General features: G+C 31.1%; 6 protein-coding genes across 7 annotated transcripts in view; 1 reads left to right on the forward strand and 5 right to left on the reverse strand.

Annotated features, from left to right (window-relative positions):
- Window positions 1-2,584, reverse strand: part of LOC114166524 — a 4,249-nt gene extending 1,665 nt beyond the window's left edge. The window contains exons 1-7 of the mRNA XM_028051271.1: window positions 2,291-2,584; window positions 1,918-2,185; window positions 836-937; window positions 665-747; window positions 445-561; window positions 112-214; window positions 1-21 (exon numbers count right to left, since the gene is read on the reverse strand). The exon at window positions 1-21 is cut by the window's left edge and continues 610 nt beyond it. Coding sequence (XP_027907072.1) covers window positions 1-21; window positions 112-214; window positions 445-561; window positions 665-747; window positions 836-937; window positions 1,918-2,185; window positions 2,291-2,409 — 813 coding nt within the window. The 5' untranslated portion in view covers window positions 2,410-2,584. The remainder of the gene's footprint in view (window positions 22-111; window positions 215-444; window positions 562-664; window positions 748-835; window positions 938-1,917; window positions 2,186-2,290) is intronic.
- Window positions 2,585-18,849: 16,265 nt separating this feature from the next.
- On the forward strand, window positions 18,850-20,654 carry LOC114167297 (WRKY transcription factor 22-like). Its single transcript, XM_028052348.1, has 3 exons — window positions 18,850-19,300; window positions 19,458-19,568; window positions 19,869-20,654. Exons 1-3 carry the CDS (start codon window positions 18,909-18,911, stop codon window positions 20,317-20,319), a joined length of 954 nt encoding a protein of 317 aa, XP_027908149.1. The 5' UTR covers window positions 18,850-18,908; the 3' UTR covers window positions 20,320-20,654.
- Window positions 20,655-28,859: 8,205 nt separating this feature from the next.
- On the reverse strand, window positions 28,860-32,220 carry LOC114166439. Of its 2 annotated transcripts, XR_003599929.1 has the most exons (4): window positions 31,708-32,220; window positions 29,965-30,866; window positions 29,585-29,643; window positions 28,860-29,292 (listed from the first exon to the last, which is right to left on the reverse strand). XR_003599929.1 is itself a non-coding variant. In XM_028051174.1 (3 exons), the coding sequence occupies exons 1-2, from the start codon at window positions 32,017-32,019 to the stop codon at window positions 30,006-30,008; spliced, it is 1,173 nt and encodes a 390-aa protein (XP_027906975.1). In that variant the 5' UTR covers window positions 32,020-32,220; the 3' UTR covers window positions 28,860-29,292; window positions 29,965-30,005. The 2 variants fall into 2 exon arrangements, 1 of the variants encoding a protein (XP_027906975.1); XM_028051174.1 differs by lacking the exon at window positions 29,585-29,643.
- Window positions 32,024-43,146, reverse strand: LOC114165592. Its single transcript, XM_028050177.1, has 6 exons — window positions 42,554-43,146; window positions 35,958-37,259; window positions 34,889-35,671; window positions 32,785-33,231; window positions 32,216-32,517; window positions 32,024-32,045 (listed from the first exon to the last, which is right to left on the reverse strand). Exons 1-6 carry the CDS (start codon window positions 42,926-42,928, stop codon window positions 32,024-32,026), a joined length of 3,231 nt encoding a protein of 1,076 aa, XP_027905978.1. The 5' UTR covers window positions 42,929-43,146.
- An 867-nt stretch (window positions 43,147-44,013) lies between these two features.
- Window positions 44,014-47,202, reverse strand: LOC114165593. Its single transcript, XM_028050178.1, has 4 exons — window positions 46,982-47,202; window positions 46,123-46,842; window positions 44,141-44,941; window positions 44,014-44,034 (listed from the first exon to the last, which is right to left on the reverse strand). Exons 1-4 carry the CDS (start codon window positions 47,021-47,023, stop codon window positions 44,014-44,016), a joined length of 1,584 nt encoding a protein of 527 aa, XP_027905979.1. The 5' UTR covers window positions 47,024-47,202.
- A 102-nt stretch (window positions 47,203-47,304) lies between these two features.
- On the reverse strand, window positions 47,305-50,309 carry LOC114165594 (probable disease resistance protein At4g27220). Its single transcript, XM_028050179.1, has one exon. The coding sequence runs from the start codon at window positions 50,272-50,274 to the stop codon at window positions 47,305-47,307; it is 2,970 nt and encodes a 989-aa protein (XP_027905980.1). The 5' UTR covers window positions 50,275-50,309.
- Between the last annotated feature and the right edge of the window lie 21,780 nt (window positions 50,310-72,089).

Raw genomic sequence — 72,089 nt, forward strand, 5'->3', positions numbered from 1 at the left:
CTCCAGTTCTTGTACCCTTGCCTAAAAATGCCCAGAAAATTCCAACAGTTAATATTCATTTAAAACTTGCTACTTCTGAGATTAGCACTAACAAGCTCATCATGTGCATACCTTCAGTTTAGTGATCTTTTCTTTGGCCTTCTCAAGCTTTTTGCTATAACGAGCCTCACCTCTTCCAAGAACATTGCACTTGGCCATCAATTCTTTGTAAGTCCTGTCAGAATAGTGCAATTTCAATTTACATTCCAGGCAAAAGCATAAGAGCTTTAGTCAACCAGGCACAATTTCAAGGGCAAAACATGTATATTGTGCCTACAATACAGAGAATAGTATCTCAACCAAAAGAAGAAATATTAAATTGACGGCTTCAAATTTCAGGAAGTCCAAAACTGGGAAACTTTTACAACCTAGCTTATTCGGCAAAATAAGGTTAGGGGGATAAACCTGTTTCGCATGACCAGAGATCTTTTCAATGTATCTATAGTGTCTTTACTGTTGGCCCCATTACCGAAAGTGGCAAGCTTCAAAACCTCCTCTTCATCAAGGTCCAGATCAGACACTCTACGGTGCAGGCATAAACCAACTTAGCAAGAAGTAAAATGATAAATAAATACTGTATCATAAACAAAATATGGTTACTCAACCAAAACGAAGCTCCACTCACAATTTTAATGCTGCAAGTTCTTTAGCCAAAGCCATATTCTTTTCTTTTAATCTAAAAGACTCCAAAGTTGACTTCTCAAGTTCCTAAATCAATATAAATCTCCACAAGTTAATTCAACCTGTAAATAGATAAATTGTCACAAATAAAACAAAAAGCTACTGAGTAACTCGCCTCTGATTTCATATGAAACTGGAATTGTATGGACGCTTTTTGATTTAGTGCCTCACTCTTTAATGCTGTTTCTATCTTTGCCTGCTCCTTGCAAATACAAAGCTGAAGGAAGAAGCATAAGAAATCAATAGCTTGACAAAACTTCTTTCAAAAAATTCCAGTAAGAGTAATACATGAGAGCAAGATTAAATTCCTTTACTCTACTAAACCACTCATTCCTCTGTCAGAATGCCTATCAACAACATGAGGTTTTTTTAGTTTTTACTGCTCAAAGTAGCACGTCATATAAAATGCATGAATCTCGAGTTTCTTTCTATTTATCCGATCATCAGAAATATAAACACATGCGCGGATATTCATTGAGCTATTGTAAAACATAACTTCTACAGAGAACATTACAAAGAACAATTCATTTCAAAACAAAACCCCATTCTTCTTGTGACTTAATTTTAACCAATTAATGACTAAAAGAAACAAAAGCCAACACCCTTTCCAACCCGTAATCATCAACAACAAACCAGTCATCAATTTAGCATTCCATTAACAGTTCTAAACAACTAGTAGTGCCACCATACACACACTCAAACCAATCCCATTTACACCACAAACTAAGCTAAATACAATCAACAACAACAGCAATAAAAGCCTTATCCTATTATTATACTAAGTGATCATAGGTAAATGGATCGTAAGATATCACTGAATCCAAAGAAAGACTAAAATCTTGAGAATATTATCCAAGATTTCTCCTAACAACTTCCTCGAATGACTTTCTTGGTCTTCCTATGACTCATATCTCCATTCTGAACATCAAGTGTCTCTCACACCTCAGCCTAATGCACTCATTTACCCCACAAATTAATATGAACACAACCAACAACAGTTGCAACAAAAGCCTTATCTCGCTGTGTGAGGTCCGGTACATGAAACACAACATCATTAAGTTCAATTAAAGAACAGATTTTACAAATATTATTCATCACAATATCCGCCAATGTCCTTCTTAGTCTCCTACTAAACACAACCATATATAAAACAAAATAAATAACATAACAAGACACAAAATAATGAAATAAAAATACCTCCTCCTTAACTCCTTCCAATTCCTTTGTTTGCCGTTCCAGCTCAGAAGTAAGCCCCGAAACTTTCACCTCCAATCTATTCACTTCCCTACGCAGAACGCCAACATTTTCCTCAGATTCAAAGCTCTGCAGAAGCTTCCCACCATCGCTCGCGTCCCCCACCGACTGAAAATAAAGCCTGCATGCGTCGCTGGCCCTGCAACTCTGCTTGCAAATGGGGCAAGTGTGTTTCTTCCCTTTTGAAGAGTACTCGAACCATTGCTGCAGACTGCAAACAAACACACCCAAATCAAAATGAAGGCAAAGAACGGAACTTTAACGGCGTTTGTGTCGACCAGCGGAGGAAAAACGCAAGAGGGTAGAAGCGCCTTACCAAAGCTCGTGAAAGACGTGGCCGCAGATGGAGACCGATTGGAGGTCCTCGGTAATGGGGTTGAGAGGGTCGTAACAGATCGAGCAAATGGTGCCGGCGAATTCGCCGCCGTCCACCATCGTGTGCGGTGGGTAGTTGAATTGAACTGGACTGAAGGAACGGTTCTTTCTCTCCGATGTTTTCTAGCCACGCTTTTTTTTCCGAGAAAAAAAAATAGTGGGAAAATGAAGGGGAATTTGAAAGGTGGCACAAGGTCAATTTTTCTGAGGGCGGGAAAGAGAAAATGGAGAGAAGACGGTGCTAGTGGGTGTGTACAGTAAAAATCTTGATTCATAATTAGGATTAATATATGTATCACTTTGGTATGCAATTTTTTTAAATTTTAAAAAATGTGTCAATTTAGTTTTAATTTATGAAAAAGTATTTTAATCAGATTTTTTTCAGATAAAAATTATTAAAGTCATTAACTTAATTCATGACTTTTATTATTAAATTTTAATATAAATATCAATATTTAATTTTGTAACTAATTTTAAATATCAATATCCGTTAGTAGTGTTAATAATTTTTTTGCTGTAAAGAACTTAATTGAGACATCTTCTCAAAAGTTAGAACTCAATTGACACATTTTTTAAAGTGGATACCAAACTGACATATCTAAATGAAAGTAGGTATCATCAGATTAATTAAACCTTCATGATTATTAGAAAGGTAGGTTAATAAGTCTTGATTTCTTTTAATTTTGTTTTGTATATTTATATATTTACAAAGTAATTAATTAATTATCATTATTAATAATTAAAAAAGACATAATTATGTTTTAAGTCCCAATAAATTTAGTAACTTTCAATTCCGTTTTTATGATTTATTGATTATTCAATCAACTTGAATCTTAATATTAATTTTTTTGTTAAGTTAGGTTGTATTTGGATTAGAGGATAAATTTGAAACAGTGGAATGAGAAGATTTAAGAAAAATAGAGGTGGAGACGAAGTTATTTGGCAAAGAAAAATACTTAAGAAAGAAGGAGAATAAAAAGAAATATATATGTAAGGTTGAATGATGTAATTTAGTTTCATTTATATAATAAATTAAAAAATGTTATAAATTAATTTAATTAAATAATAAATTATGATTTGTAAAATCCTAGAAAATGATATTTTAGAAGTGACAATGGTTTAAAAATAATGAGACTTGATTATTTTAATATTAGAAGGTTTTAGTATAAATAAAATTGTGATCTTAGGATTGATCCTCTTGGTGAGTTCTTCAATCTGGACCGATCAGTTTTTCCGTTTGTGTAAGCTAAGTTTCTGCTATCTTTTTGTCTTTTCTATTTTTTGTTGCATGTAAGCTCTCTTCCACTTGCATGCGTCGTTTTATTTATCAGTATGAGTCTCTGCTGATTAGTGATCATAATGGGAAGTCCTTATCATTCTTATGATGTTTCTATGTGTAGATAGAGCATCATGTGGAGTTAGAGACGTCTGACGTTTATAGAGTTGTTTAAGAAGATATCAAGTAAGGGAAGTTAATTTCTATGTCTTAATGCTTAAACTTGTTAAGAAATCATATTGTGTGTTTAATTTGTGATTGATTGATGTATCTGATATGCATGATTGCTTTATATGTTGAAAACTATAAAGATGTGTGTTTTTCCTGATAATTGAGAATAATTGGTGGTTTAGATGTGTTTTGCATTTAATTGGTATGAAAAATTAGATATAATTGATGTTTGATAATTGAATGATCTCTACACTGGTTTTAAAGTGGTATGGGTTGGCTGAAGATGCATAAAACGGGTTAGATCAGTTTCTGTATAATTTTGCAGAGTTGAACACTCGTTGGAAGAGTGAGCTGATCTGCAAAATTATGCAGATTCGCAAACTCGTTGGGCGAGCATGGGCCACTGCTACTCGTTGGACGAATTTCCAAGTCAGAAACTTCCAGACCTGGACTAGTGGCTGAGGGAGTGGTACTAGCTGGGCAAGCATAGGTCAATGGTTGGGCGAGTAAGTTGGGTGGTATTTTAGTTATCATAGAAGTTTTACAATTATTATGAATGATGAGTATACGATATGAGATTGTTTATATGAGATTGAGTTGAGATTGGTTGATGCTAACCCAAAGAGATTTAGCAGTGATTGTGGATTGTGGTAGTGTATGCATTGAGGTAGAGATTGTCTTGACAGTTATCCTGACGCTCTAATAACCATCCAAATTTTTAAGTAGAGATGAATGAGGTATGTGGTGAGAAGAGCAAGAGGTCCTAGCCTAGGGGTTTTTCCTTGACCATAGGTGTTAACGGACTTACCTTGTATGTGGTAGAGTTTTCACTCTTAAATTGTTGCTCTACAGAGCATGAGATGCCACTACAAGTGCAGAACTAACTGGATTCGACCTCAATGCATGTATCCAGATTAGTTGAGTCGTAGTCTATAAATATATGTATGTGAATATCTACTTATTTGTAGTTGTTATATATATCACTATTATATCCTTTTACAAAATTCTTTAAAAGTCATTAACTTACCCTTCTTTTGTGTTTTTGTCTTGTGTTGTTTGTTTTCCTTTTGCAATTATCACCTATTCGATGAGAGCATTGGTGGTTGCAGTTTTAGAGGCACCTCTAGGTTGAGGAACCATCTTTTAGGTCGGAAGGCGGTTTCAGTGAGGAGCTGTTGTAAGTGGTTAACTTGTACTTAGAGTTAGAAATGTTTGGTATGTATATATTTATATAGTTCGATCATTTGTAAGACTATATTAATATACTTTATACTTATACATTCGTTTATCTGTTATGAACACTAAGATGAAACATCCTATTTTATTAGTTTTAAATTGCTAAATTTGGGATGTTATATGATTTTATTATTATTATTTAAGAATTATAATTTTATTTTTATTTTTAAATTTATTTATTACTATTTATTATTTATATTATGTTTAAAATTATAAAAAAATTATTAACATTTACGTATAACATACCACTTTCTGCCCTTTCCACGTAGATCTCTTCATCTTTGAAGCGAAAGTATAGCACAATTTTATTTTAGTTTTGTTTCTCATGTTTTATTAATATTTTATTTTAATTTTTTGAACATTTTCTTCAAATTTTTCGTCTTTGACAATCGGTGTCTCAATCCAAACACAACGCAAATGATTTGGTTGTTAAGTGATTGATGTTAGGGATATCTTTACTTGTTACCTTCTCCGCTACCCGTGCGAGTATCCGTTTAGAAAATATCTGCAGGTATTAAAGTACTTGTGGGTATTAGTTGATACCTGCAAATATTTAAAAAATATATTTTATAAATTTTTAAAATTAAATTTAAATATAAATACAAAAAAATGTTAAATAAAATATAAATTTAATTTAAATTTAATTTAATCTAATAATATATGAATTAGAATTTAATCTTAATTAAATTTAACTTAATAAAACATAATTTTAATTTTAATTTTTTGCGAGTAACGTGTACCCGCGTGTACAGATAATATGCTACCTGCACCCAACCCATTTATAAACGGATATTAAAATATTCGCTACCCGCGACTACCAACTATTCATCGCGAATTTTATCCGCGAAACCCACGGACATGAGCATTTTTGTCATCCCTAATTGATAAGTTTATTATCTTATATGAATTGTCGCCACGTATAATTTTATTATTTTTAAGATTTTATAAATTATATTTTTATTATTATAATTTTATATTTAAATTTAAATTAAATTGTTTTTTTAGGTTTTAAAACCTAGGTTTAGTTATACCTTTGGTCCCCTTTTTTACCTTTGATCTCCATTTTCATAACAAATCTCAATTTGGTCCCTCTAGATTTTTTTTTTTGCCTCAATTTGCCACGTATTAGTTCCTACATTTTTTGACTTTTTTTTCAATTTTTTTTTTGAATTTTTTTTTAAAATACAATAAATTTGCCATGTGTGAAGCTGTTATTGTGCCACGTGGTAGTGACAGAGTGATGTGGCAGTGACAATGACACGTGTCACTTATATGTCAGGTGTCATTCCTATTTTCTTAATTTGGTCCCTTTATTTTAATTTTTGTCTCAATTTAATCCCCACTTTTGTAAAAATTGAGCACCTTTGTCCCTTTCCAAATTGAAATCAAATTTAATTTTCGTATAAATATACACAAATAATTAAGTTTAGTTAATTAATATTTTTACGTTGAATTTTATTTAAAATTGTTTTAAAGTTGTTAATAGAAAATAAACTCATAAATTATATTCATGTTTTATACATCGTACTTTAATGTTGTTTTTTTATTTGAATTTATATTTCAAATAATTGTATATTTTTAAAATGTGTAAAGCTCAGTAATTTGTACACAAATGTTTGAATTGGTGTAAAAATATCAATTATAAAAATTTCAAAAATAATTTTATCTAGTCCATGTAACAATCAAAAACATATTAATTTAAAATTTGAAAACAATGTTAAGTAAAATTGAATGTGAAACACAAATTTAAATAAACTTATTTATGTTAAAAATATATGATAAAAATATCAATGTGAATAAAAATATGAAATTTAATAAAAATATTTGTATAACATTTATTTAAAAATTAATTTTTGTTTCAATTTGGAGGGGAATGAAATTGCACTATTTTTATAAAATTAGGGACTAAATTGAGACAAAAATTAGAATATAGTGACCAAATTGAGAAAGAGGAAATGACACCTGACATAATACTGACACGTGACATTATCATTGTCACATCACTCTGTCATTGCCATGTAGCACGACGACAGCTTGGCATGTGGCAGATTTTTTTATATTTTTAAAAAAATTAAAAAATAAATAAATAAATTCAAAAAAATTCAAAAAAAGTTTAAAAAATCCAGAAACTGACACGTGACACTCCATTTAAGGTTGTTACTATACCATTAACTGAAAGGATTAAATTGAGATCAAATTTCCCAACACATGGACCAAATTGAGATAAAAAAAATAAAGCAACCAAATTGAGATTTTGCTATGAAAATAGGGACCAAAGGAATAATTAAACATAAAACCTAATAACACATGTCATGGTGTGAATACATACATTAAATTGTTAATAATAAAATTGAAAACTTTTGAAAATTATAAAATTTTATTAATAGTGACAGTAGTTATTTTTTATTTAATCCATTTATTTAAATTTTTTATTTAATTTACTTTCTTTTCTGTTTTAAAATATCTAATTTTTTCATTTTCTATTTGGGATCAAATTACTAAATAAACTTAAACATGTTAAAATAATTTTTTAGAATTTATATATCAAATCACTTCACCGAAATATTCAAATTATTTTACTTTCTAACATAATTTGAACATGTATGTGGAGTAATTTGATATATAAATTCTAAAAAATTACTTTTAACATGTATATAAGTTGTAATTAAATTTATTAGTAATTTGGTCTTAAATTGAATCAAAAGTTTAGATACAAGACTAAATTGAGAACAATTAATGTCACGTGATATGACGGTAACCCAACACATCACAGTTTATATAAAGAAAAAAATATGAAAAAAATTAAATTTTTGACGAATTGACACATGACATGTATATACATGATGTTAACGTCAACTTAACGGAAATGATCAAATTAAATTTTTTTAAATAGTTAGAGGCATAAAAAACTAATAAGAAGACTAAAATGAAACAAATCAAAAAATTAGAGGACTAAATCAATAATTATGATAAACTTAATTTATAAATATTAATGTCATAATATTATACATATTTATATATTTTAAAATTTATAATATAAAATTAATTTTTAATTTAAAAACAATCAACAGTCAAGACGAAATTGGTTCCGATAATTTTATAATAAAAAAATCATTATTATCTCAATTCTTTTGTTTTGTATATTGATATCATAATGAAATATTTTAAATACATAATATAACGACAAAACCATTCTAAGTGTACAAGATATTTACAAAATATACTTGCAATTTATTTTTCGTACAGATACTGGTAATAAAAGTGTACTATCATATATATACATTCTTAATTATACATACCCAACATATCCATATCAGTGTCGTAAACAAATTAGCTTTACGTTAAGAAATTTTCCAGGCTGAAAATCCATTATCTGGTCATAAATAGGTTAGTGACATTTAACCAAATTCTAATAGAAAACAGACCGATTAATTTGACTCAATTAATACGATTTGACACTAACCACTTAGACCAAGTAAAAGAAAAGGTCCAAAGAACTAAAAATCTATTTAAGAATGTCCTCGTATGAACTTCATAGACAAGGTTTAATTCACAACCAATTTTATTTTTCTTTTTTGTAAAGAAAGGAAAGGTTGTGTTGTGTTTCTTCATGACAAATAAACCCATCATGTGGGTACTGTCCGAATTCGTTCTCGTTTTGACAGGAAATCCTTGCATTGACTAGGTATGAGTATGAGGAATCTCCGACTTTTTCAATTGAGTATAAGGATTGATATGTGGATATACATATCCCCGCCATAATATTTGTCCCCACCACATCTTCCTCTCCATTTAAATTATTAAAATATTCACAATTAATTAAGTAATCTTATATATATATATATATATATATATATATTTTTTTTTTTTTTTTCTTTTTTTTCAATTATTTGGTTTGTCATGAAATTCATTTGTATCTCCAATATATTTTTCATCTTATCATAACCTTTATGTAATTATGTTAAAATGATGCATGTTAATTAAAAAAAAATTTATGTCTTACATTTGAATCTTTCTATTTTATTTTATATTTTTTTTAACATGAGAATGTTGAATACTCTCAATTTAAGTGTTTAATATCATAAATCTTTCATTTACTAGTAATATCGAAAAAAACTATATTATTTACTTATTATTATTCATTTTTGTTTCATTTGAAGAACTCTTTTGTTTTGCTAAAACAATTTTCGTTATTTCTCAACTATTGAGTGTAAAGTCCTAATTTAATAGAATAATTCTAATAAATAGAACATCGCATGTTTATAGTATAAAATAGAGCCATAACATAAAGTACAAGGAGATAACCTATTACAATTATTCAAATACTAAAGGAAAAACCAAAGGCACAACACAATGTCATTAGACATAACTTAAACATGAGACACTTTAACTTGAGAGTGCTCACATGAGCAAGGAGTTGCAAAATTAAAACAGTTTGACAAAAGGTGCTCAAAAGAGTATTAGCTACCACACTCAAAACTAGACAACAACATCACCACCATCTGAACGATCTCTAAGAATCTCCACGCACGTCTGCTCACACCAAGTATTTGGTGATCATTGCAAAAAGGAAAAAGTCAAACAGAGAACACAAACAGAGAGAAAGGGTAAGCTAGAGACAAAAAATAATTTTTTAACATATCAAAGAGCAATCATTTTATTAAACAAATTATAACAGGCAATTCAGTAAGCACAGAAGGCATGTGAAGGCAAACAATGCAAGACCTTCAAACTCAATTATCCAGATGCATATAAGGAGATTAGATTCACTGGATGCTTGCACTTGTGGTGACCTCTACTGCTCTGCAGAGTCATTGCCAATGAGTTTCACCCTACTACGCACAAGGTTAGCCTTCAATCATCTAAGGCCCTTATCCTGCCAAAGATTAGGACTTTCTGCTACTCTCACTACTTGAATTAGTACGCTCTATGTGAGACAAACTGATTCTTTAGAGTTTCAAGATGCAACCTTGCTTAAATCCTTATCTAATTATATACATTACAACACCACCATGAAATCTCACCAAGAGATTTATGGAATTACGTCTAACTCATGTCACATCCATGTTCTCACACCATATTCCACATGTGTTATCTCATGACATCCAAATCTCATGTCATTGCACCACCAACCAACCAATTCATAAATCATTTCATTTCATACCAAGTAAGTCAATATCACATGAAACATACACAATCACAGATTCATGCCTTTAAGAGTAATTGAATCAATCCATAAGTTAAAGTAAGGAATTAAAATTCTACAGCAATTATCGCTTAAGCTAGACTGATCTCGCTTAAGCTATAAATTATCGCTTAAGTTAGACTGATCTCACTTAAGCTAGAAATTCTCGCTTAAGCTAAAATTTCTCGCTTAAGCTAAACTAGTAGATTTTCACTGATTTCAACATGAAAAACCCAAAATCCCAAACAAAAAAAAAAACTAAAAAAAAAAACACAAACACATTGCATAAAACATTGGCATCATACTTCATGCTTTTAAAAGGGTAAACATATCAATCATTGGAGCATACAAACATTCAAGCAACTTTGTTGTCAATCTCGCTCAAGCTAAGGAGCTCTCTCTCGCTCAAGCGACAGAAGCCTCTCGCTCTAGCGAAAAGCTCTCGTTTAGGCGAGATTGAAATTAGAGGGCATTATGAGGGTTCACAAGTTCTCGCTTAAGCGAGGCCTCCTCGCTTGAGCGAGATTACTCTCGCTAAAAAATGGAGCTCGTCGCCTGAGCGACAGCTGGAGCAAAACTTGGGATGAACTTCTTGTTAATTTCGCTTAGGCGAGGGTTGCTCGCTTGGGCAAAAATAACAGAGCTCTTCCCTGCTCACACATGCACCCCAAAAAAGCAATACCAAACAACATTTCAACCATTTCCAGACAACCACAAAAGCGAGCAAACATCAAAAACATTATTTAAAACTAGCTTTCCTTATCTGGACAAATACTAGCCAATCAACACAAACACTCCAAGAAGAGCACCACAGTTCATAAGACGAACTAAAGAGTTACAAAGCACAAACATAAGGGCGGGAATAAGTCTCTAGGGACAAACCTAAGACAGAACCAAGGCAACTGATTTGGAAAAGGAAAAAAAACGAAAGGTCGAACTTAACTTACATGGAAGAAGCACATTTTGCTAGCTCGGGGGAGGAAGAAGCTTATGCCCTAGTATAGCTTTTGCTTCAGAACTATAAGTGAGAGGGGAAACTCTTTCTGGAAAAAATGAGATAGAATGAGACTGAGTGACTGGGAAGGGTTCTGGGGTAGTAAGGTTGGCTGACTATGGGCCCTTACTTATTAAAGTTGAGCCCATTTACTTAAAACAAAAGTGGGTCTTACATTAAGTACATATGATATGTTGATATTTGAAAAGTTTTCTTAGAAGACACACATTTGTTTTTTTTTTTTTTATATATTTTTATTTGTTGTTTATTTTCATCATGCAGAATACTATTTCGATATATTTTATCTAATTTTTTTTTTATTTTTTAACTCATTATCAATCATACTATAATTTATTTTTTCACTATAATTGTATAAATAACTTTTATTTACTACAATATAAAAATTTAATGTAATTGCCATGAATATTTTTTTATCACCATCCAACATATATTGGAGTTCAAAATTTTAGTCTAATATTTATTATTTGTTTTTTGCGTCATTTTGATCAAGTGATGTATTATAACTTTTATTAGTGTATAAAAAAGAGATTTATTAGAATTTAAAAAATTTAAGTAAACAAACATTTAAAATATATTTTAATTTGAATATTTATTTTCTTTTTATATTTTTTTAAAATATTTTTAAATTTTATCAACTAGGTTTCATTAATGTTTGCAAATTTAATAAATGTTTTGGTTCTCATAAAATTTTATTTGGTATTCTAATCTAAAATGTAAACAATTATAATTTACCTCAAAGTATTTGATATCGAAGAAACAATCATCCTCCTAATATTGAATATTTGATAATATTATGTTTCATTTACGTAATTTTTTATTATTTTATAAAAATTAATTAAAATTAATATTGAAATATAAGAAAATGGGTATGAGATTATACTTGTTACCCGGCGGGGATGAGGATGGGACAAAAGTTTGATACTCGTTGAATTTGAGTATGAGGATGATGATGAATTTTTTCTACAGAGATGGGTATGGGATAGAGAAACTCGTCCCGCCCTGCCCCATTGCCATCCCTAGTAGCTTATGCGGAGATGATTTGAAAGAATGAATAAATGAATTTGAGAAAAAATAAAAGATGAAGTGGTGTTGATATATGTTAAAAAGATATTTTAATGAACTAAAATGTAAGATTTTATTTTTATTTTTATTGTTAAATTAATATAAAATATTTTTTTTTAAATAATGAAAAATAAAATGTAATAAAATTAATTGCCTTAAAATAATTTTAATTAATATTATATTGTAATAAAATAAAATTTCTTACAAATTAATTATTATTGTGTTTAATATTTGTATTATAAATATAAATTAAAAGAGTGTTTTGAACATCTAAAAAAATTAAAATAAGTTATGAAAAAATAATATGTGCATAGACACAGAAACAATGGAAAAAGAGATTAAATTAAAGCAAGGATAAACTTTCTTCAATAGCTTTAATGTAGTCACAAGTAAATATGTAAACAACATAAAAGGACACATTATAGTCTAGCTTTTTAAATCTTCTTATATGTTTTGATTTTATTGCAAACAAAGCATATAAAAATATGAAATTTTTGTAATTTTTTTGAATTTTTAAACCTCGGTTGTTGGAGAATCGAGACCTATATACACTTTATGCTTCTGTTTTCCAAGAATTGCATCTTAATAATTCGTCAAATTTTTAAAATTGTAACTCTTTTTTATATTATTTTATCTGACTATAGAGGTCCAAGCTCCGATTATGCAAAAATCGAAGCTTATACAATTTATATGCTTTGGTTGCTTAGAATCGAGGCCTAAAGGTTTCTTAAAAATTCAAAATTGTCATTAAGTGCAGACCTTTAGCCTTCAGTTACTAGTAAAACTGAAACCTAAAAGTCTGCCTAGGTTAATTTTTCGCAAAAGTTGCAGAGTCGCTAACTCCATTTCTACAGCTTTCTCCTTCGTCCCTTCATTTTGAACGCCATAGCCTTTGTTCCTCCACTGTGAACCCTTCATTTTGCCACTAAACCCATTTTTCTTCCTTTGGCGAACACCATAGCCTATGTTGCAGCTTCCTCTACCACCGGTTGTGAAGACGCACCACACTTCGATCTAGTACTCCTTTTCAATGTTAAACCCTAAAACAGTAGAAAACCTTAATCCTCAAATTAGCCTACCTTATTTTGACGAACAACTTCTTACCACTTGGTTCTTCTATGCATCACCACTAGATTTCAAATTTTGTTCCCTGAAATTAGAAGATAAAGCTCTCTTCCAAACTGTTCCTCTTCGATGCATTCACGATGCCCTTCATCTAGACCCTGCTATGTTTAAAACACATGTTAAATTTCATGTTTAACATTAAATATATTAAATAAATAATCAATAAAACAAATTAATCTAACACGTGTCAGCATCCTCAAGTATACATGTCCCTAGATTATGAGTCTACCTGGAACACTGTTTGTCAAGAAGTTACACAGTTAACGCTGCTCAAAAATAGAGACTGAAACCATGAGTTTTGAAAGCATGAGGATCAAAATGAATTAAGGTTTCTAAGATGGACCATTTCCAAAACATGATAATAGTATAACGAAAAACATAATTAACCAAAGAAATAAATATAGGGACTAAATTAAGATTTTGTCACGTGGCACTGCCACGTCACACTATTATTAACATGCCACACTGACAGTACCACGCAACACAACTTTGAATTGACATGTGAAAAATTCTTTTTCAAAACTAATAATAATAAAAAATACAAAATCAAAAACCACACATTGACATGTACTTTAACCTTATATTTACAATACTAACGGAGAAAAACCAAATTGAATAACTTTTGAAAAAGTGAGACAAAATTGAATAACTTTTAAAAAACTCAGGATCAAATTAAAAAAAAAAAAATCTGGAGGATCAACTTGACTCTCTTCCATAAAAACAAAACAAAAAAGTAATTAAACTTAAAATTTATTGTATGAATGATATAAAAGATAAAAACTAAAAATTCATGTTTTAATTTTATTTTTTTATTTTAATATAAGTTTATGCAATGACCAGTTGATTGATTTTGGAGTGTAAGCATAAATCAAATGTTAAAGTTCAAACATGAATTTATTTGAAAACTATTTACATGTTCTTTAAATGTTTTTTTTTTAAATTTATTTATTGATTTTCAAATTTTTATATATTTGTGTGCTTTGATTATATATTTATTTAATCACAAATTTTTTATTATAGGAAAAAAAATCAAATTTTTATTAATTAGTTAACTTTTATTTTATATTCAATTTATTATACAATTCAAAATTACAATTACAAATATGCTTACAATATAATATAAATAAGGTTAAATATGTTTTTGGTTTAGGGTTTAGGGTTTAGGGTTTAGGGTTTTTGGTCTTTTAACTTTCAGTAAATTTTGGAATTATTCAATTTTGAAACTTTGGACCAATTTAGTCCTTTATCTTTCAAAATACGTGGATTTAGTCCTTTTAGTCCAATTTTGTTAAGTTTATTTGACATTTCAAGCGCGTTTCATAATAGTATTTGACTTAACATTAAAGTAAAAATGTGTCAAACATTATAAACAACTCAAATACAATCTTGAAATACATACGAAACATCAAATAAACCTAAAAAAATTTGATTAAAAGAATTAAATCCACGTATATCAAAAGAAGAGAGACTAAATTGGTCCAAAATTTACTGAAAATTAAGGATAAAAACATATTTAACTCATATAAATAAAATACAACCAAATTATAAAATAATTTCTTAAACTATCATTAGTTAATTCTAAATGCATGATTTTATATTTAAATGCAAGTCAATTTTAAAAATATAAATTAAAGTTAATTTAAAATTTTTTAAAAGTCAATTTTAATGATTTTTAGTTATTTTTTAAATCAATTTAATTTCGAGCATCTAATCTAATAAGAGTGATGTATAAAATTTGATAACCACACTCTTCTTATAAATAATAATTTCTTATAGTTAATTAAGATTATAAGCTTTTTATTATAGATTTCGGTTTTGTTTCAAAACTTTGGATGCATATCAAAATTATTGACTGACATTTAATCTGAGGAAATCGCCACGTTTCAATAGTCATTCAGAACCGAATGAAGATGAATGGCTGACAATTCCTCAACGGGCACGAAATTAAACACGCCATTATTTTCTTTTAGTCATTCGAGGAAAATGAATGACCTAGAATTCTTCCCGAGATAAAAACACCGATCTTTCTTTAGCATTTCAAGAAAAATAAATGACGAACAGTTCTCAGTAAACACGACAAAAATAAATATTCCTTTTCGAACAACTTTTACAAAGTCGTTCTTTTGGTAAATTTGTATGCCTCAACGGTAAATTTTCTCTTAAGGCCATTGTATTTATTAGTGTTCCTATTCTTTACTTCTGACATCTAATACTAGATATATTAAGGAAAACAATACTTTATATTTCTACAAAAATCTTAAAAATATTAAATATGTCTTACAAGTTTATTTACAAATTGAAACATATTTAATAGGTTATTTTTATAACTCACAAATAAAATTTTGCATACATATCTTAACATAATATTAATTATATATTTAAAAAATTAAAATTATTTATATTTATATAATTCATGTAACATTTTTATCACATCATTTTTTATGTATCCTTATTATTTGCCAAAAAAATTTAAATATTTTAAATTTTAGAGAAAAAAATAATATAGTTTTTAAGATATTTAAAACTTTATGAATAATGTATATTTAGTATTAAAAGATAAGAATTAATATATTTGTTGAAAACTAATGTTACAACATATGTCTTAATATTTAATTAAAATACATATCATAGCCAATATATTATTACGCAAAATATACGTCTTAGTATTTAAACAAATATACAAAAATATTAATTACTATAGATTTTTATTACCCTTAAATATTAATAAATTTGGAGTAGAGAGAATATTGAGTTACTCTTTTTTAAATAAGATGTGATCAATAAATATGAACTTAGGGGAGAAAATTAATTAAGTCAAATATATTTTAAACTTATTAAATTCATATCTCATTAGAAAAACTATATTTTCTAATTTTTTTTTTCTAAAACTTGAAATCAATATTTTGTTTTTTTTTTTTTATCTCTAACAGGATATGATATAGTTAAATGCTTAGGTACAAAAACTAATGTAACTCATGGTATTTATATATTAAGTGGGTTTGGTGTTTTTAAATTTTATTTACAATTTATCATTATTGTATGTAATAATTTATTGTTAATAATAATATGAAAATCTTTAGTTCGAAATACAAGTTTAGAATTTTTATTTGTTTGCTTTGTTTAGAAATTAATACAGCACAAAAGTGCACAAGTTGGTTAGATGTCCAGTTAAGCTATTTAATGACAATACACATTTAATTAGGATATTAGAAACAGGGTAGAAACATTAATTTATAAATATGTATTGATTGGATATCATTAACTGGTGCACACCAACAATAGCTTAATTTGACTTCTTATTATAGAATGGAGAAGATAAATTATACAAACTCTATTATTACTTTATGATAATCTTCGATTATTTCAATGCCACTCTTTATTGAGACTATTAAGATCTATGAGATTTAACAATAATGTGTGGATTCAAAAGGTGTAAGATAAATAATCAGGAATCATGAGAGTTATATGTTAGCCAATGACATATACAGTTTGGGTAGGTTAGTTTCAAGGTATAAGAGATTCACTCTACAATAAACTTTTCTAAGTTCTTATAATGTTGGTGAAAGTTTAGTTTGAAGATTTCTAATAACATGGTAATGGAAGAAAAAATTGGTAAGGGAAGAAAAGAAAATAGATGTGATGTATATTTCTTTTTATTATTCATAATCATTTTGTTTATTTAGACAATCCAAATATAATACCTCAAACTTTGGAGGTTACATTTACTTAAATTTATTTTATGCGGTTGAATTATATTAAAATTTATTTTCTCATATGATACCAAATATTATTACTGTCTATACTAGTATTTACTTAAATTTATTTTATGCGGTTGAATTATATTAAAATTTATTTTCTCATATGATATCAAATATTATTACTGTCTATACTAGTGTCTACTCCAGTTAGATTTGGTGGGTTGAACTTAGATATTAGTTTAGAAGTCATATATATATATATGTAAGTTGTGTTAGAGATAAAATTTTATTTTCTAATATGATATTTATACAAGATTTATGTATCTATTCCAACTTTCGATTCTATTGGTATCTTTATTATTCACATTTTCAGAAAATCTATTTTATGAAATTGAATTAGATTTTAAAACTTTTTTATAAGATGATATCAAAGTTTATTAATATTTATTTTAGAATTAAATATGTTTTTGGTACCTTAACTTAGTGAATTTTAAAATTAGTTCATTTCGAAATTTTAGACTAATTTAGTTATTTATCTTTCGAAATACGTGAATTTAGTCTTTTTCATCAGATTTTGTTAGGTTTATTTGATGTTTTGTATGTATTTTAAGATTGTATTTAAGTTGTTTATACTGTTTGACACATTTTTATTTTAATGTTAAATTAAATACTATTATAAAACACGTTTGAGATTTCAAATAAACTTAATAAACTCATTAAAAAATGAACTTGAGAAAAAAAAATTCATGACTATTATATATTCTTCATATCTGAACTAATTAAGAATACGTTATGTTGCATAGAAAATAGATGAGATAAAATAATTTATTTTCCTTAATTTTATATTTGTATAAAAAAATACTTGTATAGTGTTATACTATATATAATTATTATTTTTAAATGGTTACTCATAAAAATATTTTTTTCATAAATAAGATAAATGTTAATTAGTATTCATAAAACGATTAAAAAATTAGTCACTATGCAAAACAAATACAATTTGTATAATTTTTAATTAATATTGTTAAGACACCAATTAGTAAAACCCCTCCAATAATAGGATTTTTGTTTATTTTCCTTTCACTCTTTTTTTTTTTCACTTTCATCTCAAGAAGTTTTTACCACAGTTTTGTCCTGTGTGAGCTGGCAACACCATTAATATTTAATTATTTGTCTGCACACGAATTACTTTCCGTGACAGTCCCAAGGAGGAGGGATGCGTGCGGAACTGTGATTCTTTGCCATAATCCAAACCTTAAAGTCTCACCACTACCTTTGACATCTCAAAATGTCAACCCAAGAAAATCAAAAACTGGTTCCATAATAAAACAATAATATAACAAAAGAAGAAGAAAAAAAAAAAAAACACAAATCAGAAAGCACTTGAGAACCAGCACACTAGGACATAAGATACCAAATTCCTCTTTGAAATAAATAATAATTACCAGTTCTTTTGTTTGACTGTAATGTTTTCTTTAAATGATGTTAATAATCTTCTAGCATTCCATTGTATGTATTAACTCACTTCTTCTCTGTTACAATAAATATTTACATTAATATGTGTTTTATATAAAATCATAATTTAAAGAAAAATACCAATGTTTTTTAAAATTGGAAAGAGATAAGGACTTATTTGTTTGTGAGTAGACTTTTGTTCAATGTCCACTTTCTCTCACTATCTATATATACATGTCTTTTCCTACTTATAGCATCTTATCTTTCACTGCTCAAAAAAAGTCAGCGCCTTTTTTTTTTTCTTTGTCCTCTTTTTCAGACCTTGTCCTTACGGTTATGGAACCAGATTGGGATCTCCACGCCGTCGTCAGAAGCTGCACCGCCACTTCCTCCGGCGCCACCACCGCATCCACCACCTCATCTTCTGGCTTTGGGGCTTCTGTCCCACCTTCTACTTCCCACAGCTTCTTCTCTGTTTACAACCCTGCTGTACAAGGAGGCCAAGTTGTGCCCCCTTCGGAGAACCCCTATGGAGTAAGACCTTCCATTGAAGAGCTTCACGAGCTTTGCAAGCCTTTCTTCACCAAACCACAGCCTCACACCTTCCAACCCTCTTCTCCTCTCTCTTCCTTTTCTTACTCATCAGTGCCCAAATCACCTCGCAGCCACCAAGAACAGAAGCAGCCACCCCAACCCGGTTCTGCCTCCACCCCAAAACCGAAAAGAAGGTTAATATGCCCTTTTTCTTTCATTTTATAATTCATGGAATCGGAATTAGATTCTCCAATCAAGAAAGATTTTGAATTTATTTACCTCTTAAAAACCATGTCTTTGGTTCATTCATGACTTGCGTGTCTGAAATGCATGTTTTTTTGTTAACCACAGGAAGAATCAGGTTAAGAAGGTTTGTGATGTGGCAGCTGAGAACCTCTCCTCGGACATATGGGCATGGAGGAAATATGGACAGAAACCCATCAAAGGGTCACCATATCCAAGGTTTACCTTAAAAAAAATTCGTCTTTTTTAACAATGAAAGTTTAATGGAGTAGTTGATTCCTAGTCTAAAATAAGAAAAAAGTTTTAAACTCAAACAAAACTCACAGATACAATTATATTTACTTTATCTATGAACGGAAACTTGTGTATACAATTTGTAAGAAGCCAGACTTTGACTTTTTTCACTTTACCAACTCTTTGTTGTTAGATTTTGCCTTTTTTTAAAGGAAAGCCAAAAGGGGTTAAAGTTATGAAGTTGAAAAAGGAGCAACGAAACATTGTTTGTTGTGTGATTTACAGGGGATATTACAGATGTAGCAGCTCAAAAGGATGTTTAGCGAGGAAACAAGTGGAGAGGAACAGATCGGACCCAACAATGTTCATAGTGACATACACTGGTGAACACAACCACCCTGCTCCGACTCATAAAAGCTCCCTTGCTGGCTCCACGCGCTACAAACCTCAGACCGGTGGAGACACAGCCGCCACAAAAGCGGTTTCTCCGGCGACCTCATCAGAGGTGGCACAGCACAGTACGAAGTCAGAGTGCACAGAAGAGGAGTTGGAAGATCTGATGAAAGATGATGAAGAAGCAAATGAGTTAGAGTTAACAGAAACAGTGGTATCAGATGATTTCTTTGAAGGGTTAGAGGAACTGACAGGGTCTGCCACTGATCCCTTTACAGCTAGTAGCAGCATTGATCGGTGGCCACTGTCCAATAATGCTACCACTGCCGCTGGTGGTAGCTGATTCACGCTTTTCATTGTAGACAATACCAACTTTTTTCTTTGAGGGGTAGAGGAACATGTTGGTGCATTTTCGAGGAATCTTAACTAACAATTGCTTTGTGAAAGGGAGAAAAGTTCTTCCCAAGTACATAGTGAAAGTGTAGATTAGGCATTCATAAAATTTGTCAAAGTTGGTGATTGTTAGCCATACCTCTGATAATGTGAAATCAATTTGTTTCCATAGCTTTTTATTTTTGTGTCCATGTAATTTGATTAAGTTGGTAATTGGTTGTGATAAATATGGTAGCACTTTTGCATTGTCTTTTCCTCCCAATGATGAGTACTGTGTGACTATTATATAAAGGTTCATAATTGTTGGGTAGTTATTCCTGCTGAGGTATATGCTCAACCACAAAAGCCTCATGGAGAAATATAAAAATGTATTCTTTACGCGGTTTTTAAATTATCATTATTTATAGTATATAAAAAAACTTTATTATTAGATTTGGTGAATGAATAATCAGATTAGCTAAATATAGATTAATGCACTGTTATAAAATCCTTTAGTTGTTTAAAATATACGTATAATTTCGTCAGATTATTAGAATGTATAAAAAAAATCGTATTATCAAAATGTTTTTCTATGTTCAAGACTTCTTTCAATGTTCTAGACCTCATTTGATCAAGAAATTAATAATAATTTGGTATTAATATATATTGACTTTATAAAAACTTACCTGATTGATCCGAGATAAATTAGTTTGATGTCTGGAGTGAATGTGAGTTCTGATATGCTATTAGGGAGAGTCCACATGTAAAAATTTTGACGCTCAAGTCAGTAAGAGTTCAAGTCACTACGAGATATTTCTGTGAGTATGAGAGTAAAAAATGAGTATTGGATGAATGTAATCCCTATGATAACATGTATTTATAGGCTTTTTCATGAGTTTGTTGGTATATAGAGAATAAAACCAAATAAGATAAGCTCAAGATATAATAACAAATTAACAGATATAATAACTAGATTCAGTTTATTATAACTTGAATTCTATATATATTATCATAAATATCATTTACACCTGATTTTAGGGTGTTAATATTTCATACAAATCTCATGCTTATTGGGACATTTAAGACCTAACAATAATAATATATTTTGGGTAGGGTATGTACATAAGCACCCCAAGCTCGAGAAGTTAATAACTTATATTTTGGGTCGGGTATGTACATAAGTACTCGAAGCTGGAAAAGTTAATAACTTTTGCAGGTGGACCACGTTATTAATTGAACGAGTTTATATGTTGCTTTTAGCTCTTTGTAGTCGATTTTATTTGTTACTTTTAGGTCTTGGATGAGTTGTATGCTGCTTTTAGCTCATAGTTGAGTTTGTACTCGGACACTTATATTTCCACGCTTTTAGACGCTTAATTTATACTCAGATTTTTCGAGAAAGTCCATAATCGAACACTCATAAGTCCATAATCAGACAAACGTAAGGTACTTGAAGTATTTTCTGATAAGTGCCAAAATACAGTAAAGATTCATAACAAACTCTGGCACTTATACTTTAAATTTGTGTTCATTTCATATTGATTCTCCCTAAATCTAAGTTTCAATCACATGCTTCCAAGTTTTGAATTAAAGAAACCATTTGATCCTATTTTGTGTGTTTTTCAGGAGAGATTAAAGAGAACTCAAGAAGAGTGAAGGAGAAAGCAAGAAATAGAGAAGAAAAGGAGGAAAATCTGCTACAGGTCGCTCAGAACTAAGGTGTTTCGCTCAAGCTAGGACAAGCTCGCCCAAAAGTTAAAGTCTTCTTGCCTAAGCGAGACACTTGCCGCCTTTCTCGCTCAAGCGAGCTTGATCTCGCTTAAGCGAGATTTCGTGAAGAAGCCATGCCAGTTTTTCAATTCTCGCCTAAGCAAGAACATGGTCGCCCAAGCGAGACATTCCTTCAACGTGAAGAAATCTATCTCGCCTAAGCGAGAATGAGTGGCCCAAGCGAGACCCTTCCTTCATGCTGAAGTACTCTATCTCGCCCAAGCGAGATTCAGTAGCCCAAGCGAGAGTTCGGGCTGTATATATATTTTGGAGGTTCAGAACTGCAAATCAGCTTGGAATTTTTGGGAGAGAAGAGGTCCGTGCTGCAGAGCTGCTACCAGGAGGAGCATCACAGTTTCTCATTTTCTTCTTCTTCTTCTTAGCTCATAGGATTTTGTTGGCTACCATGAGTGGCTAATTTTCTCCTTTGGGATTGAATGTAATCTACTCGAACTTGGATGTAATCTGGTGATATTTATATATAGCATTTCTGTTTTACTCAGTGTTGGTATTATTGTTTTGCTCTTAATGCTTACTTCTATCTGATCAATAGATGTTTTGATTTTGATTTTTAGATCTGACTGGAAAGTATTTCTGAAAATCTGATTTGAACAATGATACTTGATATACTGTGATGCTAGGAATAGATCTCAATATATCAATTGCTTTTAACACTCGACCGTAATGCTGGATAGTTTGTTGAATATGTGAGGAATCAATATTCAGGAAACTAATCTTATGAATTTTATACGCGAGGGATCGATATAAATGATTTTTGAGTGTGCATCAATATTGGTATTTTCAGATGTTATATATTATATTCATCCAGATTACAGACAAGGGAAATAGATGAAATTCAATCCCAGTTTCTTTTACTGTATTTTTCTAAACTTTTCTGCTTTTACTATATTAATTTCATGCAATCGTTAATGTCAAATCAAATTAAAATCTTTGTATATATATGCTGATCGAGATAATTAGTTATTTTAACTGAATCCGTTCCTCGTGGGTTCGACACTCCTACTTTAAATCATTATACTAGAGTTGACTTTTGGTACGCTTGCCAAGAGGCCAACATTTTCTAAGTATATCCATGGTTGGACACTCATGCTTGGATTTACCGAGTAGTCACATATTTTGACGCTCATGCTCAGATTTATCGAGTAGTCATATATATAATTTTCTAGTTTGTGTGTTATTTTTCAATCTGTAATTTTAGATGACTATCTACAAGATGCACAAAAGTACATTGGCAACTCTATTGAGTTGTTTTTCTCTTCCTTATAGTACCCTGACCTCCATCTCTTTGTTGTTTGTATATTAATTTCTATAAGTAGTAGTAAGAAATGTAGAATAACTTTTGTTGATAGATTGAGTGTTTTATAATGTTGATGTGTTTTTTACAATTTTTATAATAGACAGTGTTCTAAAAAGACTGCACAACTTTTATTTTTCAGAGTTTACATTTATAATTATGATACGTATTTATATTGTAGGTTTTTGTTCAAGTAATTGTGCCAACTAATACAACAAATTCTAGATATGAGGATAATCATATTTGATAGTTGAACCATTTGTAGTACTTCATGATAGTTTTTGCTAATTTTTCTTAAGTAATATTGAACTTAAATTTGAATTTTAATGTGTATATACTTGTTATACTTCGATATAAATTTAGTTATATATATATATATATATATATATATATATATATATATATATATTTTGTTATACTGAATTTGTAGTTTTTTCTTAATTTATAAATTTACTTGTTAACTTGATGATTTTTATATCTATTTATGTATAACTCAAATATAGATAATTTTAAAATCCATGATCCTTTACGGATGTTTTGAAATGTAATTTATAAAAGTTCTGAAAATAATTATTTTACAGAGATTCTGAAATCCGTGGTATTTTATGAAGGTTTGAAAATCCATGATAGTTAACGGGGTTTTTTAAACCCACAAAAATTAACAGAGGTTTCAAAACCCCGTTAAATACAAGAGATAAACAACCTCACAATTAATTAGTGTTTCTTCAAAAGATTAGTTGTAACCTCCCTACTAGAAATTATTTAATTAAAATAAATCAATAAGAAATTGAAATCAACTTCATCACTTTTATTATTCCCAAATGCGGGAAGATTTAAAATATTTTTCAATGCGACATAATTTAAACATAACCAAATAACAATCGTATTACACATGTTCAAAATCCAGCATAATAAAATAACATAAAAAAAATCCCTATCTCAAGAGCCCCCAGGCTAGCGCTCTCTCCGTCCCTATGCATCACCAGTATTACTTGTAGCATCATATGCTCCCATGTAAAGAATTACACGATCATCGCCAATCACAAACAGAAAGGATAAGCTTATAAATAATTAATAACATATAATATAACAGGATAAAACAATACACACCATCTAATTCATCTAGCTAGTTCTTGGCCAAGACCTTAATATCCTAAGGCTTTTCAACCTTCAATTCACACAAACAGTTAGTCATGGACTCAGGATTTATGATGCTCATACGAACTTGCCTGCTCGTGGTCCTGCCTCTACAAATCCCCTCGCTCGTAGTCTTGCTCTACGGACCTACCCACCTCCGCCCGTTGTCCAACACACGTGATCCACCAGCTACGTACCTCCCCGCACGCAACATCTCTCAAGTGTGAGCACAGAACATACGAACCTACCTCGCTCGTATCCCCACACGAGAGTAACAGGATATGAACCTCCCTACTCATATCATCACGTGTTCACCACCATTCATGAACCTACCCACTCATGGCACAACATCTCCTGGTCCGCAATAAAGCGTACAACAACACACCAAATCGCACCAATCTCGCTTAGGCTAGAAGCCTTAGCTCAAACGACCAGGCCCGCCTCGCTTAAGCTAAGCTCTCTCGCCTGAGCGAGCGTGTTATAGTGGCTTAATGCGAAGTCTCGCTTAGGCAAGACCTTCTCGCTTGGACGGGCTCGCTCTTCGCCTAGCAACAAAGTCTCTCGCCTAGGCGACGAGTCAAGTAGAAACTCGCGACATTCCACGATTTCTCGCTTAAGCGAGGACCTCTCGCTTGAGCGAGATGCTCTGTCGCCCAAAACAGGGCTCTCCACCTGAGCGAGATGGTCGAGCAGAACCACAAAATCCTCATGATTTCTCGCTTAGACGAGACACGTTCGCTTGAACGAGATGACTTGTCGTCCAAAACAAGGGCTCTCCGCTTGAGCGAGATGCTCGAGCAGAACCAGGTTTAAGTCTCTGCTATTTTCGCCTAGGCGAGCCTTGCTCGCTTGAGAGAGAATAATAAACGTCCTCCCTGTTCATGCACACAAACACCAGAACCATTGCCCAAAACAAAGTTTAAACATTACATATCAATTTGTATCAATGATCAAGATCCATGAGCATGATTTCAACTCAGTTGTACCCCCAAAACAAGAGATGGAACCATGAATCACATTACCACACAAAAACCCCCATCATACACATACAAAAGCATAAGGGATTCAAACAACATCAAAACAATCAACCCTCACAAAATCATATATTCCAAAAGGTGCAGCTCCTCTCTCAACCCAGACTAAATTACCCTTCATAGACCATTATGAGCTGTTTTTCCCAGCCTCCCTTGGAGGCCCATTGTCACCGGGGTTTCCCTACCCTTTCACATTCAGGCCACAATTATATTAGCAAAAATAAAGAAGTTAATTTCGTTCTTAGCAAGGTTTGAACCCACAACCACTCAATTACAAAGTAAGTGCACAACCAATTCAACCAATCATGTTTCGTGATAATTCCTATAATTTTAGGATTACATTATCACTACTCACATTCAATCATAACCTTAAAACAATGCACAAAATAAAATATCATACAATTAGCATACATAAGACTCGAACCCAAGTCCTCTCACACAAGCAAGTACTCTCAACTGCTTGAGCTGGTACTTTTTCACGCCACAACAATTAACATTAAATGCCACAAAGGCTTCTACTACCCGCATTTATTAAATAATTATTTATTTAATTATTTAAATTTCTCAGATCTTACATTAGTCCCGTGAGATCGTGATCTAGTTCTTTCGTATAGCTCAAAAAAGTAATTTCGATCATAAGTAGGCTGAGGGGGGTCTGCAAGACTCGTGAATCCATTAGGGAAACTCAAATGAATTCTGGCAGTTCGCAATCCAGTACTTTAATTGTTAGTGCCCTCGAAGGACATGTTTTTTCTCGAGTTCTAAGCTTTCTTCTCAGCCTTAGGGAGTTCACCAAGTATAGGCTTAGGAAGCAAGCAACAACTGCTGCGGATCCTGGAACGAAATGATAATTTTCAAGAGGCTTTTCTTTTGTACTCGAGTTCAAATCATGGTCCGAGGTAAAGGAATGATATCCTAAAGAAGGAAAGCTAAAGTAATATTGTCCGAAGACTATACTTTAAAGGGATTCAGGTTAGTATAGAATTCAATCCTATAATGTAATGACAAACGAACCATAAACCTATTCTTAATCTTCCTTACAGAGAGCCAACTAGGCCAAATAGGACTAATAGGGGCAGTTCCTTCGCCCTAGTGGTAACTTAGCTCGGGGATAGAAAGAGAACTTCTTCTTTTGCTCTCTCTAGCTTGGTCACTGAACTAAAATTTTTTCTATCCGCTCCACTTTCTTGCTTATAGTGATACCAAAGTCCCGCATATGACTATTCTTCTTCTAATTCACCTGACTTTCTTTTTTATTTGATTTCTAGCTCTACTGGCTACGGGGCCCCAATCCATCTAAAACCCCCGATAAATACAAGAGGATAAAAAACCCCGCAATTAATTAGCGTTTCATGGGGTTCAAAAAAACCCTGGCGAACATATTCCTCAAAGATGGTTTAACGAGGAAACTAGAACCCCAACTAAATGACTTAGTGGAGGTTTTAACCATTAGTAACAAAAATAATCCTATGCTAAAATCATTTTTTCTTGTTATGATATATATATATATATATATATATATATATATATATATATATATATATATATATATATATATATTATGGGTAATAAGCCAACCATATCCTAGCCCGTCTGTACATGGAAAGGCCGACCACATCCTGGCCCCAAGGAGAGGGAAGGAGACACGCGTGCAAGCCCAACAAGCAAAGGAAAATGGGCCAACATGGTGCAGAGGCCGGGTACATCTCGGTCCACTGCCTGGCCGAGTATATCCTGGCCTAATAGTGGTCGGTTAGGTAAGGATGATGTGGTACAGACGAGCAATCTTAGTCAATAAGGAAAGAGCTGATCCTTGACAAGGTATAGACGAGCAATCTTAGTCAATAAGGAAAGAGCTGATCATTGACAAGGTACAAACGAGTAATCTTAGTCAATAAGGAAAAAACTGATCATTGACAAGGTACAGACGAGTAATCTTAGTAAATATGGAAAGAGTTGATCCTTGACAAGGTACAAACGAGCAATCTAAATCAGAAAGGAAAGAGTTGACCCTCGAATGCGAACGACCCACAAATAATAATAACAGGCCTGCCAAGTGAACAATATAAATTAGGGTCTAGTGACTACAAAGAAGTATGCTTTTCTCACTTTACTACATACGCTTCATATCGAATCACTATTTGACTTGAGCGTCGAAGTGTCTGCAGGTACCCTACCCTCGGAGTTCACGCAGCGAGCAGATCCAGGGAGAGTCCGGAGAGGAATGAAGGGAGGATTGACACAGAGGGACGAAATTGCATTATTTTTACAAAAATAGGGACTAAATTGAGACAAAAATTAGAATACAGGGACCAAATTGAGAGTGAGAAAATGACACCTGACATAATACTGACATATGGCATTATCACTGCCACGTGGCACGACCACAACTTGACATGTGACAAATTTGTTATTTTTTAAAAGAAATTCAAAAAATTCAAAAAAAAATTCAAAAAATCCAGGAACGGACACATGGCACCCTATTTAATGCTATTAATGTACCACTAATGAAATGACTAAATTGAGATCAAATATCCCAAAACAAGGACCAAATTTGGATGAAAAAAAATAGAGGGACCAAATTGAGATTTTGCTACGAAAATGGAGACCAAAGACATGATTAAACCTAAAAATTTTAATAGTTAATTAATTATGATAGGATATTTATTAAAAAATAATATTTATATTTATTTTTTATTATTCTTTAGTTCGAATTGAAGATCGAAGATCGAAGATCGGTAGATGAATTCGTTTTTCTCTAAGTTTTCATTTAGATACTCATTATTTATAATATTATATAATTATGCGCCTGAAAATAATTCAAACTGACCTGTGTAAATGGCTGTAATGTAAACAACCGTTAAAAGTGTCTATAAACTATTAAGGATACATTGAAACCTTTTACAAGTACTTACAACATTTTAAGTTCTGACAAAATTTGAAACTATTATACAACTATAACGTTTGTGAAAAAACGTTTGTATGCTTCTTATTTCAGCTTTGGTGTTCTAAAAACCTTTCTACATTTATTCTTGCACCGCTTCTACTAAAACGTTGCATGGCACATTTTCTCAAAAATTTTCATGCCCTCATCAACTTTCTTTTATAAACAATTTGCATCTACAGTACCTATGTGACAACAGAGAGGACTCAAAAGTGAACTTTAATAACAGTTGAGTACATAGAGAATCATTATTATCACATCAAGATAAAATTAACAGCAAATGAATCCAGGCACACATTTTTTTTTTTTACCAGCATAAGCACACATATACTAATAAACCACAGTGAATATTTAGTGATACAGCCTTCAATCAATATTCATGACCGTTCATCACTTTTAATCCCACACATTACATAATACAAGTAATAATGTCTTTCATCTTCAACTAGGTCCAACAACACATTTTTTTTTTAATTTTTTTTAAAACACAATCACACCTGATAAAATAGGGACACTTTCTGCTTCAACTAGGTAGAACAATACAATTTTTTTTTTTTTTTAAAACACAATCACACTTAATAAAATAGGGACACATTCATCTTCAACTAGGTAGAACAACACATTTTTTTTTTCATTTTTTTTAAACACGTAATAAAATCCGGACACATTCATCTTCATCCATTCTTGATGCCTTCAATCTCCTCTTAATTACTGCAATATTGGAGTCGGCAACAGAGGCTCAACCTAGACGAATATAAAAGCAATTACTATACTTTCATAAAAGCGATTTTAAAAAGTTATAGATTTAATTATAGGAGAAGTATAAGTAGCAATGAGTGAATTTCATGTTATTCATTAGTCTCAAAAAATAATGAGAAAAAAATATCGACTTAAATAGATATCAATAAAACATAAGATGACACTGATATAAAAGTAATTACGAAATCATCATGTTATGCTGTGAAAAACTGCTTCTAATTAATCATCACATGAGCAAATGATAGTATCACTCACCATAAAAAAATATTTGATTTACCTTGTTCAATATCTGAACTATTGAATAACTGAAATGATGGCCCTAGAAGCATCGGGAGCCTATTTAAAAGGAAAGCATATATATACAAATTAATTTTAAGCATGATGCAACTCAAAAACACATTAAAACACATTACTCTACAGATAATGTTCTCAATTCAAAGCACGAATCACCAGCCTTGGCTTTGTTATTGTGCTCCCCTTCGAGAATTAGTTGAATTATAATTTTGCAAAGGAAAAAAGAAAAATGTCTAGTATTTTTAATGAAAATGATGAATGATAGCACTTGATAGAGAGAAATTAAGAAAAATGCTATAAATTAGCAGGGTCCTATACTCCTAATTCTGTGGAACAAAGATTAAGGCGAAAAAGTATGCAAACCTCTTCTTCGGAAGTTCTGTGTAGAGCAGAATTAAGATAAGTTACTTTTCGAGGTCTCGCATATTCTGAATATACCACGGATTATCTATTTTGTTGAATGCACTGAAAGTTTTCATGGAGCTGCACTTGATGATGTGGACTTCCTCCAAGGATGGAAAGCTTAAAGTAAAATTGCCAGCGTAGAAATACCTTAGCTCATCTAATTTTTCAAGATACAAATCTTGCAGCTGCTCAAATATTATTTTTACATTCTCATCAGATTCCTCCCCCTCCTTTGATATTATCTCTTCAATTGATTTACATTCTTTGATCTTCATACTTTTGAGTTGACCCAAACTTTTTGCTGTTGAAGATGTGAACAAATATGGCAGGCTATTGCAACTTTCTAGCTCCAAATACATGAGTTGCGGAAATATTATCTCATCCTCCTTGGATTCCTCTGCAACAATTGCCTTCAATCCCTCGCACTCGTCCACGACTATATCTTTGGCCACTGAAGCTGGAAACACACTTGTAAGGCCTTTACATTCCTTAACATGTACTTCTTTTAGATGATGCATTCTTAGAATCCCATGAGGATCTTCACTCCAAATATTCTCCAGGTTTGATAAGTTGGATAAACTCAATTTCTTCAGAGGAAGAGTAACTAATGTGTCTTTTGAAGTACGTTTGAGATCAAATATAGTTTTCACGGAATCACAGTTTCCAACTTCCAATGTCTCCAATTTTGGTAATAAAGGAAGTAAATGGAAGGGTAGCACTGCATCTGATAAAAACTGGCAGTTTTTCACAATCAAGTTGACCAACTCACTGAAACATAAGTCTGGTGTATACATTGGGTCATGCCACATCTCTGATAATTTTGGTCTACTTTTGAGATCAAGTACTTCAAGTTCTGAAATCTGCACGTGCAACAATAATTAAAAATATGAAACTAATTATTTACAAGAGTCAACGATATCTTTTAAATCAGTACTCTACAAATATGAAATGCTCACTATTTGCAAGTTTCAGACTTGCAAAAACAACTTAAGAATTGAGGTTTATAATTTTATTTACTTGTCCTAACATCAAAATTGGTTCAACTGTTACGGTAGGTTTAAAAATGTAAATAAATAAATAAAATTTATTGTTACGAATATGAAAATTTATAGTTTTCCTAAATTTTGTTCTTTTTCTTTCCTTTTCATACTTTATAGTGATAAATAATTCATTGCTTGAATTTTGTAACAAAAAGTTAAGCCTGCTGAGGAATGATAATCAGTAAATTCATTTTAATTGTTGACTAAAAATTGATTGTAATTCGACTTTGAATTATAGATATAGTGTGTAAAATTTAATTAGAAGTCATAGAAAATTTTTGTAATAATTAAAATTACATCCACTTTTTTTTTCTGTCACCTAGACTTGCTGTGTAGTTAAAAAAACATGAAGACTAATCCAATTATGACTATTTGAAGAATTGTTTTGTAAGATTAAATTTTTATATTCATTTTCTGTAGCCTACACTTTGCAGTAGGCTATTGTTAATAGTTTAAGTATGATATTCTTGTGACTATAAGTTTTGAAGAATTGTAAATAAACTATAATTCATTTTCAGCATTTTTTCCTAAGCCATCTTGCATATATTAACAAATTCTATAAATATATGTCCATACATAGCGAAATGGGTTCTAAGATGCTGTATTGATAATAACAACTAAGAATCATGACAATGTTCAATAACAAAAATTTAACATATACCTTCCTCCCAAATTCCTTCCGCGTAGTAGAGTTGAGATCAGTGTCCAGTGAAATAACTTTTCCGTAAGCAATTGTCACTCGAGTCAACTTGTCTGCTTTTAGCGTACTTGGACATAAAGTTATCATCTCCTCGCAACGTGTTACTGATAATTCTTCTAAGGATGGGAAATTTAAACGCCCTTTGTAGAACCTTCGGAGATTCCACAAATATTCAAGATTCAAACAATTGAGCTGTGGAAATATTATCTCATTCTCATCTGATTCCTCCCCACACACTATCTCTTCAATTGATTTACACTGTTTTATCTCCATTCTTTCAAGTCGACCCAAACTTTTGGCTGTTGAGGATGTGAACAAATATGACAAGCCATCACAATTTTCTACTTTTAAACATCTCAGATTTGTGAAAGACACTGTGCATGTTGCCAAGTTTTCCAAACTTGAACATGTAATGACTTCAAAAGTTTCTAGATTTCTGACAAAGAGCTCAGTCCATGGGTTTTCTAACCCGATGTAAACGAGCTTTTCAAGGCACTCCAAGCGTAATTGTTTGAGCTGTAATAGAAGTTCACTATTATTAGGTCTTTGATGGCAGAAAATGAGCTTGAAGGAACTACTCCACACCATAAGCTTCGTTACATTTGGCAACTGTTGTAGAAATCCATACTCCGGAAATTCATCACACTCATTATCAAAGGACAGACCGAGAACTTTTAAGTTGTGTAAAAGGTTTGTCTGAAATTCTCCGTCCACAATCATCTTTAATTCATTTTTACCCACTGTCAGATCCTCTAAGTTGGGTATAATTAGCTACAATGAGAAACCAATAATCATGCAAAAGCAGGTTAGCACTGTCATAAATTCAGCCCTCTATTTTGATTTAAAATGAATTTTAGATGAAAAATTGATAATTGAGATGAATAGCGGTTGTATGGAAAGAAAATATAATGAAAAATATTTGAGCGGTTGGTAGGAGATTGTTTATGAAGATTTAGGCAGTTTTTGACACATGATAATTTCAATGCATGTAGAAGAATTAATTTATGTAATCGATTTTGGAAAAAAAAATGGCCAAACCTCAGATGTTGGTGTTGCATCATGAATATTATGGTTGAAGTTGGGCAAATCCCATAGCGTCAATGACGTCAGAGTGGGGAACGTAAGCTTGGGATTGGTTCCTTCTGGATGACCTGGATTTCCATCTGTATCTTCATTCCAAAGGGTTTCCAGATTTGGCAGCTTCCATAGAACTAATGTCTTCAGAGGAAAAGTAATTGATGTGTCTTGTGTTGTAGATTTGACATCAAATATGGTTTTGACAGAATAACAGTTTCGAACTTGCAATGTTTCCAATTTGGATAATAGGGGAAATAAATGGAAAGGTATTACTGCATCTGATAAAAAGGGACAGTCCTCTACAATCAATGTGGCCAACTTACTGAAACAGAAGTTGGATATAGACAGTGAGCCACTCCATATCTCTCGTAGTTCTGGTTTACTACTGTTGAGATCAAGCCGTGATATCTTATACAAAAGAAGAAATAAATTATGAAATAAATTATTTATTTCAAGAATTAATAAAAATTGAAATTTGTTTACACTATAGGTTAAATATGAAATATCCCCTAATTCTTTTAAGAATTATTTTTTATTAAAACAACTCAGTTGACTATATCATATCTAAAAGAATTTTTCTACGGAGTCTCACCTTTTCTAATTTACATTACTTGACTTCAAAACCTTTCAAACAAGTTAAGAATTGAGATTTATAATTTTTTTTTATAAAATTTGGTTCAACCGCTACCCTGTGTTTAAGACAGGAGTTCAAATGTTTAAAAAATAAAAAATAAAACAAACGTTACTTTTATGAATTCAAAAATTTATAATTTATAATTATTTAAACAAAGTTATTTTTTCCTTTCATCTCCAAAAATAATTTTTCATACATATGTAAAATCGAATTTTTGGTTGAGTGTTATTAACTGACACCAGTAAAAGACAATAATATTTTGACAAGTCAGATATTAACAAAAAAAATCATTTAAAAGATTTAGAAGATTCCAGCACACATTAAAAAAAAATTTCAAAGAATCAATTTCCATCACATTTAATACCTTATCATTCCACCAATCCCATGTTATACATCCTCATTCATCACAAACACTTTATTATTTTTTATTTTTTTATTCAACATTATTTGAGTATAATACTTTTAAGAAAATTTCAAAATTTTCATCATAATTATTAATTAAAATTGTTAATAAATAGTATAATTGTGAGTTTAAATTATAATATACAGTGTAAACTTTAATTAGAAAAAATTATAGAGAAAATTGTTATAATTAAAAACCTTCATATATTCTTTTTTCTGTCACCTAGACTTGCAGTATGCTACTCTTAGTAGAAAGAAAAGTACGAAGAGTAATACAATCATGACTAATATTATTTTGAAGAATGGTAAAACAAGTCGTAGACTTGCAGTACAGATTTGTTAATAGTTCAAATATGATTTATTTATGACTATTATTTAAAAAACAATTAATGAATTATATTATAATTTTGCAGCATGTTTAAACAAATGCCATAGATGTCTATACATAACAAGATAGCTTGTAAAATTTTTCCAAAGTGGATAAAGTGTGTAGTTTTCACAGTGTATTAAAAAAAATTATTGTGGTTATAACATTTCATAGTTATTAAACATTAGGTACTAATATAATTTTAATAATGAATTTAAATTAAAGATTATTATTTTACATTTCATAGTATGATTCAATATGATAATATTTGAATATGTTTTAACGATAGCATATTTTATTAAAGATAATAAATTATTAGAATAGTATTTTTGAATAAAAATTTATAGCCACTTTTCCATCACTTATAGTTCAGTTTTAAAAAACTTTATAACAACCTTGTGTATGTGCTAAATTATATACAACTAACTATTCTTTCACAGCTTCTTTTACGAAAAAATAAATAAACGAATAAATATAAAAAATATATATTTCTTTTATAGAATAAAATTAATTAACATTTGTTGAAAAAGTATAATAATTTCTTATTTTTCTACTAGTATCAAATATGATTCTTAAGATAATTATTTTATAAAAATAATTATTATAAAAATAATAATTTTACAGAATCATAAGATAATGTTAAATTAAAAGCAAACACATACCTCTCTCAGATATTTCTTCCACATAATTGAGTTGAGATCGGTTTCCAATGGAATAACCTCTTCGTATTTAAATTTTACTTGAGACAACTTGCCTGCGTCTACACTTCCTACACAAAAAGTTCTCATCTCCCTACAATATGTTACTGACAGTTCCTCCAAGGATGGGAAACTTAAACTCCCTCTGTAGAAGCTTTTCAGCTTAAATAACAATTCAAGATTTAAACAACTGAGCTTCGCAAATATTATCTCATCCTCATCTGATTCCTCCTTACACACTATCTCTTCAATTGAATCACAATTTTTTATCTCCATTCTTTTAAGTTGACCCAAACTCTTGGCTGTTGAGGATGTCAACAAATATGATAAGCTATGACAACCTTCTACTTTCAAACATATCAGATTGGAGAAACACACTGTGCATGCTACCAAGTTTTCTAAACTCTCACAACTAATGACTTCAAAGGTTTCTAAGTTTCTGACAAATGAATCAGTCCAAGAGTTCTCTAACCCAATGGAAACCAGCACTTTAAGGGACTCCAACCGTAATACTTTCAGCTGATGTAACACATTATTAGGACTTTCACAACAGAACATCTCCTTGAAGGAACCATCACACACCACAAGTTTCTCTATATTTGGAAACCGTTCTAGTATTCTATATCCAAATAAATCCGAACTCAAGCACAGAGTAAGTGCTTTTATGTTGTCTAGGAGGTTTGGCTGAAATTCTCCTCGCAAAATCATATTTACTCCAGTTTCCCCCAATGACAAGCACTTTAATAACTGAGAAAAAAGCACAAGCAAAAGGAGATTATTTTATGATAACCAGAGATTCATCTCTTTTGTTTACAATCACGTAAAGAACCTTTCATGCAGAAAGATTCCTAATAAAAGTTATAGTTTGTGACAAATTAACCACGCCATGGCATTGTACGTGAAAGTTTCATATTTTAATTTTCACAGTATTTCGTATTACTTATATATGGAACAATGACAAACAATTAAAGCTACAGATGATTCCATATTTAATTTATAGTCGAAGAGGAAGTCATAAAACAGTAGTACATACCTTTTCACTACCGACTTTATTCTCGGTATGTGATTCTAGATACAGTGAGCTGTAGTAAAAATACTTGAAGTTGGGCAAACCCTCAAGTTCCAATGATCTCACAAAGGGACATGTAAGCTCTAGCTTTGTTCTTGGATCTATATTATCCTCTGCAAAAATAGTCATCAATCCTTTACAGTCTTTCACTACTAGATTTTCAAGTTTCAGAAGATACTTGTCTTTTGATGCTGGAAACACACTTGTAAGGCCTTCGCATTCCTCACAACAAACTTCTTGTAAATGGTGCATGCTAAGAATTACTTGAGGATCTTCATTCCAAACATTCTTCAGATTTGACAGCTTTGATACATTCAATTTCTTCAGAGAAAAAGGAAGGGTTTGTCCCATATATGTCACATCTCTGCCTTGTGTTGTACATTTGACATCAAAAATGACTTTGACAGAATCCAAGTTTCGAACTTCTAACGTTTCCAAATTAGTTAAGAAATGAAGCATACTAAACGGTAGCAGTACATCTTCCCCTACTTGATTTTCAAATTCTATAACGTCGTTGGCTACCGATGGTGGAAACACACTTGAAAGGGCTTTACATTCCTCAACATATAATTCTTGTAGGTGGTGTAAGGTTAGAATTCCATAAGGATTATCATTCCATACATTCTCTAGATTTGGCAGCTTGGATACAACCAATTTCTTTAGAGAAAAGGGGAGGGTTTGTCCCACAGATGTCATATCTCTGTCCAGTGTTGCACATTTGACATCAAAAATGGATTTGACAGAATCACAGTTTCGAACTTCCAACGTTTCCAAATTAGTTAAAAAAGGAAGCAAACTAAAAGGAAGCAGTACATCCTCCACTACTTGATTTTCAAGTTCTACAACATCTTTGGCTACTGATGGTGGAAACACACTTGTAAGAGCTTTACATTCCTCAACATGTAATTCTTGTAGGTGGTGTAAGGTTAGAATTCCATAAGGATTATCATTCCATACATTCTCTAGATTTGGCAGCTTGGATACAACCAATTTCTTTAGAGAAATTTGTCCCATAGATGCCACCTCTCTCTCTTGTGTTGTACATTTGACATCAAAGATGATTTTGACATAATCAAAGTTTCGAACTTCCAATGTTTCCAGATTAGTTAAGAAATGAAGTAAATTGAACGGTAGCAGTACATCTGATAAAACCTGACAACCATCCAGAGTCAGAGATTCTAAGAGACGGAAGTAGGAGTTTGGAATGGACCGTGAGCCAAGACATAACTCTTGTATATCTTCCTCACTCAAATTTGATGTACTCTCCTGCAAAAGAAATTAGATTTAGAAATTTGAACTTTTAACTTTTGGGAATACATCTTTAATGATTATGAAAATAATTATAGAAAAACTGAAAATAGGAAAAAAGAAAAAGAAAAGTAAATCATAATAATAAAGTAAAATAACAACGAGGAGTTACAAAATTAAGATTATTGAAAGCAACATACTGTATAGAACAAAGAATATGTTCTTTTTATTGATTACCAGGTAACCTTATTATGAAAAGAAATTGAAGGAGTAATTTCATTTCTAGGTATGATGATAAGATTCGCAATAGAACTAAAGATGTTTAAAATGGATGATGTAGGAGAATGGTAACACCTAATGTTATGGAATTATCTTAAATCTTCGAGCTTATTAATAAATTTCCAAGCTTAACTTAAAGTTTTAGGATACAAATCTCTTAAAATATAAGGGTTATGGAAACCTCTTGTTTTAGTCATGAAGTATAAAGGTCTTTAGGTGGAGTGTTCCATGTGTAAGTCCTTGTTTTACGCTCCGAAAAGTGAGCAAGCGCAGATTTAATTAAGTTCAAGCTCGAAAACCAGTAATCATTTACGAAAACAACGTTAGTCTTCATCCAAAACTTTACGAAGATTCGGAAACGGTGGTTTGTAAAAAATAAAATAATATATATATATATATATATATATATAATTTTTATGTAATTACATTTTATTATATTTTTATAATAATATTAATAAATTAATTATAATAATAATAATAATAAAATTAATAATAACCACAAATCACAAATTAACTAAAATGTTTTTTTGTCTATTAAATTTATCATATCATATACAAATTTTCATAAACTTTCTTCTTAAATTACACAATTTTTTCTTAATCCAAACAATATCACGTTCACCTCAAAATTTACTCAAATTCAATTAAATTTACTCTCCCAAATCCATCTTCTCATCTAAACAAAGTCTTAGTGATGAAATATAAAGATATTTAGGTAGAGTATACTATATGAAAGTCCTCTCCATGGTGGATGAAGAGGCACTTATTTATATTCATTTAACTATAATTGTAGGCTCTAGCTCCTATTTTTCCACTCCTAATTACATTGTGATTGTTTCTTTCCCAAAGTGATGGTGTGAGTGAGATATAGTTAATGGTCTGGGTTAATATATCATTTATATTTATTAATTATCACTATTTGTTATTGTTTTTTCTGCCCAACAAGAACTACTATCGATTATCCAGAAGCATTTAAAGGTGATCTCCCATTTTCACTCTTCCAAAATACTATTTTATTCTTTTTCTTCCGGAATTCCTATCGGTCCTAAGATTCTAAAAACCTCTCATATACCCCCATAAAACATTCATTGATGTTTCTTATTTATTATTCGACGCCCTAGCTTCTGACCCTCTTTATTATTATAAAAAATCTATTAATATGTATCCTATCAGCCAATAGACATTTTTCCTACCTATAGATCTATATTAAGCCTTTCATTCCAATTGACATTTTTCACATCTCTCGATCGATATTGGGTCGAGTCAATCAACATATTTTGTATCTCCAAATCGATATTGGGCCTATCGGTCCAATCAACATATTTCCTATAAGTGAGTATTGGACCTATCGATCCAATTGACATTGAGCCTATCACTACACAATTCTCTTGGCCTTAGCACTATAGAACATAAGTTCTTTAGACCAAATGTAATTATTGACGCGATCAACATTAAACTTATTGACCTAATCAACATTGGACTTACCACCACACAATCCCCTTAGCCTTTAATGTCTCAAACCTAAAGGCTAAAGATACAAGTATAACTCTTACCTTTATCACATTTGAATCTAATATCATATTCATACTTGGGCCTTTGAGTGATCAGAAATGAACCTATTACCTATTACCACATAGCACCCTTCAAAAAGCGCTATATTATATTATATTATATTTTACTTTCTAAGTACTTATTTTTGATGACCAAATTTCTACTTCGCATAAATGTTACAATAGTCGTTTTTGAATAGACACCTCACTCAATTGGCAATTGATGTAAAATTATAATCATATACTAGACATTTACCTTAATGTTTCTAAATATAATCTTTTTCAGGACGTCTCAAATTTACACTAATGTTGTTTGACCAAATGATATGCAATTACCTTAATTTTAACTTAATTAGATGACACATTATCATCTTAAATTGATTAAATGATACTTGATGGATGATACCTTGATCGAATGATACTTGATCATCATATTATTGACCAAATGATACTTGGTCATCTTTAGGATGATACTTGATCATCTTTCTTCTTTATGATGATACATAATCACCTTTTTGCCAACCAGATGCTACATGATCATCATATTATCAATCGAATGATACTTGATCATCTTTCTTCTTTAGGATACTACCTGATCATCTTTTTATTGGTCAAGTGATGATCGATTATTATTTTACTGATTGGATGATTCTTGTTCTGGCCAAACAGGGTTAAGACTAACCAGCCAAAAGCATTCAGTGGATCTGCCCTTTTCCTCATCACTAGTACCCTTTTTAACCATCTCTTTTCCGACCTTTTCCCTTTTTCTTCACGAAACTACCTCGCTATGGCTATGTAATGTCGCCTATCTTTTACTAGCCATAAACAAATTTAAGTAGTACTTGAAACCTACTAACCTCAAACGACCCATTTCTCATGAGTGATTAGATCGGCCAATGGGCCTATTCCTATGAGTGATCAGATTGATCATTGGGCCTATCACAACACAGCCCCCAAGCCCTAACTTTAAGAAGCGTGAGGCTTTATAGTTTGACCCACATCCTATGAGTGATCAGATTGGTCATTGGACCTATCACAACACAACACCCCAAGCCTTAGCTTTAAGAAGCGTGAGGCTTGATAACTTATGGGCGATCAGATTAGCTTATGTTTGGAAAATAAAACACATCCAATCAACCCTTCTTATTAATTAGTCTATGCGCCAATGGACTGATAATGCTAATTTTTACCATTATCTTAGCCATGTTTTACTAACAAAATCAACTCTTCTTTAGCTTTTAACCTTATTATTCCTAGAGTTTATCTTGCTTTTGTAAATAATTAATTTTTGGTTACACTAATCTAATTTTACCACTAAATCCCATTATTTTGTGTGAATTTTGTGTCAGGAAGTTTTTGTCTCAAACTACAATCATGAGAAGTAATCAAGAACATAGATTAAAAGAAGTCCAAGAGGCCAAGGTCGGCCCTCAGTACACAAGGTTGGGCGCCAGAGAGTCTAGGAAGCCAAGGTCGGGCGCTAGAGAATTAGGAGACCAAGGTCGGGCGCTAGTTTACACCGTCGGGCGCTAGAAAGCCCAGACCATGCAGGAGGTTAGTGTCGGGTGGCAGTTACGTGAGGTCGGGGACCACTTATGCTGACTCGACAAATTTCCCCTTTTTCTACTTGGTTGCTCGAAGGAAAAACATCTTTGGCAGATTCGGATGCAATTTCTCACTCTTGGAGAGCTTGGAGGTGTGCTAGGGTTTGTGGGAACTATCCCTTCTTCCTCTTTGTATTTTCATTATCTTCAATCTTCCATTTTGTATGATTGAGCTCTCCATGACAATGGAGAGTTAAACCCATTTTGTTGTGGGTAGATGTAACTACTAAACTCTCTTGTATTTCCACCTTCAAGAACACATAGTGTGGAGGTATCAATTCTTGTAGTATATTCTCTACAAATGGCTAGAAATTCGTTCCTTGATCGGGTTCTAGGTGACCTCTGTTGCGCTATAGAGTACGAATGGATTCCTCCAATATGTGTTTAGACGCCTCGTTCTCCAGTTGCCTTTGGTATTCTCCTGCTCTCAATATGACGTCCTCATTTTGTCGGGTCAAATCGTCGACCATTTCCATTAGTCTCTCGACCATTGGGGTACTTGATTCTTCTCGCTTCGTCATCTCTTCACCTACTAGTTGCGTTTTCTTTGTTTGTGGCAGAGGAGTAATTTCACATGTCCCAGAGTGGGCGCCAAAATGTTCTAGTCAAACATGGTTAAAATTGATAAACAAGAAGAATTCAGTGGATCTACCTTTCTCCTCATCACTAATCCCCCTTATAATCACCTCTTTTCCAACCTTTTCGCCTTCTCTTCCCGAAACTGCCTCATTATGGCCTTTTACTCTTTGTCTCTTCAATGTCACCTATTCTTTACTATGCATAAACAGTATTAAATCTTTCTTGAAACCTACTAACCTTAAACAAACAAAGCGGTCCATTTCTCTTCGGTGATCACATCGATCAGTGGACCTTTTTCTATGAGTGATCAGATTGGTCATTGGCCTGTGACAATAATTCTTAATAATCTTTTAGAATAATACTTGATCATCACAATTAAGTATCTTATACCATAATTATTATTATCTTATAATTGATTATTCAGTAATTATTTATTTTGTTCTATGAGATAAAGTCTAATAATAATTATTTACTTTATTGTTTCTAATGCACACTTTATCAATTACTAAGATCTTGATATTAACGATGTCATGTATGATAACTTGAAATAAATAAGGTTACAAAAACCTATATAACAAGAATATACTAATTATAGAAACACTACTACAAAAAAAGTTGTTTACGTCTGTAATTCTAGAATTTTTACTTTTGTGGGTAAATTAGACATAATATCGGAAGATATAAATTTATTTATGTTTGTTGTATTTATAAAAGTCATAAATTTACGTTTGTTACAAAAGTAAAAAAAGTAAATTCTATTTATATTGATCAAGTGTAAAAGATATTTAAATTACATTTCTAATAATTCTGGAACACAAATTTAATCAGTAACAAATAATATAGTTTAAAATTAAGTAATATAAACTTTTCAATGATATTAAAATTTTATTTAGTTGATAAATAAGTAAAAATAAAATTCGGATCTATTAAATTTACATTTTATGAAAACTTATAAAATATATATATAATTTGCCTGACTTTATATAAATGTAAACGGATTTTGTCCATATATGTATATTAATCATATATTTAGTTTTTCATTGGATGAATGAAAGCATAAAATTGGATAATGACTGGAGCATATATTTTTGTTTATGTATTGTCATTCTTATATATGTTTATCTACGTATTGACACTGTTATTTAGATAACTTTTTTTTTGTCTAAATAGTATATTGTTTTTCTCCGTTACTGAAGGTATTAATATAAAGAAATATAGATTTTATAAAAGAAATGAATAAGAGTAAGAATGGATAGTGTGCATATATAAAGTAATTTTGAATGGTGTGAGAATGAATGACCTGTTGTTTGGAGCAGTGGATAGTGAGGCGTGGCAATTGCTCCAGTGTCAATGTGGTGAGAGGAGGAAACGCAGAGTGTTGTGTTGTTCCTTCTCCAACTTTTTCATCCTTCCCAAATATCTCTCTTAATTCCTTACACCTTCTTACCTCAAGCAGTCGAAGTCTGGTGAGATCTGTGGTGGCCAAGGATGCTGGAAACAAACTTTTAAGACGCCCACAATCATCAACTTTCATTTCCTCTAGCACTTGAAGGCCCATAATTCCCTCCGGATCCTTCTCCCATACATGCTCCAGTTTTGGTAGATGACTTAAATACAGTGATTTCAGACGGAATATTGGGGAAGGTTTTGTTATCACCCTGTTCTCATCATTCATATTAAATATCACCTCTGCATTACTGCAACGCCATACATCTAACACTTCCAAATTGGGAAAGCAAGAAAGCAAATGAGATGGAATTACATGCACTACACTATCACATCTCCATAGTGTCAAGCTTTTCAAATATCCAAAGCTGTTTTGCTGCACCCAACCACTGGCTTGCCATAGTTGCGCGATACTATCATCTTTAAGGAACAGATCCTCAGTATATGTGAAACTGAGCTGTAAATCAGACAAATTATTAAATTACTTCTCTACCTTTCAAATATAACCATACCTTTTTATCCCCACAAACTTAAACAAAAATCAAATTTACATATTTCAACTTAAAAACTTTTATACTATACCCCTCACTTTAATAATTTGTTTTAAAATTATAACTTTAAAATAACTTAAAATGATATGTTTTCATTAATAATATATTTTTTAGTACTAATAACAGTAGAAATGGTGTATAAATTAAAATTATCAAATTACTATGTAAATATTTTGTTGATATTAATTAAATTTAATATACTCATTAGTCTAACATAACTATTAATATAAAATAAAATAGACAGTAATACTATTTTATTTATATATTTAGACAAGTATATATAATGTAATAGGATAATTTATTAAAATAGTTATACATCCAAAAATAAGTTTATTAATTTAAAAGTACTCATAGTGATAACAATGAATATATATATATATATACAAGTAAAGTTATTAAAATATTTTTAAAAACTTTTAATTATTTCAAATTTAAATTTATTAACTTATTACCGTCAGGTTTGTGTAACTTACTTTATTTTCAAAACATTAATTTTTAATATATATTTAAAAAAAAAGCTCTTAAAATATTACACAGTGAAAAGTTTCTAACTGTGTTGTGTGAAAATCGCTTAGTATCAATTTTTAATTGAAAGAAAATATGAAGACGTTGGCCAGTGCGTATTTTTGTTTACAAGGAAATCATAACATTGCATGCTTTTTCAGGCAATTTATATTAAATTGAATGCTTTAAAAATAGATGAACCACGTCTAATTTATTAAATGGATAAAAGGACTTTAAATCTTTGAAAAACTCAACATACTTACCATTTAAAGCTTTTATGCTAAAAACAAGGATTTGCAATTTCCGATTTCCGATTGTGGTTTGGACAGAAGATGTTTAATAAAATCAGAAGAAATAGTATTAAATATAAATAAGTTAATAATTACCTTATCACTGAAAATTTTATGTATGGTGGCATTCAGGTTACCTTCCCAGTGCCATTTGGTTTTTTCATCTCCTTCCACACCAAATACATCTTTTATCTTTGGTGCTATTGGCTCTCTCACACTGAATTTCTCCATCTTCAAGCATTCTCTTATAATCAATATTTCCAATGATGGGAATTCAAATTCACATTCCTTGTAACTGCAAAAACTAGTCATGCTCCTCAGCCCCACAAGTTCTATAGAAATCAATTTGCTGAATTCAATTTTCATCATCATCATCCCTTCTTCACTTCCCTCGTTGCTTACTATTTCCTCTACTTTATGACAATCGATTACCTTCATTATTTTGAGTTGAACCATGCTTTTTGCGGTGGAGGATGCCATTAAATTCCTTAATCCCCTACAATTCTTCAGTTTCAAACATGTCAAGTATGTAAACGATAAAGAGGGAGGATTTAAATTGCTCAATCCATGGCACTGTTCTAAGCTTAAAAGCTCTAGCCTTCGTAGAATTGGAAATCCTAGATCCTTTATCGTTGCATTCAACAAAATTAATTCCTTCAGCTCTAATGCGATTACCAATCTTTCTTGTTGCGCTAAATTTGCTCTTGGTTCAAACCCTATAGAGAAAGACAATTTTAGCTTTTCTAGATTTGGCATTCTGTATGGAAACTGGTTAAGAAAATCAACACCTTCTACTGAAATCAAACTAAGTTCTTTTAGATAGTGCATCGGGTACTTGGGTAACAAGTTTTGTGCTTCCATGAAGTCAATTTCCATGTACTCCAACTTGGACAATACCTAGAGAACAAAACAAATAAAAGTAAATTCTATGAACAAGTAATGAAGTAAAATGCATCTACACCCCTTTCAAATTTGTTTGATTTTAGAAATTTTGTTTGGTTTTTGTAGTTTTCATTAAATGGTATTTGTTTCGGAACAGCATTGTCTATGATTTTTCTTTTTGTTTGGTTTTTTGTTCTTGACCTGAATGCCTTCAAGGCATATTAACTACTGTTAGAAGAAAATGACAGCACCATGTATGCATTAATGAAAATGACTCAACCACTACTCTCTCACACACTCAACAAAAACATGCATCGAACTTTGTTACATTAAAAATTATAACACACATTTTAAATTATTGGAAAGATGTAGAAATTGAAAATTTTGAAAGACATTTTGACACGAAAGTTAAAACATAAAGAGTTTGACTAAAATATAGAAAAATAATTTTAAAAGACCTGGATCATGACTTAAAATAGAAACATGATACTTTTAAAATTTTCATTTAATAATATTTATGTCATGGAAGTGGTAATGCATGATTTTAAAAGAAAAATGTGAGTTTAGAGAAATCCCAAAAAGCTTCAGGATCCTATATCTGGAAAATAAAATAGTATTAGTTAAACCACGTTTTTAATGTTATTTTTCTTTTAAGAAATGTTAGTTACCTAAAACAATGTTTTTTATAACTTTTAGAATTTAAACTTATACTAATTATAAACTAATAGTGGAGAATCAAATATATATATATATATATATATATATATATATATATATATATATATATATATATATATATATATATATATACCGTTAATTCCATCTTAAGAAAACTAGACAGGTCCGAAATTCAAGACTAAATTACAAACTTTTTATTACACCCCAAAAAAGAAAATTTTAATAAAAATAATATTAATAATATATTATTGTGAATAAAATTCACTGTAAAAGTAAAATAACATTCCTTTATTTCTTTTTAAAATTAAATAATCTTAAAAGTTTCCATTTTTATTTAATGTATCCTTTATTTCTCCTCATCCAAAAAATATTTATTTTTACTTTAGTTCTCATATTCTTTTATTTTTTATTTACTTACTTCTCTTTATATTTTGTATTCTTTACTAAATATATAAAGAAAAAAAATTGACTACACATTTTCTTCTTGTGAACTTTGAGAAAGGTGGGACATTGCTTACCTTTTGAGCTGAGAAAACAAAACTTTCTTCTTCCTCTGATGTTTTACTGATTTCTTTGTAGAATGTTTTAAGCTTCAAACACTCGTTGACACTCAACTCCTTCAATTTTGGGCACTTTATCGGATATCTCCCCTTATAGAAATATTTGATGTTTGGTAGACCATATAATCTCACATAGGTTAGTTCGGGAAACTCTAATGGATCATCGATAGCTTCTGATGCATCTTGACATGTAATAATTTCCACCATTTCCTGACAATACAATATCGACATGCGTTCAAGATTTGAAACATCTTTTGCCACGGAAGCTGGAAACAAATTCTTAAGCTCACCACAACCATATACTTCTATAATCCGAAGTTTTCTAAAGTTAAGAATTCCATTTGGATTTGTGTTCCACAATTCCTTCAATTTTGGGAGTTTTTCAAGAAGAATAACCTGCAAATTTGTGCTTATCCCTCCAGATGCATCTATTTCTTGAGAATCTTTGATTTCAAAAATCGTTTCCACTGACTGGCATTTAGAAACTTTCAAGTTGTCCAAACTTTCAAACCATCCTTCCATGTTACTTGGAAAAATCTTGTCTAGTTTATTGCACTTTTCAATGTTCACCGAAATGAGACTAGAAAAAGAATCAAAGTTCACTTTAGTATGCCATATATCTCTTAATCTCTTCATTTTGGTAATGTGGATTTCCTCCAACTTAGGGAAGACGCAGACCTACATTTTTTATCAAAACATACAATAATTACATTTAGAAGTTAAACAAAAACCACAAAGTGTAGAATGTGGTTAAGAACCGTAAACATAATATTAACTCAACTAAAAATAATATGTACTTATTTACATCGATACACACCTTATCTGCATTACTTTCTTTTGTCTCGAAGATCTTCTCCATAATTGGACACTCACTTATGATAAGACTTTTCAGCTTCTGTAAACTACTAGCCACAGTCAACGAACATAAGTATGTCAATTTATCACAATCTTTCACAACTAATTTTATCAAGTTTTGAAAGCAGAAACTTGACGAGACTTGATCACTCCATATCTTATGGATGTTGACTGAGCATAAATTCAAGTTCTCTAAGTTTGGAATTTCAACCTGCAAACACATACACAGTTAATATTTTACAACAGTTGAACAAATTATTTAACTTATAGGAAAAATTTGTAATATCATACCAGTTCACCAAAAAGAGGAGGTGCCTTATCACTTTTCTGATCTTCTTCACTACTACTATTTTCAGATTGAGGCTTTGTCGGATGTGGCCAGCAAGACTCCTCCACTTCGGTATAAAAACATGTAAATGATGGTAACGATTGGAATGACAAAGTCTGCAACTTTAGAAACTTAACGTTATCATAATTCATTGGTATTTGAATGATTCCCTTTAAAGTTTCACATTCAGAAACCTCGATTGTTTCTAGACTAGCACAAAATTTATCCAAGTAAGAATTATATTTACAAATCTCACATGATTCTTCACTATTAGCAAATTCCACCATGTAAACGGAGTAGAGAGTCACCAATTGATCACACATATTCACCTTGATGGACTTTAATTTGGAGAATGAAGCAACTGTAAGTGGACCATAAGATATCATCTCCAAGTTCTTCAGATTGTAAAGGCATAGAGATTCCAAATTGGTAAAAACATTTACACAATTGGACAATTCCATTGAATTGACATATTTGATGGCTTTGCTATCTGTGATGGATAAGTGTTTCAGATCTGGAAACCCATCTATATTCAACTCATTAACAACTTTAACAACATCATCTACCTTTCCCAATAACAAACTTTGTACTGTTTTAAACAACAATTTTATGTCTTCTTGGGAGTGAAAGCTAGTGTCATGACTCAGTTGCAATGCCAAAACTCTGTACGTTTCGTACTTATCAATCATCTTAAAGCCTATAACAGAAAACATTTCCAAGTCTCCAACCACAATTTTGTAGTTTTTTAACTTGTCAAAGAACAAGTGATTGGGAAAAACTGAAAAACATGGGATGCTTAAGTCCAAAACTTTTAACTGATGCAAATTCTTTAGCTCAGAAAGAAACGAATTTTGACCATGGTTTGGCTCTCCTTCCACCAACATTTTGATCAAGCTCTTTCTAATGTACAACTCTTCTAAATTTTTCAAACCTGATAGAATATTAGGTGGAATATTAGTCTCCAGTATGGAACAATCGTTGATGTCTAGGAGTTGTAACTTATCCAAGCACCCCAACTCAGTTGGCAAATTTTTAAGTTGGGATCCAAAGAAGCTAAGAATTCTTAACTTTTTTAGCTCTCCTATTGGTAAAGTGTCCTCTAAGGTGCACCGCTCCAAACAAAGCATCCTGAGCTTTAATAGGTATTTGATCGAAGGTGGTAATCTTTGTAGATGAAAACCAGTCAATATTAAAACTTTGAGATTTTTCATTCCTACAAAAAACTTCTCAGGGATTGTCAAAGATGGATTATTAGTGTCTATTTGAAAAAAAATAAGTTTTGAACAATTGACTAGAGGAAGCTCGTCAATGATATCACAATTGCATAAAGAAATAGAAGTGCATCTGCTGAGTTCAGGCCAGTCATCTAGTTTTCCATTTCTTAGAGTAAAAACATTCTTCTCCTTGTTTGCTATAGACAAAGCAGCATCTCGAACTATGTCATGCATATTGAAATGAATATCAGAATTTCCATCCAATAGTAAGCCCGAGTCTTTTAGCTTTTGGATTGTTATCTTAATTTTGTCTCGAGCTTCCCAAAGTGAGGAGACGCCTTCAAGTATACCCAAACCAAAACAACACTTCACTAAGTCCATAATTAATGGTTGATGGCCCAGTTGAGCACAAAGTAAGAAAATGGATTTGATCTCTTCATTTTCTAGATGGTCATAACTCATCTTCACTGAAATGTCCATATATGTCTGCACTCCCACCAATTCCTGCTTTTTAAGTTTTCCAAGTGCTGCTTCCCATACTAACTCGCTCTTACCTCTTAATGCCTTTGCAACTGTAACTATTGCCATCGGTAACCCTGCACAATACTTCACAATTTCTTGTCTAGAGTCTGGCATTACATTATGTATTCCAGCCAACTTCTGAAAAAGCTTCAAAGCATCCTTGTCATCTAATTGCTCTACACAAAAAGTTGGTTTTACGTCCATTTCGACATCCAATACTCTTTTTTCACGTGAAGTTAGCAAAATTTTGCACCCCTTGTGACCACCAATGATTTTTTCTCTTTTCAACCCTTTGTGATTAGGATCCTTGTTATCACTACTGAAATCATCATTGTCATCATTATCATCAATGGGAATCCCTAACTTGTTCAAATCTAATTTATGCCAAAGGTCATCCAAGATTAAAAGGGTGTTCCCTTTTTCTTTCTTTAACCTTCTTCGTAGACAATCAGCTCTCACATTTTCACCTTCACCTTCCAATCTCAATCCTAACACGTAAGCAATTTCTTCCTGGATTTTTTGTAGATCGGGATTGATTGTGATTTCTACTTTAATCACCACATTAAACAACTTCTTGTCTCTAGCTATCCTTGCAATTTCTTTGATTAAAGCACTTTTACCCACACCACCTCGCCCATACAATCCGACCATTCTCACGTTGGAATCTTCAAGTTGTCTCATTACTTTTTCCATTGTGGATTTTGTTGAATCAAATTCTATAAAGTCAAAATTAGACAATGTGGCCTCATTAGATGTTAGGTTTTGCCTATAGGAAATTTCATCAAACTTAGGGGACTTATCAATTAGATTTTTAACATCCACTTCCATCTTCGTTGCTTGTCTTCCTAATCTGTGTCTATTCCAGAAGTATGGAATAACATAACAATTGATCGATCGGGCTCTTTTATGGCCATCATCGTTCTCAAACTTCTCCACCTTAGTCTCAATTTCACTCACTTTTCGATTCCATTCGGTAACCTTACCTTCAATGTTATTTAGATTTCTGACAGCCTCCTCATCACATTGATGATCTATCTTATCTTTTTCATATCCAAGATCCTTAACGCTATCCTTCAGTTCAAGAACACTTTGCTTATAACGGACAATGTAAGTCACGTGTCGCACACTGTGTCTCCATACAAAACTAATCACTCCTTCTACAACTTTGCCAAAGGGCCCCGACCAATCCATCCCTGGAGCCTGGTTATTACCTTGTACAAGGTGGAACTACATCTCTTTACCAACAAAATGTAAGAGAAAACATACGAATCAGTAACTAAATAAATAAATAAAAAATGGTAATATTAAATGAGTAATGAAATCATAGGTATATGTGCTAAGGTCAAGTCAATCAACATTGTGTTAAAATTTATGAGATCATTTATATCTATATTCGATTATTTTAATTACACTAACTTGTCAGATTTATGTCTTAATTTGAATCTAATCTAATCTTCATTTGTTTATTTAGAAGTTTATTTAGAAGGTCCCCCCTCCAGGCACTAGTACATTCTAGTCAAATACTTTGGTTATAAAACATGCAGCTAAAACACCTCCATCAACACCACCAGATTGTGAGGTTGGCTTCAAAATTATTGTCTCTAAATTACTTTCATATATCAAATTAGCAATTGCTGCAATTTCTTTGCTCTCATTCTTTGATTAATTAAAAAGTGTGACTATAGTTTCCACGTATATTGGTACATTTTTTGTTAAATGATCAACTATGTATGTTTTAAGCACTTCAGATTAATGTTTTTGCAGATCTTTTGGTGTTAACCAGAATGAGATATTTCAGTTTTTGAGGGTCCAGATTCAATTGGCTTTATGGTGATTATATATGCTTGTTTATGGCTTTATGGTGATTATATAAAAGATCTATGTTTATTCTTGATGCTTCACTGACACTTTCAAGGCATATTGTTGAAACTACCAAATGCTTCAGCATAACCGTTGGTAAATGAATTTTAATTTGGTAATACTAAAATAACATAACTATATTTGATAGGTTCTTCCGGATATGTCCAAGGTAGGGGTGCATGTTTTGAGACTTAGGATATGACTTAAAGTTTAGAGTTATGATTTTGGAATGATCTTTTTAGCAATTGGTAGTTTTGTATTGGCTTTTTACCCCTTTCTGTGATTTTATGATTTCCCCCAATATGTTTCTTCTTTTCTTTTCTTAGGATCTCAATTTTGGACTTTATTGTTCTTTACCTTTTTTGGCAGCAGCTATAGTTGCTCCATTATGGACCACCAGGCACGAGGAATTAGTCTTATTCACATCGTGAATTAAAATGATGATTTTACACTAAATTTTTCCATTATATGATGTTTTATATATAGAGTACTGAAAATGAGAATTTCTAATTATAAGTGGTGGACAAAATTAATGTCACATTTTGTTTGCCTGGGCATTTTTTAGGCCTAACTTTAGCACTAATTTGATCTGCTCTAATTGTTGTTGTAGGTTACAGACCAGAATTTGAACAATTGGCACAACACACCGGCTATTATTGCAGGATGTACTTAAAATTGAGTTAAGACTACAATATTTTTATGTATATTTTGGAAAATGAATAAAGTTCTCATTTGCTGTTTTTAATTTAATGTAAATTTGAGACATTTAAAGTTCTCACACAATTTATTTTAAATAATCATTTATTATATGATATAATTAGACTTTTAATATTTTGAATATGGTAAAATTATTAATACTATTATTACCATATCATAAAATAATTTTAAATAAAATATGTAATTAGATTATTGATTATAAAATTAATAAAAATAATTGACTTTGTATAGTGAAGTGTACATTTCAGTAAACGGATCCATTAAAACAGTGCAAGCAACTGGGAAGGGTGTTATAAGGATCTCATACCTTAAGTGTGCCACAAACTTAGAATGAGGAAAGCTGTTCTTAGTCTTCACAAGACCAAGTACTCCATTTCTTACTTGTTCGAAGCTGCTGTATGTTAAACTTTATTATTGCAGGAAACTTATTTCGTCCAACAAAATTTCTTACAATCTCAAGTAAGAATAGACATGGCATGGATATAAGGTATAGAGAAAGGAACAAAATATATACCTGTCTTATTGGAATTGGATGATCCAGAATTTTACTTGTCACTAAACTTAGTTTTGTAGTCTACCTGAAGAAAACCGAACAAGGAAATGGAAAAGCCTAGAAAGAAAAAATCTTCACTTCTCTATGAAAGGTTGTACCCAAATAGATATTTTACTATGCTTCACCTTGTAAACAACTTCACCTTTCACCATGCTTTATATGTGGCTTCCAAACTATTTTGAATTGGACCTTAAGCTTAGCCTGTAAGACATGGGTTCCTCTACAATGATGTCCTATCTCAACATGTTCCTGTTGTTGTTCTCGACTACTTGACTTGTTCCAGAAGTTGAGATTCCAGGGTAGAAGCTGAAACTTGTTATTCCAGGGAATAAGCTTAAAACCATTACCTGAAAATAAACATGACAACTAAATTCAAAATAAAAATTTAACCATACTTTTCAAAAATATTTTACATACAAAATCGACTTATATTAACGTACTTAACATAACCTCAAGAAGCAAAGCGATTATAAGCAATTACAGTGAACAATAATCACATAAAAAATTTGTCATATTTATTTCTTGCAACAAATAGAACTAAAACGTTAAAGTACATTACCAAAATATAAAAATACACATAAAAGGTATTAATTAAATATAAACTTCAATGTCTAACCTTTTCATGATCCTGTATCACAATAATCATACATATAGAAGCACAAAAACTTTTCACTCTGCATTTAAAACTATAAAACCCATTAGATATTAACTTAAAACAGAAATACAAAAATATATTCAAAGTAATGACATATGGAATGACAACAAAATCAACATCAACTTAAAACATTGCAAACACATGATAGATCAAAATTTAAGAAATGAAACAGTGAAATAATGTCTCTTCAAAGTAACAAAATAACAAAGTAAAGCCTAATGACGTGTTTGGATTAGGCAATTTAAGAGAGTAATTCATTTATTTAGAGAATATGATTTTCTTTGAAGTAAAATAACTTGTGTGGGTAAGAATTTAAAACAACAACTCATTTATTTGGCTAAATTCGGCAGAATCGACCTCAAACTAAATTTAGCCAAATTGGACTGAGCTTATGCCGGCAAAAATTTGGTCGAATTCAATCTAGTCAGTTCGATCAAAATTTGACTGAATTTAAATATTTTAAGCTGGCTATTATATTTTTTAAATTTAATTTCAAAATTAAAATAAGTTGTTAAAATGAAATTTTATCTCATAAGAGAAATTCAATTATTTTATCCAAACAAGAAATTGAAATGAAAGATATTCCAAAATCATATACAAATTATTTAAAAAATGAAGGGAATTCAATTGCAAGAATTTCAAATGCAATGCATTTCAATTTTTTAGAATTATTGAAATACTTCATCCAAACACAAGGTAAATGTCAAACTTTTAACCAATATATTTAAACAATTTCTTTAGACACTTGGTATCCGTAAAAGACATGTACAATACAAAAGTTGCCTTTATATAAGTTGAAGAAAAACCCAAGATTGAAATGTAAATAAAAAATTTGGATAACTGAAAACAAAATCCAAACCTCTTAAAACCTTCACATATCATAGAAAACAATGTATTTGTTTGTGTTGAAGGAAGACCTGAGACTGAAATGTAAACATAAAACTTGGTGTATCGTCTAAGAAATGATCGACCTCAACATGATCATTTTAATTCCGATTCGATAAAGATTTATCATTGGCTGAGGTGACCTCCCTGGATTTGGGCCAACCTTGAAAAAGGATATGGACCGATCTTGGACCGACCTTGAAGAAGGATGTGGACCGATCTTGGACCGACCTTGAACCAACCTCAATGAAAGATATGGACCGACCTTGATGAAGGATATGAACCGATCTTGAACCGACCTTAAGGAAGGATATGAAACGACATCGTTTCGATCATTTATTCTAGAGATCTTTAAGTGTGTAAATCGTTAAATTTTACCTACTAACAAGTCATGCTGTCAGTTGCAATAGCAATCCACCCATCCCGAGTTTAAGGGGAGGTGGGCACTCAGGATGTGAACGACATTTTTCTTACCTATAATTACAAAGGTCTCACCTAAAGGAGAGGACGAACTTTTTCTAGGCTAATAAACCACTTAGTTAATGAAAGTCACAATTTATCTTCTACTCCCCAATTGACAAGCTGGTTTAGTTACGGGAAGCTCTCTCAATGGATGAGTTGGTTTAGCTGCTGGAACACTTGCATAATGGATAAACTAACACCAAAATTTGTAGAACTATAACATAGAAAAGGCTTTGAAGAACTTAACAAAAAAAAGGTTTCTCTGCGTTTTGTGCATGGTGTCTAAGGTGTTGTTCCATCAACATCAATCCCTATTACATTATTTTCTTAATTATATAGTTGATATAATTGATGTTATGACAAAAATTGATCGATCAAATGTCTGTTTGGTTGCTCACTCATCCCTCATTTGGCTCCTGAAAGGTGCTTAACGAAGAGTGATCTAGGACTGGTCCACGAGTTGTTGACCAAATTAACACTTTTACTCATGGGTTAGGGTTGGTCCATGAGTCATTGGCCAGCGTGACACTTCTACTCATGTAATGGTTTTCAAATATTCACATCAATCCCTGTTACTTTATTCTCTTAATTATATAGTTGATATAATTGATGTTGTAACAAAAATTGATTGATCAAATGTCCGTTTGATTGCTCACTCATCCCTCATTTGGACCCTTGAAAGGCGCTTAATTAAGAATGAGCTAGGACTAATCCACGTTATTAACCAAATTGACATTTCTAATCGTGGATTAGGGTTGGTCCATGGATCATTGACAGCGACACTTCTACTCATGTGATGCTTTTCAAATATTCACCTTCGTTTGAGCTAAAAACAAATCATAACAGTTACTTTTTCTTTTTAAAGTTTGGTCGTTAATAATACAACATTTGATTAAAAAAGGAAGGAAGAATAAATATAGATTATTTATCATATAAAAGAATATCTTTTATGTAAATGTTCGAGTACTATATAAAGTGTATTAACTAATAATATATATATATATATATATATATATATATATATATATATATATATATATATTAATTTATGCTGTTTGAAGGTATTACGTTGCACTCATGACTTTCATTTATTCTTGATACCAAATTCAAAATATGTATTAGTCACACACCATTGAGTGTTTGTGGTATTTTATATTTAGTGTCAATGGTATAGGTTTTGTTTCTTGTCAGGGATGATAGATTAAATTCACTCCTGTGTATATTATCCGAATTCGTCTTTGTTTTAACAGAAAATCCCTGTATTGATTAGGTATGGAGAGTTCTTAACTTTCTCAATTTTTTATGGGATGGATATAAGGATGAATATATCCATTTTGTCCTCATATCCGTCATAATACTTGCCCCCGTCATATCCCGTTCTAATTTAAATTATTAAAATATTCATAATCTATTAAGTAATCTTTTATATATATATATATATATATATATATATATATATATATATATATATATGTCAGCAAGGTCTTCACTAAAAAATTTGAAGGAGTCAAAATAATATCCATAAAATTTAAATATTTAATTATTGTTATTAATTTAACAAAACTATATATAGTTGAGTATAGAATTCTCCTTAAAAAAATGACTGTTTTTAAGTTGTATTTGATATATAATCGATTTTAAATAAGTTTTTCTAATTTCATCTATTTCACTTCTTACTCATTGGATACTCTCATATTTGAGAATGTTTCGTGGTTAATGGTTAAGTTTCAAAAAACTATTATGAAATCTCCACCAAAATTCTTCAAATCTTAAGAAATGATTCCTCTAATCCAACCATTAGATCTTAGTATCATGGTTGAAAATATGTACTCTGTTATTATTAATTTTCATAACAAAATATATATATATATATATATATATATATATATATAAATTTTAAAATAATATATTTTTAAACGACGGGCATGGCCCCCCAAAAAACTCACTAAAATCCATATATATATATATATATATATATATATATATGTATATACATATATGTATATACATATATGTATATACATATATGTATATACATATATGTATATACATATATATATACATATATATATATATATATATAGTACACACTTTCTATTTTTTTTAATTATTTGATTTGTCATGATGTACTAATATATGTCAATTAAATATTATTTGTCTTATATTAGAATATTTTTACAAATTTTTATCATTTTTATTTATTATATTTTTTTTTCACATGAGAATGTTTAACACTCTTAATTTATTGTATACTTACTAGATAATATAAAAAAATTATATTTTTTACTCTGATATTATTAATTTTTGTTTCATTTGAAGAATTCTTTTATTTTGCTCAAACAATTTTCGTTAATTATCAACTATCAACTGTGTTGATATTTGAAAAATTTTCTTAGATCTCTAAGGTATTTTTCATCTTATGATGCTAATAACTATATATTTGTTCTCTTTTGTGAGACTTAATTCCATAGTCTCACAAATTGTTTCTAAGACATGCATTTTATAATTCTACTGTATCAATTATTGACTATGTGACTATGCTGATATTTGAAAAAATTGTTTAGCTCTCAAAGGTATTTTTGATCTTATTATACTTTTAATTATACATTTATTCTCCTCTGTGTGATTTCATTCAATATTCTCTCAAATTTATTTACTAGGTAATATTCTCAAATTTATTTCTTAGGTAATATAATTTTTTTTTACTTTGTTATTATTAAATTTTGTTTCATTTGAAAAACTCTTTTGTTTCGCTAAAACAATTTTCGTTATCTATCAATCATTGATTATGTTGATATTTGAAAAGTTTTCTTAGATGTATAAGGTATTTTTCATCTTATCATACTTTTAATTATACATTTGTTCTCCTTTATACGATTTGATTCAATAGTCTTTTAAATTATTTCTAAAACACACATTTGATAATTTTTTAATATTTTTATTTGCTGGTTTATTTTTATCATGTAGAATATGATTTTAATTTTTTTTTACATATATTTTTTATTTTGTAATTCATTTTATCATACTATAATTTTATCATTACAATTGTATAAAAAAATTTATTTACTATAATATAAAAATTTAATACAATTGTTATGAATTATTTTTATTACCATCCAATATATATTGAAATTCAAAAAATAGAAGATCTATATTACAATTTTATTATTATTAATTTATTATTTGTTCTTTGCATGACTTTAATTGAGTGATATATTAAAATTTTATTAGTGCTTATAAAAGAGATTTATTAGAATTTAAAAATTAAAATAAACATGCATTTAAAATATTTTTTAATTTAAATATTTTTTTTTATATATATATTTTTTAAATATTTCTAAATTTTATCAATTAAATCTTATTAATGTTTATAAATTTAACAAATATTTTAATTTTAAATTTTGTATTCTAATTTGAAACGAATATAGTTATAATTTCTATCTAAACATTGACATATTTTATTTCTAGTACATTAAAAAATGATGATAAAAATTTTAATTTAGTTAGTTTTTCCTAGATCCAGTTATTGGTTAACACATTTAAAGACGAGCATGAGAAAATTGAATTGGAAAGGTACATAGTTAGCCATCTTGAGGACAAGGTTGGAAAAAGGTACCGAAAAAAATAGAACAAATTTGAACAAGTTGTTCAGTATGAGGAAACTGAATTGTGAAGCTACATAAATATATTGTAGATTTAGGACACTTTGTATATTAATTATCTTTTATTTCTTTATTTATTATAATTGTTATATCAATAGCAATTCGTTTTTATTCACCAAATTAATATGCTTACACTCATTTTCTCAATTATAAAATAGGTTTTAAGTGTTTCTCGATCTTATAAAATTGATTCAATGTTATATAAGGTTGTCATTTTCTGCACCTTTCACTCAAATCAAATATTTGTATTCTTAATATGGTTACGCTCATGTTCTTTTTTATGAAATAGACTTTAATGTGTGGTATGGACTGTTGATCTTATCTTTAATGGAAAGTGGAATTCTAATACACCCCTTCAACATGAAATAGATACATTTTCAACATGTATAATTTGATTCATATAATAAATAAAAAATTATTAGATTAAAATATAAAAAATTATTCTTAGATAACGAAATAGGATTTCTATATTCTTTCGCAAATTTATCTCTGTAGATAGACTCAAATCGTCTCTTGCAAACACAAATAACGCTTAGTACACCTCACTTTGGTTGAAAAGGAGTAGATCTATATACTTCATAATGGATCTGTGTGTACCTATGTTTGGTGCTCAGCTGGCAAATATATTTGTCTGGTTTATTCGTTTCAGCAATAGATCACATTAAAACAGTGGAAGCAACTGGGAAGGATATTAAGGATCTCATACCTTGAAACTGAGAACCAGGAAAGCTGTTGTTAGTCGTCAGCAGTGCGAGTACTCCATTTTTTACCTTTTCGAAGCTGCTGCGCAGTGTTAAACTTCATTATTGCATGAAAGAAGTTGTGTTGAAGAACTACAGATCATCATGGCTTAAATTAGTTGTATGGGGCTATATTTGTAAAGCCATGATGGAAACACGCACTTTATATATCTATCTATCTCTATTTGAACGATGAACAAAATTTCTTAAATCATAAATAGGAAAGAGGCTATATAGGTAGATAGGTATAGAGAAAGGAGCAAATGCAAATTATATATACCTGTCTTATTGAAATCGGATGATCGAGAATTGTGATGTGTCTTTACTTGTCACTATTCCAAATCGTAAGCTAAAAACTGAAAGTTGTGAAGAGAGGAAAAGCTGAAGGGAAAACTGAGAAGAAAAATGAATGTTGCTAAACTTAGTTTAAATATATGGATCATGCTGTAGTAGTCTACCGGGAGAAAACCGAGTAAAATGGCACGCACAAGAAAAAATGGGGAAAGCATTCAAAGAAAAATATCTTCACTTCTCTCTGAAAGGGTTCAATCAGTCACCAGTGTCGTACCCAAATAATATAGTATATTACAGTAGTTTTAGAAAACAAACACAGGCTACAGTATTTTTATTTTCTTTACTCACCATACTTATGTACTATTTACTGTTCTTTCTTTATAATAAATGTTTGGATTTTTAAAAAGGAGAATAAGAGTTGATTTAATTAATTTCTTTTTACGATCCATAGAAAATGGTTGGCATTAAAGAAATATAGATTATATTACTTATTTAAATATTTGTTTTGCTTCTGATTATCTGAGAAAAGGTAATAATTAATTTCGTCCTATAACTCCAAGTAATTGGTGGAGTGAGTGACCCATTCACCTTTTCACTGTTACAGAAAACAAATCAAGATTTTAACTCGCATTTAAAACGTGGAAAGAAAGAACAAACAATGAATAGTCGTTGGATATGGATGGGTAAAAAATCCCCAATAAATCGAACAATGTTATTTCTGTAATTAAAATGAACAGTGTGCCATAAAAAAAAATATACTAATCTATGGTAATGGATGAAAACCGATGAATGTGTGGTCTGATGATGTCGGAAGCACGTCTTGTCAGTGTCTTATGCATAGGTGAGGCGGTGCTTCATGTATCTTTTCTCTTTCAGAACTAAACAAAATCCAATTCTATCTTCTTATAAATTTTTAATAATTTTTTAAATGTTCAGTTTTCAGATTTTTTTTTTCTCACGTAGCACTGTTTAAAAAAATTCAGATGACATACACTTCCTGATATTTACTTGTACAGAATTTTTTTTTTTCAGATTAGAATTTGATTTCCGAAGAACCAAATTCAGATTACCATTTTGTCATCTCTACGTATGAAGGAAATAAAAAATTATAAACTTTTATCAATTTAAAATTAGCAATAAAATTAGAAATCATCAATGACTAATTTTGTAAACTTTTAACAACAAAATAATAATAAAATTAATTAATTTAACTATTTAATTAACATTTTTAATACTATTATATCAAAAAAATTATAACAATTACTAAATTAACAATGACTAAATTAATTTATTATTGTTTTTACATATTTTTTGTACTTTTTTCCTTTTCTTTAAAAAGAATAAAATCTAAAAAAATAGAATTTGATTTCTCAGAAGCCAAATTCTGACTGATGTTCAAATATAGAGATGACAACACGAAAGTCACAATTTAACTTAACACCTTAGGAATTGAATTCTGACTAAAAAAACGAACTATGTAAGTAAAATATTGTGTTATCTGGATATTTCTTTTTCTAATAAACTATTCATTATAAATCATGTAGTTATGTAAACCTAATCAAAAGAGAAGACAAAAATTGACTTTGTATAGTGAAGTGTGTTCATTTCAGTAAACGGATCCATTAAAACAGTGCAAGCAACTGGGAAGGGTGTTATATGGATCTCATACCTTTAGTGTGCCACAAACTGAGAATGAGGAAAGCTGTTCTTAGTCTTCACAAGACCAAGTACTCCATTTCTTACTTGTTCGAAGCTGCTGCAGTGTTAAACTTTATTATTTCAGGAAACTTATTTCGTCCAACAAAATTTCTTACAATCTCAAGTAAGAATAGACATGGCATGGATATAAGGTATAGAGAACGGAACAAAATATATGCCTGTTTTATTGTGATTGGATGATCCAAAATATTACTTGTCACTATTCGAAATCGTAAGCAATCAACTGAAAGTTATGATGAGAAGAAAAACTGAGAAGAAAGCTGGGAAGAAAACTGAATGTTGGTAAACTTAGTTTAAAATATGCATGATGGTGTAGTCTACCTGAAGAAAACCCAGTAAAATGGCACGGACAAGAAAATGGGGAAAGCATAACAACAAAAAATATCTTCACTTCTCTCTGAAAGGGGTCATCTAGTAGTGTTAGAAAACAAACACAAGCTAGAGTATTTCTCTTTACTCACCACACTTGCGTACTATTTACTGTTCTTTATAATAAATGCTTCGATTTTTAAAAAGGAGAATAAGATTTAATTTAATTGATTTCTTATTTTGATATCTGTTTTGCTTCTGGTTATATGAGAAAAGGTATAATTAATTTCGAGTACTTGGTTGGTCGAGAGTGTGACTCATGCACCTTTTGACTGTCACAAATGAAAAAAAAGAAAAAAAAACAAAATTTTAACTCGCATTTAAAATGTGGAAAGAAAGAACAAACAATGAAGAGGGAGCGTAGTTGGATTTGGACGGGTCTCAGCTGTTTGGGTAAAAAATTCTGAATAAACCGAACTTGGGTGGTGAAGAGGGAACAATGCTATCGCTGTAATTAATGCCATCGGAAAAAAAAATTAAGAATAATAAGACCTAATCTATGCTATTAGGGTGAAAACCAGTGAATCTCGCCGTCGTGTCGGAAGCGCGTTCTTGTTACTGTCCAATGCTTCAGGAAATTCAATTGGAAAGGTACATAAGTGGGTGGAGCTACTCACTCGACTTAGAATTAATTCAACCATTATGCCTTTAGAGATATAGATTTGGGTTGGAGTGTAAAGATAAATGTGAATAGATAAATATGTGTTTTTTTTTATTAATGAAAAGGGTAAAATGAATAGATCATTAGATGAATTTTGTTAGATGGATTTTGTGAAAGTTTATTACTGCGATAGATAAAAAGTAATTAAAATAAATAAAAATTAAAAGTTATTTAATTACTTTTGATGATAAAAATATAATGAAAAGATTAAAAATTTTAAATTTTAAAAAAGAAAACACACAACACAAATCAGCACCCGTCAGTTGTGTCTAGAGATGACAATGGGTCGAGTCGAGCATGGATAGTGTCTACCCGCTACCCGACCCGAAAGAAAAAATCGTATCTGTTACCTACCCCGTTACCCATTGGATACCCGCATAAAAAATATCCGTGGATATTTTTCAACCGGCGGGTACCCGTTAGAAACTCGCGGATATTTAAAAAAATTTATTAGTTTTTAAATGAGGTCCAAATTAAATTGCGAAAAAAAAAATAAACATACATCCAAATAGAAGTTAATGAACAACTAAATAAAAGTTAAAACAAACTCAAATTAATAGTACTTAAAACATACATCCCAAATATAAGAAATTTAAAAAATAATTCTTCTAAAAATAACAGTCTAAGATTTATGTTTCCTCTCCAATATCTTCATGTTGACCACTTTCCTGAAACAAATAAAACACAAATAAAGTCATCAATAAATGACATAGTGACACTATTAGAAAAATTACAATAAAATATTAAAAGTAAAACTACTAACATCATCATCAATTATCTCCTCTAGTATTTTATTAAGTTTCATCTTGTCCACTTTCAATTTTGAAGAACCTGAAAAGGAAAATCAATTCATTTGTCATAGTCAATCATTTGAATGAATATAAATATGTTATTTGAAGTGCTAATTTAATTACCTTCTATGTCATTCCACAGCCAATCTTGAACACACATCAATGCCTCTAAAGTGTCTGGTTGTAATCTACTACGATGTGGAGTAAGAAATCGACCACCAATACTAAAAGAAGACTCAGAAGCAACTGTTGAGATAGGAATGGCTATAAAATTTCTTGTAATCATTTGTAAAATTGGATATTTTAACCCATCAACCTTCCACCAAACTAAAATGTCAAATTCTTCATCTGAATCAGGTAGTGTCGGTTTCTCCAAGTAATAGTCAAGTTCCAACTTATAATTTGATGGTTCACTTTTCTTTGCAATCTGATGTTTTGCAAAATCTCTCCTCGAAGCATATTTTCTTCCATCAATACTTTGGCATATATTTATGTTTTGATTTTGACATGAAGAAACTAACTTCTTACCTTTCATGTTCATTTCATATTCTCTTACTAAGTCCTTAAAAAGAATCTTCACCTTTTCAATTTCACAATTAGATTAATCACCATATATCTGAGGGAAAAAATAATCCAACAAATCAATTTTATACTTGGGGTTTAACACAATACCTCTAACCATCACTCCACTGATCACACCCCAATACTTATCAAACTTTAAAACCATAGATGTAGCCATTTGATGAATAATAGAATTGGAAGAGTTAAGCCATTACATCAAAGCCAACTTAATTGACATACCTTTGGGAAAAAAATGTTGGCAGTTGGATAAGAAGTACTAGAAAACAAGAGTGTCACATCATAAAATATTTCTAACTTTTGACAAATTTCATTTGCCATTTGCCAATCATGTGCATTGGGCAAAGCTTTATATTGACTCTCTCATCGTGATAAACGATCAAATACTTCCTTGTATTTTATGGCTACTTGAAGCATTAAAAATGTAGAATTCCACCTAGTTTTGCAATCAACAACTAATTTTATTTTGAATTGAATATTCAATTAAGCACATGTCTCTATAAATTTCTCTTCTCTTTTAGGTGTAGCTGTCCAAAAATTAGCACTGTCTCTAACCTTTTCAATGACATTAGCAATTATGGACAAACCATCTTTCAAAATTAAATTCAATATATGTGCACAACATCGCATGTGAAACAGTTGGCGACCTAAAATAAGAGACCTACTTGAGATCTTATCTAAAATGTGATCCATCATAGCATCATTAGTAATGCAATTATCAACTGTCAAAGTAGAAACTTTTCTATCTAGATTCCAATCCATTAAACATTCAACCAACAATTCAGCAAGAACTTGACTAGTATGAGGAGCAGGCACATACATAAACCTATATTTGAAAGACAAATTTAATTAATCTAGTCAAGAAGAACAAAGTTAATATGAAAATTACAATCAAAATAGAGTAAAATGTTATTACCTCACAAGTTGACTTTGTAGCCTCCATAAATCATCAATAAAGTGAGTTGTTATAGTCATGTAGCCTCTATTTTGATTAGTAGCAGTCCACATATCAGTGGTAATTGCAACTCGACTTTGAATCCTTGACAACATTAATTTCATCTTCTCTTTTTCTGCATTGTAATCCTTTATAATATCTTTTTTTAAGGTGTTTCGAGAAATCACCTTGAATAGAGGTTGAACAGCATCACAAAATTCTTTAAAGCTTATATGATCAACCATTGACATTGGATACTCATGTAGAATTATTATCTTACAGAGTGCATCTCTAGTTGTTTGTTGATTAAACACATAGTTTCCAATAACTACAGTTTCACCACCTTCTTTACAAGTTTTTAAAAAGGATTGTCTGATGTCCTATGTTGTTTGAAGCTTGCAACTCTTGAAATGGCTTCTCAAATGTGATGTACCTTGCTTTGTGTCACCCAAAAGACTTTTGGCGCAATAATTGCATATCGCTTTCCATTTTCCATCTACCTTTTGTCTCTTAAAGTGATTCCAAACATCTGACAGTAATCTTCTTGAATTAACAGTTGGAGTTGAACTTTCGGTTTCTCCTGGAATAGAATCTATAGGAACATCATTTTGATTTGAATCTCCTACATTTGCATTTGGTTCTACAAATGTTCCCTGTTGGCCATCATCCATAGGGGAAAATGTATCTTGATTAGACATTCTATAAATATTAAAACACAACAAAAAATTAAATTTTGAATATAAAAAGAAGACTAAATCATGTTTAATATAATCATTCACGTGACATGATTATGGCAAAATTTAAATGCTATGGAACTAAAAATTCTAATCATTAATTACTACCACCATATATAGAAGAAAATTTTGGAATCACTCACATTTTTTATGTTGGAGATATCAAATATATCTTCTATTATAATAATAACTTGTATAAAAATACAAAGAGCATATAAAATAAAATATGAATGAGTAATAAAGTATGAATTTTCACTTTACATGCCTTAAGTGTGATTGAAAATGTGATTTCACATTTACTTCTAATTGAACAAATCATTCATGCATAAAAGATGAATGGAACTTGAATTGAAATAGTAAAAAAACTAGGTTCACGTGAATTCATAAGTTTTCTTAATCATGCATATATATTTCTTATTCAATTTTTTAATCATGCTCTTTCTCTGTCATTATATATTATATATTCATATTTATTTAAGTATCATATTCTTTGGTGTGTTGTTTTAATATCTTTAGAAAGAAAGAAAATTATGTCTTAATATTTCAGTCAAATTTTCAAGTTTTAATGGCCTTGTTTTAGGTGGTTAATCAGTGTCAATTTTTAGCCCTTATCCCAACTTCCAATTTTAAAAATGTATCTCTCAATTCCCCAAATCCAGAAACGACCTTAATCAGACAGGAAAAAATATTGGATAGTTGAGTTTATTCAATAAGAAATAATCAGACTCATGAGCAGTTTAAGTTCATGTATTAACCTATAACTAAAATAAGAGATAGAAAACATACCCCTTTTGAAGCTTCACCCGAAATTTGAAGGATTGGAGGACAACCTTTGAAAGATTCAACACGAGAAAACTAGGAGCAGAAAATGAAAGGAAAATGGGTTAACAAAAAGGATAATACCCAAAAGGGTTGTTGAGTAAAAATGGAGTTGTAGGGGGAGCAAGAACAATTTTTGGGGATGAATGTTAAGTGTGTAAGAGAGAAAATGAAAGAAGAAGCATGAGTTTACCTGTTCGAAATCCCAGAGCACTTGGACGGCAGCAATGAGCCAAAAAAAGAAATGAACTTCAGCTTCAACCTAATATCTCATAACCTAACAAGGATAGATATGTAATTTCATTTTCTTAACGAGTAGCGGATACCCGCGGGTACGGGTAGTATGATACCCGATCCCGACCCGTTAAGAAATGGGTATTAAATTACCTGCTACCTGCTACCCACAGATACTTATTACCCGTGGGTACGAACTATCTATCACAGATTTTATCTGCGGATACCCGGTGGCACGAATTTTTTTGCCATCCCTTGTGCTCTCTTACTCTCACACACTTCACACAACACACATCACAACTATACACACAACACACTCTGATATCGGTTAGCTAATTGGCGCTCTCTCACTCCACACCACACACACCAGAACTAGTTAGCTAACTAATTTTGTCACTCACATACAGTACACACAACACAACACACTTGTTTACCCTACACACCACGTCAAAATGAAGAAGTGAATCACGTCAAAGTTTAATGTCACATGAAGGGACAAAATCGTAAAATCATATTTCATCCACCCAAATCTTCTCATCTTGGTGGGATGGGATTATCAACCTATTTTTCAAATCCACATTTTTCCTTTCTCCCAGATCAGCTAAAAGGAACGTAAGGTAACGTGTAAATCTGTCCCAAATCAGTACAATTCAAGTCACTCATCCAGCGATGGTCCACTCGCCTAGCGAATTATGCACCACTTGCCCGACAAATTAAGTCGCCCAACGAGTTGCAGAAAAATTGATAGACATAGAGTTTTTATTATTCAAGTTTAGACTTGTTGGTAAGATATTACAGTTTGTTATAAAAGGTATGAATGCTAGAGTTGGAATGAGAAGTATATTGTTCGGTGATTTTTGCTTTGAATTTAATCATGAATATCAATCCTAATGAAGTTTCTATCATATATTCTCTCAAATCAAATTAATTATTTTTATTCGTCTGTTTTACTACCTTGTTAGTTTTAAACTTATTTTAATTTCATTCAACAAAATGTTTCCTTATTTGAAAATTCTTAACCTTCATTAATAAATAAACACATTTTTTTATTAAATCACATTAGTCTATTGGAAAACGATACTTGGATTTTCCACTATATTACTTGTGTGATTTTGTAGACTTGCTAATCTTGTAACAGTTCTATCTCTAGCCATAAAGTTCTTTCACAATAATCATTAAGAAAGTGTGAGAGAGAAAGAAAAGAGGTTGGACAACAAAGAGATTGATGAGCATTGGTTTATAAAAGGAATTATGTTATGTTATGTCTCTAACCATAAAGTTCATTCATAATAAGTCATTAAGAAAGTGTGAGAGGAGAAAGAAAGGAGGTCGTATAACAAAGAGATTGAATAACGCATCATATGAGTATCTTATTATAATTTATGTAGGTTAATGTTTGATAATTATGAATCTTAAGATTTTATAGCAGTTTTCTGGATTACGTAGAAAAACTACAAAGTATTTTACATATATGATACCAAATAATGTGTTGTTAGATGTGTGATTCTTTTATTATGTTTTCTTTTAAATTATATTTCTTCCAAATTCAAATTATAAATTTAGAGATTTCTCCATAAAATTTATAAATTCTAATTATAAAATTTAGAGATTTGATGTTTTCGCTCCCTATGATTGATGGATGATTTTCGTTGCATGCTACTGTAGATTAGTTTGTCATTGTAAATTGGGAAAAGCAATTTCACATGTAGCACTATGAATAAGAGTGCATTATAGAAATTAAGGAATTGGCAGGAGTACATTTCTTGAATTTGAATAAGATTAATGAGGCCGAATTGAATTTCAAAACCAATTGAAATTTATTTGGAACTCATGCTTTTGTTATTATTAGGATATGCATTATGAGTGTTAAAGTAAGTTCATATGTACGAGTTGAGTTGACTAACCACAGGTTGGATTAAAAATGAGTGAATCTAATTCAGTTCATTTTTTTGTGAGTCAAAAATTTTACAATTTGACTCATCTCATCGCTAGTTGGTGAATTGGCTCACTAACTCATATAAAAATAAAAAGTATTTTTTAATCATTTTTAAATATTAAAATTTGTAGAATGGAAACAATTTTGTCCTTTTCAAATAATGAAATTTATAAAATTTCAAAGATATCAAAAAATGTAGATGAGTGCAATGAAATCAAAGTTTCTTTTTCTGGTTCAAATATAAAAATATAAATTTTAAAAAATAAGTGAGTTACAAGTTAAGTGAATCCAACCCAACTCAAACCCACATGATCTATAGGCTAAGTGAGTTCAACATATTTTCGTTCATAATCAAAAAATATTTTAATTTCTCAATCGAATCCCAAACCTATTGGTTGAGCATATTGATTCACGAATTCTAACATATTTTGACATGTCTAATACGCATGTTTTAAATCGGAAAAGTAACAGTCTATGTCATGTGAATATATCATTGGAATTGAATGAAAAAAACATGCAGTCATATTTAATTAGCCTTTTGGACGACATGTACAATTGCAATTGAAAGAAAAATAAAGCCTCTGATAGTTAGTTTTATATCCTGGTGCATCATGTTTATTTTACGTAAGGTACCTTTTCCCTCTCAGAATTAGAAACAAAATTCAATTGCATATTCTTATAAATATTCAATCATTTTTTAAAGATTCAGTTTTCAACAATTAATCAATTTAATTAATAAATATCATCGTAATATAAATCTAATTAAAATATTTTTTAAGACTTTAAAATTAAATAAATGAATTTATTGTATGAGTTTAAAGTTCGCCTGGTCTATATAAATTACATGTGGAGTTCTTATAATGTCCATACGTCAAATTATAAAAATTTAAGTTAAATAAAAAAAGTAAAATCCATATAGATTTTAATACAAAAATTTAACAAATATGCTTCAATTTTAAAAATCGTAAAAAATAAAAAAAAAAGACTTTAAAATATGTGTTTTTTTTAATGAATTTAGAAGGTAGAGTGAATGAATTTGTGTTAGGTTTATAGAGGAGGTATCACTGGGGAGAATAAACACCAATGAGACCCGAGTCAAACTACATAAGGCATTGACATTACTCTCAACCCAAAACCTAAAGGCAATGGTTTATGGGTCTTTATTCTTATATAGGGCTATACTTTCTCATTTCTAGCCAATGTGGGACTTAAACTCACACTTGGATTCCTAACAATCTCCCTCTCAAGGGTGAGTCCCTTCAACCACATTGGTACACTCTCCCTCCAGCGGAAGCATTCCTGACCATGAGTACTCCTTTTTTTGCCCTTTTCTGTACCGTCGTTCTTCTTAACGGGACACGCTTACCTAAAACCCTTACCAGGAAGACTTTCGATACTAGGACCATACTGCACTCGTCTGAGCCGGTTTTAACTATCGACTCTGATGCCATTTGTTAGGTCTATAGAGGGGGTATCACTTGGGAGATACAAACACTAATGAGACCTGAGCCTAGCCACATAAGGCATTGACACCACTCTCAACCCAAAATCTTAAGGCAATGGGTTTATGGGTCTTGATCCTTATATAGTGCTCTACTTTCTCATTTCTAGCCAATGTGGGACTTAGACTCACACTTGGATTCCTAACAATCTCCCCATCAAGGGTGAGTCCCTTCAACCACATTGGTACATTCCCCCTCCAACGGAAGCATTCCCAACCACGAGTACTCCTTTTCTGCCCTTTTCTGTACCGTCGTTCTTCTTAACGGGACACGCTTACCTGGAACCCTTGCCAAGAAGACTTTCGATACTAGGACCATACTGCCCTCGTCTGAGCCGATTTTAACCATCGACTTTGATACCACTTGTTAGGTTTACAGAGGGGGTTTCACTGGGGAGATACAACTGTTACTGCAGTTAGTAATTCTGCAAGTAATAGTAAGTTGAAGCTTGATAACATTCGTAACTTGATCTTAAGCGAAGATCTTCGCAGGAAAAGTTCAGGGGAATCTTCCAGTTCTAATTCTGGTTCAGCATTGAGTACTGAAACTAGAGGAAGAAGTAGCCATAAAGGTCGTAATCAAGGTCGAGGCAGATCAAAGTCTAGAGGGAGATCACAACCAAAATTCTGGAATGATATCACTTGTTGGAATTGTCAGAAAAGGGGTCACTTTACAAATCAATGTAGGGCTCCAGGGAAGAACAATAACAAGAAGCAATATGATGATCAATCAGCAAATGCAACAACTGATGAAATTGAAGATGCACTATTATGTAGTCTAGATAGTTGTATTGACTCATGGATTATGGACTCAGGTGCGTCATTTCATACTACACATTCCTTAGAACTATTATCTAACTATGTTCCAGGAAAGTTTGGGAAGGTCTACCTTACAGATGGAAAATCTCTTGATATTATAGGAAGAGGTGATATCAATATCAGAACCTCTAATGGAAGTGTGTGGACTTTGAATAATGTCAAACATATTTCTGACTTAAAGAGAAACTTAATATTTATAGGGTAGTTGGATGATGAGGGGCACTACACCACCTTTGGAGATGGACATTGGAAGGTAATGAAAGGTAATCTTGTTGTTGCTTGTGGAAAGAAGCAAGGATCTCTTTACATGATTGCAGATTAGGATATGATATCAGTTGTAGAAGTTGGCAATAGTTCCTCTTTGTGGCATCAGAGGCTTGGGCATATGAGTGACAATGGTCTCAAAAGGTAAAATACCTAACTTGAAGCATGTTGACGTTGGACCTTGTGAACATTGTATCTTTGGAAAGCAGAAAAAGGTTAGCTTCTCCAAAACAAGTAAGTCGTCTAAAGTTGAAAGACTAGAACTAGTGCATATAGATGTTTAGGGGCCAGCTCCAGTGAAATCCCTTGGAGGTTCACAGTATTACGTAACCTTCATTGATGACTCTACGAGAAAGGCATGGGTTTATTTTCTTAAAAATAAATCTAATGCGTTTTCTGTGTTTAAAAGGTGGAGAAAGGAGGTTGAGACTCAAACAGGTTTAAAGATTAAATGTTTTAAGTCTGATAATGGTAGAGAATATGGCAGTAGTCAATTCAAGGAGTTTTGTTTAGAGAACGAGATCAGAATGATCAAGACGGTTCCAAGAATACCAAAACAAAACGGTGTGGCAGAAAGAATGAACAGAACCTTGAATGAGAGAGCAAGATGTATGAGAATCCAGTCAAAACTACCCAAGGTATTTTGGGCAGTTGCAATAAGCACAACAGCCTATCTCATAAACAGAGGACCATTAGTTCCTTTAGGCTATCAGTTACCTGAAGAAGTATGGTCTAGAAATGAGGTAAACCTTTCACATTTGAAAGTTTTTGGTTGTGCTTCATATATTTTGTTAAACTCTAATAGTAGAGATAATTTAGACCCTAAGACAAAGCGATGTTATTTCATTGGTTATGGATCTGACATGTATGGCTACAGGTTTTGGAATGACCAAAATAAGAAAATTATCAGAAGTAGAAATGTTACTTTTAATAAACACATGTTCTATAAGGACAGGACTGCAGAATTTGCAAATGCAAATAAACAAGCCAGAGCAGGTATCATTAGAAGAAATTTCAGAAAGTGATGCAGTCAACAGAAGGCAGAATACAGAAGTAAAGCCTGAGTCAGAGCCTGAGACAGAGTTTGGGTCAGAACTTGAACAAATAGTAGAGTCAATAACTCCTGATTTACCAACTAAAAGGTCTAGTAGAACAATTGTAGCACCGCAAAGGTATTCTCCTTCATTGCATTACTTGTTGTTGACTAATGCTGGTGAGCCAGAGCATTTTGCTAAGGCTATGTAGGGAAATGAATCTATTGAGTGAGAGCTAGCAATGGAAGATGAGATAAAGTCTCTTCAGAAGAATAAGGCATGGTTTACCCAAGCTTCCAGAAGGAAAGAAGGTTTTGCAAAACATGTGAGTTTATCGGTTAAAAGAAGAACCAGATGGGAGCAAATGATATAAGGCTAAACTCGTAGTGAAAGGGTTCCAACAAAGAGAGGGAATTGACTTCACAGAAATTTTCTCTCCTGTTGTCAAGATGACTACCATTAGAGTTATCTTGAGTATAGTAGCTGTAGAAAATCTTCATTTGGAGCAGTTAGATGTGAAAACTGCATTCCTACATAGAGATCTTGAGGAAGAAATCTTTATGGCACAACCAAAAGGTTTTGAAGTACAAGGCAAAGAGAATCTTGTATGCAAGCACCGAGACAGTGGTACAAGAAGTTTAATGAGCTTATGAGAAACTCAGGATTTCACAGATGTGAAGAAGATCATTGTTGTTACGTAAGAAATATGTTAACATCTATATCATTCTTGCCTTGTATGTTGACGACATGTTGATTGTTGGTGCTAATATGGCAGAAATTGACA

This window comes from Vigna unguiculata, chromosome 10, assembly GCF_004118075.2.
Source record: "Vigna unguiculata cultivar IT97K-499-35 chromosome 10, ASM411807v1, whole genome shotgun sequence".
Taxonomy (NCBI): domain Eukaryota; kingdom Viridiplantae; phylum Streptophyta; class Magnoliopsida; order Fabales; family Fabaceae; genus Vigna; species Vigna unguiculata.

Excerpts from the sequence above, each read along its gene's own strand:
- LOC114167297 (XM_028052348.1), top strand. The coding sequence starts at position 18,909 with ATGGAACCAGATTGGGATCTCCACGCCGTCGTCAGAAGCTGCACCGCC. Across the intron at positions 19,301-19,457 it reads ACCCCAAAACCGAAAAGAAG|GAAGAATCAGGTTAAGAAGG; the intron begins GTTAATATGCCC and ends TGTTAACCACAG. Across the intron at positions 19,569-19,868 it reads AAAGGGTCACCATATCCAAG|GGGATATTACAGATGTAGCA; the intron begins GTTTACCTTAAA and ends TGTGATTTACAG.
- LOC114166439 (XM_028051174.1), bottom strand. The coding sequence starts at position 32,019 with ATGGAGATAAAACAGTGTAAATCAATTGAAGAGATAGTGTGTGGGGAG. Across the intron at positions 30,867-31,707 it reads GGAAGGAATTTGGGAGGAAG|ATTTCAGAACTTGAAGTACT; the intron begins GTATATGTTAAA and ends TTGCACGTGCAG.
- LOC114165592 (XM_028050177.1), bottom strand. The coding sequence starts at position 42,928 with ATGAATGATGAGAACAGGGTGATAACAAAACCTTCCCCAATATTCCGT. Across the intron at positions 37,260-42,553 it reads TCCACTGCTCCAAACAACAG|GAGAGTACATCAAATTTGAG; the intron begins GTCATTCATTCT and ends TTTCTTTTGCAG. Across the intron at positions 33,232-34,888 it reads GGAAGAAATATCTGAGAGAG|ATATCACGGCTTGATCTCAA; the intron begins GTATGTGTTTGC and ends CTTTTGTATAAG.
- LOC114165593 (XM_028050178.1), bottom strand. The coding sequence starts at position 47,023 with ATGGAGAAGATCTTCGAGACAAAAGAAAGTAATGCAGATAAG. Across the intron at positions 44,942-46,122 it reads TTGTTTTCTCAGCTCAAAAG|GTATTGTCCAAGTTGGAGTA; the intron begins GTAAGCAATGTC and ends TTTGTTCTCTAG. Across the intron at positions 44,035-44,140 it reads ATAAAATTTTCAGTGATAAG|CATAAAAGCTTTAAATGGTA; the intron begins GTAATTATTAAC and ends CCTTGTTTTTAG.
- LOC114165594 (XM_028050179.1), bottom strand. The coding sequence starts at position 50,274 with ATGGATTGGTCGGGGCCCTTTGGCAAAGTTGTAGAAGGAGTGATTAGT.